This window comes from Haliotis cracherodii, unplaced genomic scaffold, assembly GCF_022045235.1.
Source record: "Haliotis cracherodii isolate W230 unplaced genomic scaffold, xgHalCrac1.p SCAF_33, whole genome shotgun sequence".
Lineage (NCBI taxonomy): Eukaryota > Metazoa > Mollusca > Gastropoda > Lepetellida > Haliotidae > Haliotis > Haliotis cracherodii.
This window is the reverse complement of record NW_027266290.1, coordinates 2,912,081-2,984,169: the sequence shown is the minus strand read 5'-3', so window position 1 is coordinate 2,984,169 and position 72,089 is coordinate 2,912,081. Positions and strand designations below refer to the sequence as shown.

Genomic DNA, 72,089 nt, shown 5'->3' with positions numbered 1-72,089 from the left:
GTAGCTGAAGCTGGGCAATATGCTAAATATTTCCCACTTGTGAAATGCTTCAACGTTTTTGAGGAAAGATGTGCCATATTATATCTTTTCAAAATAATTTCGAAACAATAACAGTGGTGGCGGAATGGCTATACAAATTTGTATCAGTTTTGAAATGAAACACATGTATGTAATGTATATATAGAAAACATCTTTATACCAAAACGTATGTTTTCCTGTTCACAAAATGATAAACAGTTTTGCCGAATATGTCTACAAGTAATATAAATCTCTTAAAACAAACACTTATTTTTAAAAAAACACATTAACGCATAAATGTATTATCTGCACTATTATGAGGACCGCACAAAAACAATTAATATTTGTTTACAAGAACCTATAATGCAGCAGCGTTTTGTAAGTAGTTTAGTAAAATTTAAATAGTCAACAGGTTTTCGATTAAGAAATCAACCTCTATTTCCCAAACTACAGCAAAGTCTGTATACATTTCGTAAATACATGTGGTAATATTGATGCTATTACTGCCTCAATTATTTATTCCTGAAAGAGTGCGTATCATCACACTCAGATCCGTGGAGCTCGTATAATGTGTTCGGGTTATACCCATGACAATGTTCGTGGAACAAAATAGAATGTTTTCCATAGGCTACAATCCCTGTGTTCGAAATAAAGTTTTAACGCATTTCTATTTCTTTTCTTGAAAATGGATTGGTTTGTATTAGGTACCGACGATTTGATTGATATTCTGGGTTGGATAGAGTGTAATCTTTTGCTGGAAATCAGTTTTCACTTGATATAGTGGACATCCGTTGCGACAAAAAATTCATCGCAATTAAATCATAAAAAAATCAATTAAATCAGAAAAAACACATTAAAAGATACATGGAATAATACTGATATATATATTCATGAAATTCATGTTGGTTGAGGGTGACGTTAGTTTTGTTTGTTTGTTTGTTGTTTAACGCCGCACTCAGGCAAAATGACGGCGGTCTGTAAATAATCGAGTCTGGACCAGACAATCCAGCGATTGATATCATGAGCATCGATCCACTCAATTGGGATACGATGACATGCATGAACTAAGTCAGCGAGCCAGACCACCCGATCCCGTTGGTCGCCTCTTACGACAGGCATAGTTGCCTTTTACGGCACAGTACGTTAGTGTCATGCTAGTACAGCAGGTACCGGTGCTTTTGTTCATCATACAGGAATAGTTTGAAGGTATTATGATGGTTCTAGCTCATTGAACGAAATGGTCATTACGTGTAAATACAGAAGTTGTTTTGTAAATTTTGGTCATGGTTAATTAGAAAAATAAAACGTCTTGGTGTATATACCCTTCACAAAAAATACGTTTTTGCACTCTAAAGTGTTCATATCGAAGGAAAGTTAACATATAAATTGTCCATGTTCGTTTGTCATCATTACAGAAATTAACACACTACATCGTGTGTGCATTATACATATTAATGGGGTTAATTGTTTCTTAAGAAGTAGTAACGCTTATGTAACTAAATAAAAACACCATATATACACAATGTAAATACATGTGTTAACCATTGATGACTCTTTAGTCAGTGGTCTAGATAGAATAGAAATGTTATGGGAAACCTATATTTTTAAATGACCCCCAACAAGAAAATAAGACACAACAGACGAAAGATGTGGTAGGTACTGGTTTACTCCCTGTTTATATGCATCAACTTTAGAATTTTTTTATATAAATGTGAATTTTTAAAAGTCAGAGAAAGGATACGTTCATAATTGCCGACCCGTGAAGATCCGAGGTAGAATAGGTCTTCAGCAACCCATGCTTGCCATAAAAGGCGACTATGCTTGTCGTAAAAGGCGACTAACAGGATCGGGTTCGCTGACTTGGTTGATGTACGGTCATCGATCCCAATTGCGTGGATGTCAATCACTGGGTCTGCTCGATAATTTACAGACCGCCGTCATATAGCTGGAATATTGCTGAGTGCGGCGTTAAACAACAAACAAGCAAACCCTATGAAATAAAAAAACGTCTCTGACAAGAGGGATGACTTTCCAACTGTCAACTTTCCCTGTAATGTTGTGAAATTTTCCAGCAACTTCAGGCTTTGGTGTCGAATGTTAAAGGGGGCGGTCGGGTAGCCTAGTGGTTAAAGCGTTCGTTCGTCACGCCAAAGACCCGGGTTCTATTCCCGACATGGGTACAATGTGTGAAGCCCATTTCTGGTGTCCCCCGCCGTGATATTGCTGGAATATTGCTAAAAGCGGCGTAAAACCATACTCACTTACTCACGAATGTTCAAGTACAATTGCGCATGTTCTATCTACACAGATTTCAAAGAGCTTCATACGACTCTTGCTCAAAAGTTGTTTGAGCAATGTTACACAAATAAAGACACCAGTAAAGCTTTCATTAAGTTTCATTGTGGACATATGGAGAACATTTACAAATTTGACGCATCTGTGACAAACACTATGTCCGATGCAATTCCTTTTTTTTCACTTGAAGCATATGTTCCCAAATCCGACAATTCTATATCATAAGCATGTGTTAATGAATCACTATCAAATAGTGACGACACCAAGTGTTTGCAAAAAGGTGAGCATATCCTGCACCACCAGTGGCGCTCGTCACAAACACATACAAGAGCACGGCAATTGTTCACCTGAAAAAACACGGGATCCTTTTGAAAGCTTTTCTGAGGCCTAGGATGTTGTCACCCTAATGAAACAACTTTTATGACGCTCTTTGAAACATCCGTAGAAAGAGCATGTTCTATTGTATCTCAAAAGTTGTGAAATGCAGACAACAAAGGCTGGAGCTGCTGGAATATTGCTCGACATAAAGGGAAAGATGGAAATTGGAAAGTTAAAATCATAAGGTCTCATGGATACTATTTTCTCACTCGTAATCCTTATCCCTATTACTGGTCCCTTTTATTTCTAGTTCAAGTGGGTAAATTAGTCAAGGCGTGGATAGTATCCATATGTGAGTGTTATATAAGCAGTGGAACATATATGGTGTCAATATTGACTCTACGTAATGTTCTGGAGTACACGGGATAACGGAGTATGGGTACATAGTCCCTGGAGCGTGCTGAGACCGACATCCACACACAAACAGCGCCACACTTGAGCGGGATACACATGAAGCAGGAACTCTACACCTCCAGGCGGGAGGACGATGGAACATACTTGATGTGGCTCTGTAACTATTGTGCCAAATGTTTACTCCGTCCGCAGCCTTGTATATATAATCGTAAAACCGGTTGAGTAAATTATAGAGCTCAACTTTGGACTTTGAAGAGAGAGAGAGAGAGAGAGAGAGAGAGAGAGAGAGAGAGAAAGAGAGAGCGAGGAGAGAGAAAGACACACACAGAGAGACAGAGAGAGGAGAGAAAATAACGCTGTAACAAATGAAGAGAATAGACACACACATAACACACACACCCAAACACACACACACACACGCACGCACGCACGCACGTACGCACGCACGCACACACACACACACAAAAAGCCCCCAAACAGCGTTTCTCTATTATGTTTATTTTTATTATAATTACTGTTATTATTTTATTTATTCTGTTTCTTTCATTTTGTTATTTTAAATTGAAGTGGCGGCGGTGGTATCAGAGTCGGTTTTGCTGATATTTTACAGTCACACATCAATACCTTTCCTTTCATCCTCCAAATGGTTACAAATTTGCTTGTAAAATGAAGAGAGTTTGTCCTACAATTAGAATAGTATGGATACTTTACTAAATAACTCGAAACAGTCATTATTTCTTGAACAGTTAAAGATTAGACACTCTACATTTGTAATATGTCACACTCCCAACTCGAGCCTATTCTCACCAAAACACAGACAATGGCCAACATTACACTGTCTGCTGAAATAACTGTGGACCGTGAACAAGAATGAGGAAAGTATTCAAACCAGTATGTGTGGTCGCAAACAATATAAAAAAATCGCCACTTTCACCCTTTTTGTCGTGAGAAGACGTCACAACAAAGCATTATGTTGTCTTCGTTTTTATGAAAGTGTTAACAGTTCATATCAATACATTCATTATGCCATTCTCTTTGCTTAATGAATTCTAAGTCTACATGGCAACAGCGCTAGTCTGGCTACATGGTCTTCGTTCCATGTGTCTGAGTGTTGTACACAAATAGTTTCTACAGAGTTTTCATTGGTCTAACCCTCCGTAATAGCATGCATTTTAGGAAGCAAAAAAGTGCACAAACGGATATGTATTTTATAGTTGGTGTACAGCAAGATTGTTCTGATTTCCCTTTTGTTTTGTTTTTGACTGACATAAACAGTCATAAACATCACTGTAACATTTCATAGATCTTCTAAACACCGAGTCATGTGTGTACTTCGACACAATCACAAACACATCCGATAAACGTGCAATAAACTTTCAACGCTATTAAAAGGCTGCTGAAATTTTGATATAATCATTCATATATCACTTTAAAATAGGTGTTCTTATGCAGGTTCGTTCAACCACCGAGTATGGACAAAGTAAAATGTGAGTACAACGAAACCTCGCTAATCCGGAAACCTTGCATCCCTGACGATCATTCCATGACCGCAATAAGGAATTAAAGGTTAATTTACTTGACATTAGACTAAATCGTGTTTCGTTAACCAGACACTTCTTTGCCCGGATGATTTCACTGGAAACGGTGCCGTCTGGATTAACAGAGTTTCGTAATAGTTTAATGATATGCTACACACGTGTGTAGTTAATAATGACTCATTACATAATTAGGAATGAATAAATAACTGATTAATTATGAATTATGATTCCCGTTGCACCATTATTTACTTTTTTTGTGCAGAGTGTTAGAGTGGCTGGTGCTTCCGATTTTCAGTGATCTATTCATACAATTTTCATCACTTGTTTGCCTTTTACGACCACGGTAGATAATCGAGCTTGACTATTCCCTGGCGTTGACGAATTATGTTACGTTCCTAAAAACGATTTCCTTCACTTCGTTGTCTATGCAATGATTTTGTGATTAGTTGCGACGGTTTCTTAAACTTTGCGTTTCAATGCATGCTAGGGTACACAGCTCAACTCCCGATATAACTGGGAAGGTCATTGTGAAATGTAAATCCGTCGATAGCTGATGTTTTTATCAGACGAATGTACAGTTTCTTTAGGACATAAAGAGCTGATTCTAACAGGTCATTGGCGATAACCGTTAGGCTTAGAAGCGTAGGAGATAACGTAAATTCCGTATTTACCCCACGGCGTGTATGTTACGTGTAATTTTATAAAACCAAGCGTTCATTCCGACGTCTATCGGAGATCAACCCCTAAGAGGTCGGGGACCTAGGGACGATTCACTATTATAGTCAAAATGAGAGAAATGTTTTGACAGCGCCGGGATATGTCTTTTTGGAAGCCCAGTGTCTTTTTGATGTCGGTTTTCTGTTTGATGGCGGGTGTCTGTTTGATGTCTGATGTCTGTTGGATGTCCAGTATATGTTGGGTGTCTGGTGTCTGTTGAATGTCGGGTGTCTGTTGGATGTCGGGTGTCTGATGGGTGTCTGGTGTCTGTTGAATGCCGGATGTCTGTTGAATGTCGGGTTTCTGTTGGATGTCGGGTGTCTGATACGGGTGTCTGGTGTCTGTTGAATGCCGGATGTCTGTTGAATGTCGGGTTTCTGTTTTATGTCGGGTGTCTGTTAGATTCGATCGGATGTATGTTGGAAGTCGAGTGTCTGTTGGATGTCGGGTGTCTGTTGGATGTTGGGTGTCTGGTGTCTGTTGAATGCCTGGTGTCTGTTGAATGCCGGATGTCTGTAGAATGTCATGTGTCTGTTGAAAGCCCGGTGTCTGGTTGGTGTCGGGTTTCTGTTGTACGTCGTTTGTCACAAGGGAACACAAGAGGTACCCCTCAGAGGTCCACCGTCAAGAAACAGTCGATGCCCCATAAAACCTTGATTTTCAGTGATCCATTTACACACTTTTCAATATTATTTTCCATAATCATAAGGGATCTCTGATGACGGCAGAGTCCGTTATATGATTCCGATTATATTTATGAATCACAATTTATTATTGAATGATGTGTACCGTCTCGGCAAGAATAAAGAAGTCGAAATCCAGAAGTCATCCCGATCTTCATGCCCTTGCTTGCATTTCCCATTGTTTATTTGAAGAACCTCAAATGGTCTTATATATTAGCCAGGGTTAAGGGCTGTGTGGGCCGCATCCTGGGTTAACGAAACAAGCAGAAAATCAACCACTGATTCATGCATTGATGGCATGGATATTGTCTATAAAGTTTAAAGGGAATAATTTAATTACCCATATTGCTAGCTCTCTATCAACGATATAGGTGTGCCGACGCCTACTTATCTGTTAATTGTTGTCAAGGGTATCAGAAATGAGTGAGTGAGTAATGTTTTGCCCCGTTTTTATCCATATTCCAGCATATCACATGGGGGACACCAGAAATGGGTTTCAAACATTTGGAATCGAACCCTGGTCTTCGGCGTGACGAGCGAACGTTTTAACCACTAGGCTTCCACACCGCTCATGGTATCAGGAAAATATGAATCAGTTGCCTAGAGCTTTTTAACATAAAGTGTGATGTATGATAGCAAAACAAAGATGAATACAATGGTCCTAAAAAGTCATTCACTACACTAAAGCCTATGTTTTCCTAATGACATATCTATAGTCTTCTTTTCAGATGTAAAGGAAAGCTAGACAGAACATTAATAAAATCTCTCTTTAAGCAAGGAACCAAAGGATTTCACTCACATGGAATATGAATCTATTTGTACAAGATAAGCGACTGTATGCATGTGCATATTTAGACGTCGCAAGGTGATAATGGATATCCAAAACAGTCAGGAATATTTTATGTTAATCAAATAATTTATGCACCCGGATAAAACACGTAAATTTGGGTTTGTTCACCTCAGTTGTCACTGCCTCCATTGGTATAGATCCTAAAAGTGATATCAAACATATTTAAAACAAACCAAACATTTTACAGTAAAGACAGGATATTTTATGAATGACAATTTCTATATTCTGTTATGATTCGACGTCTTTACTGTTACTTTACCAACTTATTAAAAATGTCAATCAAACAGTTCAAATATTTTACTCCTTGTTGAATCAGAGTCGGAACAACTTTACCTCTAGTGGTTGCATTACACTGAATGTAAACACACACACACACACACACACACACACACACACACATATATATATATACACACACACATATATATATATATATATATACACACACACTACACACATACAGATACACATACACACACACCACCACACCACACCACATCACACCACCACACCACACCACACCACACCACACCACACCACACCACACCACACACCACACCACACCACACCACACCAAACACACACACCACACACATACACACACACCACACATATACACACACACCACACCACACCACACCAAACACACACACCACACACATACACACACACCACACATGCACACTACACACATATACACACACCACACCACACACACACTACACACATACAGATACACATACACACACACCACCACACCACACCACATCACACCACACCACACCACACCACACCACACACCACACCACACCACACCACACCACACCACACATACACATACACACACACCACACATATACACACACACCACACCACACCACACCAAACACACACACCACACACATACACACACACCACACATATACACACACACCACACCACACCAAACACACACACCACACACATACACACACACCACACATGCACACTACACACATATACACACACCACACCACACACACACCACACATACACACCTTACTCTCTCCTGTCTGTTTCCCTTTCTCTCTTTCTCTTTCTCTTCCGCTTCTCTCTCTCGCTTTCTCTCTATCTGCCTCCCTTTTTCACCCTCCCTGTCACAGTTATCGTGAACTCTCATGTGTTTTGTTTTGAACTTGGCTCGTTTGAAGCAGGTATTTAAAAATTCCTCTTAAAACAATTATGATAGTGATTTAATCGTATTTCGAGGGACAAAAACAAACAATATATGACAAAGTATAGTTCATCCGTGAGTCAATAAACTGCATCCCTGGGATAACTACATACATTGCACCAGAGTATTCATGCGTAATGAATGGTTCTTGTCATGGAGCGTAACACAGTAAACGTTTTGCAGGTTTCAAGCCATTAAAGTCACATGGATAAATAACGAACTCTTTCACATGTGTGTCTAGCATACTGAATTTGCAGAACACGTGTCAAAATTCATGCTTGCCCCTCGGGGAAAATATAACTCTTTAAAAACGCATGAAACAAAGTGGCTCGTCGTCTTCGTCTTCGCAATTCACTGTGCAGAGTTGTGTCCCTTGGGCATTCCAGGAGCCTATGACTGTAAGATCGAATCCTGTTTCTCTCGTCGATTGTGTCTTGGTTTGTCAGCACAATACAGAGCTCTAGGGCTCAACTCACTCACTCACCCAATGTTACAATCAACTGACCTAATCTTAATAAAGGGATGAAGTCACATATGTACAAGCATATATAGTAATAAATATATGCAAAAGCTTACATAACATGCCTACGTGTCCAGCATTACCAGGCTTACGAGTCACATAAATATACCAAAGCATAACTATATAAAAAGGTAACAATAGCTAGAAGCACTTAAAATTTACATTACAAACAATACTTTTAATGTATATCCAACATACCTACCATGCATACATACAATACACACCAGTAACACATATACCAACAGGTGCATAGGGTAATGTGTTTTACTGTTTAATACGTAAGTTATAAAGTGACAGCTGTTCTGAGTACTTAGTAGTGTCAAATTTAGATTCGCAGTACTCCAGCTGATGACTATCTGCTGAACTTACATTTAGTCTCTGAAAACATTTTAAGATTCCCTTTTGGGGGGCCATTTAAAATAAGGAGCCCACACAATTTTTGTTCCTTTTCAGAATTCCAGACTTGTCACAGATTAGTATACATGTTTTGGGTGAGGTGAGGTGAAATGGGGTTTAACGTCGCGTCCAAGATTATTGCACTTATATAGCGACGCGTGTGTGTGTGTGTCTGTGTGTGTGTGTGTGTGTGTGTGTGTGGCTGCTTGTACTGGTTACTAGTCCGGACTGATGCCCATTTATAGTGCTAGCACACTATGAATACCCCACTCAGACACAGTGTACTGACTCCGAGCCGACCAGTCCTTGTTTTAGCCCCTTAATGCCGAGCGCCAGTGATGGAGCGAGTCAACGCTAACTGGGACATCCCTACTTCTCGCCTCAGACACTTTCATCTTCAGGTAAACATGCATACATAATTAAAAAAGGGGCAGTACGGTAGCCAAGTGGTCAAAGCGTTGCCTCGTCAGGCCACAGATACGGTTTGATTCCTCACATGGGTATCATATGTGAAGTCCCCCATTAGTGAGATGTCCTGATTACGTTTCTGGGTTTGCCAGCACCATACTCGTGCTTGTGGGTTTCACCAAAGCGGAAAATGTCTGAGACCTATCGCCTGAAATATTGTTTGTTTGTTTATTTGTTGTTTAACGCCGCACTATTCCAGCTATATGACGTCGGTCTGTAAATATTCGAGTCTTGACCAGACAATCCAGTGATTGACATCATGAGCATCGATCCACGCAATTGGGATCGATGACATGCATCAACTAAGTCACTGAGCCTGACCAACCGATCCCGATCGCCTCTTACGACGAGCATAGTCGCCTTTTACGGCACGCATGTATTGCTGAAGATCTATCCTACCCCGGATCTTCACGGGTCCGCCTGAAATAACGCCCAGAGCGGACTTACTCAATATAGTAATCACTTGTAGTGTCCACCGCCATGACATGACTGTAATATTGCTATCATAGACCTAAACCCCTTCTCACTCACTCACTACTTAAAAAACACAAACATTACAGCTAGTCGAAATGACGGAATACAAACTTGCATATAGGTTCTGTGAAAAAAATGTAAAATTCATATTTAGTCTGCTGTGAAATCTGCAACCGAACTCAAAACTTTTAAACCTTATAACATATGTTGATCTCTGTTCAAGCAAGAATAGGTTTTTAAGACAAATATTTTCTCATTTTGATCATTAACGGTCGTTTTAAAATATACATATTCAGTTCTCTCATATCCCAAACATGTTTACTCGTTCGCATTCCAATATTTTACCTGAATAATTAATGAAGTAAATATTGGTTAGGGCTTTATTTTATTAAAATTTCAGTGACAGACCTGGCAGTATAGACCTAAATAGTTTTTTAAATCTCAAATGGACACTCAAAGCAACGGAGACAGTTACCCGAGCATGAGGACGATGGTTCCGTAGGTGGTGGGGCCAACACGCCCCGTTGCTTTTACAGAAATATTGTTACCCTTGGGTGCTACTGACACCCTCCGGCAATGTAAACACTCCCTATGGCCCGGATCAAATCGTATTTTGATAGAGCTCAGCCTCCTACCCCCCGGTGCGGGCAACGCGTATGGCAAAGTCATCAGTAGCAGTAGCTGCATCTCCAGGCTTACAACACAGCTTTGAGAGATGTGCTAGGAACGGGTTAAAACACAATGAAGCCTTTGTAAGACCGTGGAACAGTGTAAAACCGATTATTCATATTATAAATACAATATAAATTGTGGTTGTGAAATTAATATTTTCATATTATATTTGATATGACCATCAAACCTTGAGCAACCGTTGGTTGTCTATCGAATCTACGTGCGAACGAACAGGAAAGATGACAAATAACAATTTGCTTTGTTCGGCCACGTACTTCTTTTCCAAATATTCCGAGCAATACACAGCTCATGAAATATACATAGAACTTACAAATAATTTATACAGATGATTTGAAACTTGAAACCATATCTTTATCGCTGCTCTATACAAAATCATTGTATACATTTCACCCAATAAAGGTTGAGTGAACATAGACTAAACATTGAACTCGGGCTGATATATAACACCCCCAACATCTTCAGAGAAACGGGTTTGAGATCGCTGCTTACTCATTGACAACGAGGAAAACTATTTAATGTCACGCAGCAGTTATACAACGAACAAAGGTAATAATTCTTAGTATAATTCTTTCTCGTAATTATTTCTTGATAATATCTTCGTTAAACTACATTACACTGAACAATTAATTCTCTTATTGTCAAACAATGAACGTAATACGTTCCTTCAATATGTTAGCTTGTTATTGCAAAACAAACTGTTACATGTTTGTCCCATCAGTGGGATTGTTTATTTTTTATCATGTACGTGCATAGTATATTGTCACTGATTATGTATAGGAAATATGCGCAATAAAATATTAATCTCTCTGTGTGTCTTTTACATTTCTATTTTATCTTCACATCTACTGTGCGCATTGTCGTCTAAACCCATCACAAAACAACTGGAGGCCCTTGTCCAATAAGAGATCGCCATTGATCACGCAGAGTACATTTGAATATCGCTAAATATATACCAGACACTACTTATTAAGGGGTATTTGTTACACGTGTATTCCGTGCAAATCGTGTTACTTTACCATGTCACGACAGTAGAGCTTCACCTCGATTTGATATCGCAAGGCTGTACTTCCTGTTCGTCTTCACAAAGAACCGTCACACGTGTTTGCTAACCGCATGTGTCCGATGTGTGTTGTTTAACACGGCATTCAGCAATATTACAACTAAATTACGGCGGCTGTACACAATAAAAGCTGGACCAGACAATCCAGTGATTGATAATATGAGCAACTTTCCAAGCTGTCGCGGTAAGATGACATCGAGCCTGGAGTCACATCTTAAGACAGACATATGTCCCTGGGGACCTATTCTAACATGTTAACTCGACGGGAATAGACAACACAAAATAGTTTGTATTGTGCTTTGTGAATGTTACCCAAACTAAACTCAGACACGGTGAAATACATTGGCATAACATTATGAAACCATTGCAAATACGATTGTTCTATTTCGACAAACATATTGGAAACAGTATGTAGAGGACTGTTTATTCGTAGTGTATATATTGGCTTCGACGTAAATGAACAAATATAGAAAACAAATCTAAATGATGATACAATGAAATTTCGTTAATTCGTCAACAGAACAAAAAGAAAATGCTAAAAAATCACACATAGAGACACAGAGACGTATATCATCACATCATAAATATACACACATTTTATACAAATCAGAACAAACACTGACACTTTTGAATATAGTTTGGGGGTTTAACTAGCAGAGGGACATAATCATTTTGATTGAGAATATAAATTATGTTTTTCAACTGAGGGATTAGTACAAACAATATTTGGAAAAATGTTTTTCGTTGATCAGTTAGTATTGTACATACTAGTAAGAAATTAAATTCATTACTTAAAATGTACCATCGCCTTGTCACCAAAGAAAACCTGTGGTTTGTTGTTCTTAATCTAGTAAGCCAAATTCGACATGTATACTTTAAGGTAATTGTAACAAATATGGTTCTTAGTGAAATAATTACTTGTAAATAACTTAATATTCTCTTCTTGATGAACATCTCTCAACAGCCATGGATCGTTTATCCGGAAATGTGTTAATCAGGACGATGTCACTTGGAAAGTTTACGTCTAAATAAGTTCCATTGTATGTTTATTGCTCTTACAGTGTCTGATTGTCCTCTTTCTTCTTTACGATTCTCTTTCTCACAAAAATTCATTATTCACAATCATAGTACTAGTATGCTAAATATGTTATAGTGATTCCTAAACACATGCTCATGATACAGTCGTACAATTCTGCTTTCTTGTGAATATGGGAAGGGTTTGTGGATTTTATGTCAGTGTAGGAACAATGATAATCGCTTATGTTTATGCCTCTACAAAATCCCAACGCCAATCTAGTCCCAATAAACGGACTAGATCACAAACAGTTTGTCAATATTATTCTACTTTCATAAAAAAATATGATACTTAGGAATAAAACTGTATCGTTATGCAAACACACAATAGTCAGTGCACAGTTGTAAGTCACTTGTTTTCAGAAGTTGCCCTGATGCACAGTGAATAAGAGAACATTTTAAAATATTAACATTTGACATACATCAAATAACGCGACATGTTTCTAAAACCATTTCCAAGTTACCTAATCTGTAGAAATAACGCAAATGATGGACGTTGTGCAAACGAGTGGTTTGCATCATTATAAACACAAATGAACTGGTCTTGTAATGATTGTACCATTGCCACAACTTTCTCGAACATGATCTGCATGTATTACACAGTGTGATAAAGAATCACACACAATGTAAACAAACTAAAAATATTAAAATATATTACATTATTAGAAGAAATATATTTTCAAAAATGATATAAAGTTGGAAACAATATCATTAAAAAAGTTTTTTTTTAAATTCCTTTGTTCTATTCTGTATACATGCAAATGATATATGTCGAACATAATTGTCCATATTCTTTTTTAACTTTTATATTGCAACTGTTCCAAAATGGAATTCTGCGGTAAGACACATATCGTTTTTTGTCTTATCTGACCATTTGAGTAAAAACATTGACATCAATACGTTATCGTACTTTTATCATTAAATCAAAAGGTATTTCAGAGACATACCTTGACACTTTTAGAAATGTTTCAAGAATCACCGTGAAACGCCTCAAAATAAAGGTAAATTACTTAAATACTATTAGTGTCCTGCTGAAAATAAGCAAATGTTATATTTTAATTCCTTTATTTACTAAACGCAATACACATGTGCATTTGATAGTTGTACCATAACACCAAAATGACCTTGCATATAAGAGTGTTTGTTTTATTTCTTACAAGATGTCATTACGGCAATGTATGAATCGTGAATGCTTATGATATAAACAGAATCGTACTATGCTCTGCGTTTTGATCATGGAAAGTTTTTTCTTTTTATTTTATTTATCCTCGAGAATGGACCTCTTCACTGTTAAATAGGCATTTAATATTGTTTGACATACTATTATTTTACGTCAAACCTATTTTCCCTCTGTTATGGTCATACATGTACTCCTAGAAAACGTGTATCTTTAGGGGTTTTGTAAGAATAGGTCACGAAAAAACACCATATCATTATAGTCTGATAAATTTAGCCTTTCCGGCGGCGAGCTATATGTTTACTGGTCCCTTCCCCCCGAATTTTCCTCAACACTAGTGTACGTGTGCTATATCAGGAACTGGGGATGGTGAGTTGGGATCGGGTGTCCCAGACAGGTCCTGGAAGTTTGGCTCTCATGGGAACTATTTTATATAGGTCGTTATTCAAATTGAATAATTCTTTTGGAATTGAATATTAATGATGATCGTTTTAGAAAATATCATATTCCAACCTTTGATAATATCCGCTGTGAGAAAAGAGTCCTTAGTACTAATTTTCATTTTCAGCATCACATCCATTGTCTTTATGCCACACAATATCACATTTTCCTCAACAGCACGATTTTGTAGGATAAACGTATTTTATAGCAGTAAGGTTGTTAAAAATTCTACCATTAATAAATGTTACTCAATGAAATAATAAAAATGACAATAATAGTATTTCTTTCGAAGACGTGTGTGTGCATTTTCAGGATTAAAGAAATACATTATTTTGTTCTATATTCGTACTTAGTACAATGTACATCATTTTGAATAAAAAACTGCCATATGCTTTGCATTGTTTTATGTACAGTTGAGCATGATATACATGCATTAATATGTTTCTTTCAATCAGCGTATTAAAACTTTTTAACAAAGACTGCATATTATGTATATTATTATGTACAACGTATGTAAATGATATGTACTTCATTCCAAACTTAGAATAGAAAGGACATACAAGCCGAATATGATATACCCCTCTTCAATTCTATTACGGTTACACAGTGTATACATTCTCGTATTACTTGGCATATCAGTATAGACTAAATAATAACATTATATAAACATATGGCTTTTGGCTTGAAGAGAGTCGGTGTAGAAGATGAAATGTTGGTGAAGGTGTGACGGTCTTGCTGCGTGCAGTACTGTTGTGTTTCCCCTCCATGTTCTGTTGTCTCCATCAGTAGGACCCGTGCCAGAAATAGATTGATAAAAGATTGATACACAGGATCTCCCCTGTGGTGACCACCTCTCACACCAACCACTCGTTAACAAATAACATTTTTGACGCCGACACGTGGAAATATCAACGTGTCTTTCTATTGGCAATATGTGTTATTGGTGATTGGGTCAGCGCCCACACAATACAAATATCAACAACAACAGCAATAATTAATATAATAAAAGTGACTAAACCATTTCGATAGTCATAAGCAATTTCTGCTGAAATAATCCGAGTCCGTTGTACGATTCCGACTATATCATGAGCATGTGTTTGTGAATCACAATCAAACACTGCTCAGTGTATGGCTCTGAGATACATGGCCTGTATCCATCTGTGTCAAAAAGAAAAGGGAAAGGTAAATAATAAATGGTCCTTATTGACCCACTGGAAATGTACTGAAAACTTTAAAATATGGAAATATTCAGATAAGTTCAAAATGCTGTCTATTCGTGTTGATTTCTGACACGTTCAAGTTGTGGATTTCATACATGTAAATGATACATAATTATGGCAAGAATGAGAGAAAAGGTCGAGAAAACTTAACCATGAGCAAGTCTCTAACCCAAGATATGTTATGCCCACATATGTATATACTATATCTCCTACCTAACAAATTCAGCTTGGGTCAAAGTCTAGCTTATGTACAGATTTTAGAGAAACACTTCATGAAAACCTCTTTAAGATCAGCTCTTTCAACATTATGTGGGATGCGTCCAGTTCATGCAAGTGTTTAAATAAACAACATCTCATTCATTCATGGTCATATAAAAAAATCTGAACGTTTCGCTAATTTCTTGAATGACGCTGATCTTAGGGTACAAAGGGGAACTTTATGCTACTGTGTCCTGTTTATTAATATGATCAAGTAATTAGAGCGAACATATACACAGATTATGAATGTATATTATCTCCTTTTAGGTTATCTAACTAATTATAACAAATAATAATGTTCTTATGGTGATGGAAGTCCCTGACATAGGTAAATTTAAAAGACTGTGTTTGATAAGATAAAAGCACCCTTTCTGAGGTTGCTTCAGTTTTATTTTGTACCTTGCTCCACAATTCAGCTCAGGATTTTTGAGATTTTATTTCAGTTGGGAAAGTATCCTACTAATTGTGGTATCGTGTTCAAAGAAGAGCAGATATACACATGAAAACACATCAACTTTCTATCAACGTAATACAGATTTGTTTTAAAGTTTAGATTCTAACCCAGAGTAATTTAGAAATATATTTATCATAATTATTCATTCCCAATGTGAAAAGAAAACGTTTGACTAATTTTACGTGACATGGAAACGTCGTGACAGATGTAAGATAAGATTTGTTTGGTTTGTTTGTTTGTTTGTTTGTTTTTGGCGTTTAACGCCACACTATATTCAATATTTAAGCTATATATATATCGTACCTGGACCAGACAATCCAGTGATGAAACCATGTACGCATCTGGGATACCTTGATATCCATCAACCAAGTCAGCGAGTCTGACCATCTGATCCCGCTAGTCGCCTTCCCTAACAAGCATAGGTTGCTGAAGACCAATTTTTAACCCGGACCTTCATGGGGGTATGTTTAAATGTGTCGATGTTATACTGAAGAATCTAACTAAATATGGACAAATGAAACAAACAAACGAATTGAAGAAATAAAATAACTGACAGCATTCTTTTTTCAAATCTCTGTCGCCATACTGAAATTTCTTTGTGAATATTGCTCGCATTTTCAACAGATACTTGTTCATTATGAAGAATGTACACGTACTGCATTGGCGTCCTACAGCCCATAGCTAGGCGATATCTTTTCAGCAGTCTTAAGCCTCATTGAGCATTATAAGTTGTTTTTTCAGAGGGATTGACTTATATTATTTGTATGTTTTTTTGTTGTTGTTGTTTTGTTTTCGTCTTTTTGCCAAGTGGCACACAACAACTTGATGTATTGAAGCATACACTTGAAGATGACGACGTCCATTGTTCATGACGTTACATGTTTTTTTCATGATTAAGTCGAATTTTTTCGACATTTTATCAGACATTTTATCATTGGTATAGCATAGTATATGAATTGCCACAACCCTGTTTCTATATGGACTGCAAAAAAAATATCTATCTATTAAGAATCACCTAGTCAGTTATCCCTGAAACAAATATATCCAATATACGCTATAATAATAATATTTTGCAAGTCTAGATTACTTTAGTATCTGAAAATGAAGACTATAATGAACTATATTTAAATAACTGTTTTATCTGTAAAATATGTTCATGTCAGAGACTAGATGTTAGTGAAAGAAACACCTACTCGCAACTCGAAGGACGGATCAGCTGTCCCCCGTGAAATAATGTTGAAAGCAATTCAATGCGGACATATAATCCGTAATTCACTACAGTTAGTACGTTATTCTGTAAATAATTACTTTTAATAAATTCCCCAAACCAAGCAAACTGCAAAACACAACGTATCATTTGTCATCTGGTTTTCAAAGAAAAACACATAAATCTACATTGTATTGATTTACATGTAAACCTAATATCCAGATGATACAAACAAACACAACACTTTTTCAGTTAACGCAGTTCAAGTGTCGTATATTCATGACAACATCAGTGTCAGTGCCACGGAGTGGACAACGGTCTCTGTGTATGATGTGACGGCATGAGTTACTTGATACCCTCATTAGCCCGGAACATCTACCAATGTATAGCCACCACTTGCACATGGGGAATGTCAGCAATTCTATGTAGACACTGTTGGCGAGGATACAGACATACACAAACATCAGCAGCAGCAATATGGTCATCTCTAGCTGTCATTACTGACACCCCGTGACGGTGATTGATGAGGATGGGGATGAGGGGACGGGGTGGCTCCCCCCGAGGAAGATCGGGGAGGAATATACCTGTTGCATGATTCTAATTAACAACCTCGGTGGGGATGCTGACTAATTATTTATTCTTCCTGCCCGTGGTGAATTTACTATATTGATCGTTTTTGCAGGGGATACATGATCGTAGTATACTGGTGTAAGTAAAAATATTATCGAATCGGGTTATACAGAATATTTACATTATCACCCTGAAAAATTACACATTCTATGAATGATGGAATATATACTGTAAATAAATTCCCGGTCGAAAGAAAGTATTCACCCATGTTTGATAGTGGCGAAAACTGACAACAAATAATGGTTATTCGATGGTTATGTAAACCAATGATCATCATTATTGTCAACCCCGACATAAATGCGTCTTAATAGAGGGGACAATGATTATGAGCATTTGTATATTTGATACGGGTACCATAGTTGTGCTGTTATCAGTGTTTCGGCATTTTCTGCCATCTAATGTTTTGATAAATTTTGTTGTTTTTAGTCAAATCCAATTTTCAAGTGTATGTTTTCTTTTGCCCGGCAGTTTATATTAGGTAATAGTTAAAATGTGAGAAACCACGTATGTTGTCTACAAGTATGCGATGAAGTTGGAATTTCGAGTTAGAAAAGACAAATCAAACGTTCATTGCCACATGCCATTTTAAAGGCAAAAATGACAATACGTGACTATTATCACCGTCCAATCTCAAATGTCTGGAATATCCTGTCAAATTGTCAGATTGTCACATTTATTCAATTCAACTTTTGTTATCTCTGCTAAACAAATGAACGGTGTGAATTGCTAATGAAAATGTCATCTGTCAGTATGATGTTTAAGTTCGTTTGTAATTCTATCAGAGTGTGTGAACGTTATGGAAATGGATATTTTAACCTCATCTTTTCTGTCTACAAACAGAATCTGTTCCAGAAATGATGTTTTGCAAGATAATACTAAAAAGACCCATTGACCCGCCTAATGATCTGCTAACCATTCCAGAGCTCTCAGTTATGCAAGTCATGTTCCTTATCTACCCACGAGTAAATAATCAGTAGCCTCCCTCTGTTTACTATACCAAGTCACGAGAGGGACAGTAGGAGCATCGTAGTCTTTCTTTACAGACCCTAGATCATCTACATATAAACCAGGAACCTTCATTCCATTTGCATCCGCTCCCGAGCACTAACAGTGTATTCGAAACCCCTTTGCAGCTCTGGGCAGACTTGAGGGTTCATTTATACTCCAGGGTTCTTTTATTTTTATTTTTTTATAAAACCTTATACATACCTATATATTTCGGAGACTATATGTTAATCTATCGTATCCGATAGTACCCGATAGTAGTATGTCGACCAAACAAAACTAACCAAAACTGCAGTTTCCATTTTGAAGTTGTGTGTCAGGTTTAATAAAAAAATTAACCCTCTGAATATCAGAGCCTAAACGGGATGAGAATGGGATTGTTTGATAACAAATGTGCTCTGCAGTCTGCCAAAAATCCTAACTCCATTTCGTGCATCCTTTGTCTGCACCCTAAGTATTCCTCTGCATTAAATTATTCATGATGATCCGTCTACCATCTCTCCCTGACACCGGTATGCACCTTGTGCTGTGGCAAGTATTCCCCGACCCCAGGAGCCGTGCCATATCCACTTGTAAAGATGCCTTACCCGGCAGGGGGACAAGGAGAAACTATGAGGTAGATAGGTAATTCTTTTCCCGTGGAGGGGGGAGGGGGACTTAATCAGAGAAAATCTTATGTCACCAGTCAACGGTAGGCCGAGGGTGGTGGATAGAATCACTCGGCATCGCTTCCATGTGATGAGAGCAGGGGGGCTACTAGACAACCCTGGCACAACCCTCTCTGGAACTCCGCTCCTCCCAGAACTGTCAGCCAGGATCCCATTCCAGCCAATCAGGACACAGGTGGAGCATGGGAAAGCCCAGGAAGCAGAAGGGAGTTTAAATCTCTCATTTGTCAACTTTATTGCCTCTTTATCGCTTCAATTGGCCGGTATAGCCAAAGACGGTACCCAAGGAACATTTATCTGGCAGAGTGAAGTCTTCTCCTTGCTTGTCCCCATGCTAATGGACGTGACGAACCCTCTGTCTCCAAGAGCTAACGCGTTCTCCATCGCTTCGCTCATGTCAGGACCCGGTGCGGAAGCAATGTTCATGGGTATACCCCCTCTTGTCCCCCCTCAGAGGAGTACAGACTGTTACTTTGATTGGAGCCAGGGAGGAACATACCCGACTGTAAAGACAATGGAAGGTGGGTACTGTGTGGACCAAACCGTGTTATCTCCGTTCTACCATCGGCTGAAGGATGTGCCTCTTAACATTAATGTTTATGTGAAATACTTGTAACATGGTTTAGCATCTCTTTTTCAACTGATTTTATAAATAATATGTAGATTATTATATATTTCAAAAGTTGTCAGACTATAACATATGTACCTACATCGTTACATATACAGCCAAGGGCTGATGCTAATATACGGTATTATTACCTGTAATTTTGTCGGTATATTTTATTTCAATAACTATCTTCATTATTTATAAATAGTACCCTACTGTGAATTTAGATAATTTCTTAAGATGATAATATAGGTTGCATTGTGATAATATATGTTACATGAAATGACATTTCTTATATTTTCTATTATAAATAATAGCGTCAAAAACATTTCCATAATCATAAAAAATATCTACTAAAACTAGAGTACATTGTAAAATTCCGACTATACCGTATGCATGTATTCATGAATCCCCATCAAATAGTGATGATACCGGGTGTTTGCATAGGGATATGTGTCCAGATAGATTTATGTCGCATATATGACTATGCCGCTCAATCTGTTCACATTAAATTGTTCTTTTTATGTAATGTGCAATTGACTGTTTCCATATTTATTCGTCTGTAAAAGATGCAAACCATTTATCACTCCTAATAATGGCCCCATTTCCCCTGTTAGCCAAAAACTATCTGCAACCAGCGAACCATCACATGTAAGCCTCAACACGCAGAAGGAGTTCCCATTCAGTTAAAGGCCATGTTTCTAATTGAGCGTATAACGAAACAGAACATAAATGTTTAGAAATATATGTGAGGCAATCCGCGACATGTGCCTCGGGGGAAAGCAGCTGCTTTCTGGAGACGAAAAATATTTTAGAATTAGTCATGTTAGCAAGGAAAAACAACCTGCTTTTGAATTAGTGTAGGCGCTTTAAGTAAAGGACATAATTGAAGATCACTTCAGATGACAATTGTGATATATTGTGATTATGGGGGAGCAAATTATGACACTTTTATTCATGTTGGTTTTGTTTAATGTGTTAAAATGAGATGTGTTTAAATTTTAAAAAATCTTCTTTTATATTATTGTTAACGCTTTAAGTAAAGAACATGACTGAAGATCACTTCAGAAGATGATGGTGACATATTGGCGTTAGGGGAAGCATATTACGACACTTGTATTTATGTTATTGTTTTGTAATTAAAAACAGTCTTTTTTAATATTATTGTAGACACTTTCTTATAAGGACAAAAATGAGGAGTTCGTCAACTGATGTGAACAAGCATGATTGTGATATATTGTAAATATAAGGAACCATTGTATTTGTGCTGTTGTCCCAATTCATTTTCTGATTTAAGAAATAACTCTCCCTTATAATATTGATTCTGCAATCAAGTATGTTATAACACTTATAACTGTATATGTTTTTGGTTTTTGTTGATATGAAGAGTATTGATTGGATTTTTTTACACACGTACAACAATCGATGAGATCATATGAAACGGATGCATTGTAATGGAATTTTGCTGGACGCAGGATTGTTATTATGAAGTTTACTATACGTATACATTACGACATAATGTGTTGTAGAAACAGATTCCACTGGACGTAAAAGGCAAAATAACGGTGAAAATAATATGAATGGATCACTGACAACTCAAACAAGTCTGTAGCTGCATCTTATTATCAAAAGTGTTTTAGTCGAACTTGAAAGCTACATTGTATCCCCCGCAGTGTATCCTCGGGGTATATAAGTAAATTTATCAAAATATAATAGCACCATATACATGTAAAATAAAATACTGCTGCTATATTTGTTAAGTGTTCATTTAATGCTTCCATATTTGTTGCGATTTTACCTAAAAAATTTAGATGGCATTAACATTGAAATTTCCTGTTTACGTGTCAGTCTTTTTACAAACTGTTGTTCTTAATATTGCTGTAACAGCCTCTGTCACTGATATTTGTATGTTTGCTTTAGACGTTAGTAGAAACGTGCTCAGTGCTCCCATCCCAAACAGCGTGGTAAATTGTTAACTTATTCTGTTAAAAATACCTAAATTATAACAATTGATAAATGATAATTAATTATTTCATAGTGTGGATGATAAAGCAAAATTTTAGGTTGTAATCATGTCTATAAGGATACGTTTTATGGATTGTAAAGAACAATGTTGCCATAGATACGGGATACTAACCAGCCAGATCCTCAGTGGACTGATATGATGTTGTCACAAGACATGTATGCTACATTAACATGACATCAAGAGGGATTTAAGCGTTTTCACCAACATCAAACCGTGTGCATAATTATATGTCAATCGCTGTAAAACTGTTACTAGTGTGATGTAACTGCTATTGAAAAAGTCAAAGATGTCACATATCTACCATCAAATTAGGAAATCCAGGTGAACTTAACATTTATAGCGACGTTAAAACTGTAAATAAGAAAAAGTAACCGAGAATTGTGATGAACCAGTGCCAAATTCTTCTTAACATTCTTGTATTTTTTTGGTATAATTTGGCGCCAACAATTTTCAATTACAAATACGATTGTTTTTTTAAAGATAGGACAATAAGTAGCGCCTGTTGCCAGGTATATTTACGATATTATACATCAACATTGTATAATATACCGATCAAGGAATAGCAAGTGGTGCCAAGGCTACATAATGGATGTAATATAATTACTTTAGTGCAGATCACAAATGTTCGAAGTATTTGTTCATGTGTGTGCTTATCCGCCTGGTGTCAACACTGATTTTCAGTGATCTATTCAAATATATTTCTCCGGTATTTTGCTTTTTATCCCTATGGATTCTGTTTCATAGATAATGGAGACTGGTTATTCTCCGTTGTATATTTACTTCATTCTGAATTATTCATCATTAAAAGTTATGAGACACAAATATCCGCAACTGAGAAATTAATAACCATTGTATCACTTATCAAGGCTATATTCGACGTGAATTAAGACGCGTAGCTTCTTCGTTCGTATTAGAAAAGCTTACATTAAACACAAACTTAATCTGTATGATCTTGGTGAGAACAACCGACATTTCTTAAACACATATTCATGATATCGTCGGAATCGTACAATCGATTCTGCTTTTGGCAGAGATAAATATGGAAAGTCGCTTTTATTTGAGAAGATTCTATCAATACTTTCACGTGGAGGTGTTAAGTACAACGCTCTAATCAGTCAGTACGTTTGTCTTGCACTGTGTTCCCCAGGCCTGAGGAATAATCACCAGTTCGGACAGTGACAGTAAGTGGGGGTGACAGTATCCCTGATACGCGGATATTTATGTTCACAAACATACATTTGCTTCTCAGGAATACGTGGATTCAGATCTGCTGTAAATTGAAACAGCATGGTTATTTTATACTTTACGGAAGTAAAACGTTTCTTTTTTTGTCAAAATATCAATTATTCCATGAAATTTTATTTATTTTGGAGAATGAGAGCATGGATGTTTAGAATGATTCCAGATACATCTTATTCTTACTTTTCACTGTCCATGAACGGGAACTGCTATTGCGAGAATATATTTAGAGCGCGTATGGTTTCATTTATAGAAGACATCTAGCGTTCTTCAACTTTCACTGTCAATGAACGGGACACTGGTAGAATGAGATCATTTATACGGTTTGTGGTGAAACTAATCATTTGTTTAATACAGCACTAAAAACTAACTAAAATGACAATCTAGACATTTATTTGGTATATATAACAAGAGTATCAGATAAAATACGAAATTGGAAAAAAAATCATTTTCACGCTAAAGCGTGTCAAGTAGTGAATAGATGACAATTTCTTACAGAGAAGTCAAGAGGCATGGTAAGTTGCAGTAATATCATGTATAAATCACAGTACATGATAATAACTGAAATACACTACATTGTAACCTAAAATATATTTGATGGTGTGAGATGATATGAATCGCCTTATTACATGTACTTTTACCCTCTTAAAATTGGAATGAATGCAAAATTTCTTATGTGAATAAATAATTTTGCACACTGACTAAGTTTAAAAATTCAATAGTTCTTCTATTCATGATATGTCATGTAAATGATATCACAAATAACCTTTATGATAAATGACTGTATGTTTCATTCGCCAAAGGATAAAATAATGCAGACACAAAAACAGTTCCGTACACAACTTGTCTAGGACAAGCACTGAGGCCATTCAGAATAGGCATACACACTTAGAGTCTTCTGGCTTTGACCTGCTTAGATAAGAATATACTTTTTCAGGCTTATCACTTTAAAGCGAGAACAGATTGAACAAAGACGATGCAGATAGCGATTAACAGGCCATGTTTTAACGAGTGACGATAGACTTCAAGCTACTGATGCTGGGGTTTAACATGCTTGGTCTAGAAAATGGGGATGCCGTCACATTTTGATTGAACGCTATTGTTTCCTTGAGACTTGGTACGGGAAAAGGTGTTCGTTGAGATTGAAGTTTCGGTTAGTTCATTAACTGATAACCAATTATGTATATCTCAAGGTGATATAGTTCCTGTAGTTCTTTGTTTAATGGTGGAGGTATTTAATGAAGAACTGAATACTTAAAGGGTACTCGCGGAGAGGAGAATGGGATACTATGTACATATTACATTATCGAATCTCCACTAAACTAACATATTAAATTACTAAAACCGTTGGACTAGAATTTAAAGAAAATGGTTTTTTATCAATACGAGTGTAATGCAGTGTTCTGCTTGATGTCCAATGGATGTACCAACATATTCTACGATTTGTAAACATGATACAAGAAAGTCGGGGGGGGGGGGGGGGAAGGCGGGATGGGAGAAAACGAGGAGAGAAAGGGGGTAGAGAGAGGAGAAACAATAACATGCTATGGACATTTACACAGGCCTTTGAAATACACAATCAGAGGTCAAAAGGATGCATAGACGCATAAGGGTTATGGTGTATTACAGCGGACAAATGATGACTAATTCAAATTTTCAGAAACATTATATCGATGTTCATATTTCTGTATTGTTTTCCACGGTATAGATGGAGTTAATGTTAATTTGTCATGGTATAACAGATGACTATCGTAAGATGAAAAAAATGTGTGTTCTTTAGTATATGTTTTAGTAATATTTATAACGTTAAATAGTTGACTAAAGTAACCGACAAAGACAACACAGGTTCAGTTCCAACCCGTACATATGTTATATATAGAGTGTTTTCCTGTAAACGCTAAGAGAACGAACACTTACCGAGCACATTTATGAAACAAATTGGCCCGGAGCGGGTAATGGCAACCTAAATCGGCCTACACTGACGGTGATGTCAATGTTAAGTAAATATTCCCCGTGACACAACGTATTAATTTTAATGTGGATCTTTCAACGCCACATTGTGCAGTGTCAGGCTTATTTATGCTTCACATCTGACTAAACGTGAAAGGAAGGATATTTGGGAATGGTTTGTTTATTGTTGGATAATGCATGTCCTCGTAATTAGAAAATTACGCTAATTCAGCAAAAAGAATGTGTTTCGGTCCGATCTGCACAACATCAAGCACATTAATGCCAACTGATATCTTGTCATTGTTAAGTGAGTGAGTTGTGATTAGGCAATATTCAAGCAATATCACGGCGAGGGACACCAGAAACGGGCTTCACACATTGTACCCATGTCGGGAATCGAACCCGGGTCTTCGTCGTGACGAGCGAACGCTTTAACCACTAGGCTACCCGACCGCCCTTCATTGTTAACATTTCGGTTCATCTGCATTTGCAAATAAATATTAATAATAATTGGTAAGGTTAAATGGGGTTTATCGTCGCGTCCAAGATTATTGCACTTGTATAGCGACGTGCATTCACGTGTGTGTGTGTGTGGCTGCATGTACAAGTCCAGACTGATGCCAATTTATAGTGCTAGCTCACTGAGATACCATGCCGCAGTTTAACATGAATACCCCACTCAGACACAGTATACTGATTCCGAGCCGACCAGTCCTTGTTTTAGCCCCTCACGCCGAGCGCCAGACAGGGTAACAAGTACTATCTTTGAACGTCTTTTGGTATGACGCGGTCGGGGATCGAACCCCGGACCTTCCGCTCTCCGTACGGATGCTCTACCACTAGACCACGGAGACGGTCCTTAATAATAAATAATGGATATGGTTATCGTCTATCCGTTTGGGCATGCTCAAAGCGTAAACTCCAGTATTACCCCGGTCAATGGATGAACAAACTCGATTCTCTTTCTCAGCTCCCCGGGGAATATACAACCCAAGTTGCCTCAATAATTCCAAAGATGCCTCTGTGGTCTTGTGGTTGAGCGTCCGTCCCCGATCCCCTATCGCGTCATACCAAAAGACGTGTAAAGATACTACTTGTTTTTACCACTTGGCGATCGGCATTGAATGGGCTAAAACAAGAACTAGTCGACTCAGATTCAGTATACTGTGTCTTAGAAGGGTATTTATGTTAAACTACGCCATGGCATCTCCGTGGGGTAGCACTATAGAATCGGCATCAGTCCGGTCTAGTACAAGCAACCACACACACACGTGCATGCACGTCGCTATATGAGTGCAATAATCTAGAACGCGACGTTTAACCTATTTCACCTCACCTCACCTCACCTCACCTCACCTCACCTCACCTCACCTCACCTCACCTCACCTCACCTCACAATTACCTGTATGGACCCTAGCAGCCAATGCTGCAGTATGCTTGCATTACATAGTACACCTTAAGTCTAGTCCAGATATTGCAAATAACCGACTGCCCTTATTTAACTATTGCTGAGTGCGGCGTTAAGCGACAAATAAATAATTACCCACAAACGCAAAGAAAGAGGTATCCTTCTCAGTAATATTGAAGACAAAGATTCCCCTCTTATAACGTTGTGTGGTATCAGGTTCGACATAATCCTTGTTTGATACAGTATACAGTCGAATACTCTGATCATACGCTTCATATGGGACTGATTGCGTGTTCACTATGGAAAATGATGGCCGGTTCGAAACTAATTGTCATCTCAATGAAAGGGTGTTTACATGGCGAGTTCTTAAAGAACGAAAGCTTATCATCCATATGCAAAATCAATTTCTGTGGTGAGATTAAAGTCACAAAGAATCGTTTATACTGGTAAAAGAGTCTTACACATTTTGATTGTTTTTAAGTTTTGCTGTGTTAGTTAGTGTATATCTGGTCATCGTTCTTCAAAATTGATATTTAAGAAGTTAAAAGCCTTCTTCACTCCAGATATTGATGTTCATCATTCTATGCTGAAGGCTAATCATATGTACGAATAAGTTATGAAATATTCAGTGTTGTATATGCATATATACACAACAATAAATGGATTTTAGATAGGTTCATTGACTGATAAGAACTTTTGTATATCTCAATGAGATTTTCTTGTTGTAATTCTTTGTTTAATTGAGTTATAATTTAAATAATTCATTTTGTTGAAGCGTGTATGTCGATAATATATCCTATTTTGAAATATTGCAAAAATATGTAATATTACAAAACCATCAATCTTTTTTCAATATTCAAACTGATATTTCCCGAACATGTGAGGAAATAGCAACAACAAATTTGGCATATTGGTAAAAACCTAGTCATGAATCATTATAATGATGACACCAGGTGTTAGCGAAACACATGAGTATGTCTAGTAGCATTCCATTTGGTGTGCATATGTACATTCATCACCGAGTCTACCGACAGAATAGAGTAGTGCATTGTGTGCCAACATAATCAATTCTTGAAATAACCAATTCCAAAGGATCTTTGTTGTCAGTTGCTGATCCGAAATTAGATATTCAGGTAAACAACAACCTTTCAACTGCACAACAAGGATTTGTATTTAAAATTGGTTATACAATACACTTTATGCTCTTCAATACAAATATGTGTGTGTGTGTGTGTGTGTGTGTGTGTGTGTGTGTGTGTGTGTGTGTGTGTGTGTGTGTGTGTACTGGATGGGTTTTGAACGATAGTTGGGTGGATGGAGAGAACCTAAAAACTCTAAATCACTGAAAAAATATAATTGTGACACAATCAACTCCATTTAAATTGGAGAGGAGCCCCAGTGAGATACCTGAACCTGTGGTAAATCTAGACTTGCTTCATTTAGGGCTATAACATTACAGTAAGGGCTAGGCGGAAGGGAAAGTAATACTGTTTAGGGACTGTGAGACATACAGGATGGAAGATTGTACTTAAACACCTATGCGTGCTACTTTTGCTTGTATGCATATATTGCAAAGCGATAGAGGGCAAGGAAACATATCCAGAAGCCATTTCGGTGCTTCCATACAATAAATATTCTTGAATCTTGACCCTACCAATACATTTCAGCTTGTCTCCTCAACACAAACGCCGGCAGAGCGTTGTACGACGTCGCCAGGTACGATGCACAGCAAGAACACCAAGGCTGTCGTCTTTCTTCTCATGATGTGGACGTTAACAAAAATGAACTGGATTCGAACTCGGACAAATGTGGCAGCCCTACGTCCTTGAAATCTGAATCCCCCAAGAAACCTCTACACCCCAAGTTAGCCAATGTGTCCGTGCAGCTGGAGATGAAGGCTTTGTGGGACGAATTTGACGAACTCGGGACAGAAATGATTGTCACAAAGGCGGGACGGTAGGTACAGTCAGTAGTGACTACATCTTCGATATAAACTGGGCGTGCATGGTTTGTAGATGGATGTTATTGCACGTTTGTACATATACCGTTACTGTAGAAGATATTTGGCTAATTATTCTGCCCTAATGTTTTATATGTTTTTAAGAAAATTGTATACCTTATTCGTTTAGTCCCCTCATGAGTACAGTAAGAAAAGCCAATATCTAGCCTCCCCAGTCATTGCTAAAAGCGGCGAAAAACTACACTAGCTCGCTCAGTATGCTTAACATTCAAAACTGATTTACTTTTAGTGAGATACTAGTACATAAATCTTTTTCAAGTCTTCATGAAAAAAACAATAACAAGATATAGATCATCTTCCATTAGTTGTTTGTCATACGCAATGCCAGCCTTGGCTTAAGGTTCATCTCTCTTGGTCGTTTCTGAGAAATTAACATTGAGATTTGCAGCAGATTGTCGGGTTTAATTTCTGTACAACTGTTGGATGACGGCAGTTGTACTGATACCAAACAAATATAATCTGAAAGTCACACTTGCTCTTTCACTGCCGTATGTTAACCTTGCATAAACACCAACAAGTATTAAAATATTTTCGTCGGTCTAGATTCTTGCATAATTTGACGAAAATAAAACAATTCATCCTTTCACACCTCCTGACCTTACAGTTCTTAACCATCCATCACCGATTTTGGCAAGATTCGGGCACATACTTGGCTCAGTCCTTAAGAATAACAGTACTGTACTTCAATAATCTCGGGAAGTGTCTGGGTAACGGTGCCGGTATTGTTTCCATATCAACAAGGCCATGATATTGTTTTCTCTTCGAACAAACCATTACATATAAGTCACGTAATCAAACAGATAATAATCAGGCTGTAACCTGCACAGGAGCTCGGGTTCGGTTATGACGTGTCTGCACCTGTAATTACTCCTTGCGTTAATTACCCCCCGGGGGCCACGTGCCATCTTCTTGAACCTGATGATGAGCAGGGTGGGAGGATGCAACCCTGCCCCATCCCTGCTCCATCGCGGGGGTCTGGCATGTGATACAATGTTACGATTTCACACATGCTGGTGGTGATGACATAGGATTTGATTGAGCAATAAGGAGTTTCTGTTTAGGAAGTATCTCTACTTGCCCCGTGTCAGTGTTTACGTCAAACTGAAACGCCAAAGTCATTTCCGTGTTTATACTTTGCCTGAGCATCCTCAAGTCTTGAATAGAATCTGTTGTTCAAGCTCAGCGCTTCAAGACTTTTATTTATACCAGTTACGTGAGGACATGGTTATTCATACATAAATTATAAGTATGATTAACCTATAAGCATATATATTTGGACGTTAGCTTGTCCTAATATCTACCAACACTTTCTGCCTTTGGCAAAAAAACTTAGAAATAATTATCATTATTTCTAATTCCATTTACCTGTGCATATCTTAAAGGGCGGGCATGCTTCTTCAAAATAAAAAAAACAATAGTTCCTCCTCAAAAAGCGAACAAACGAACAATCAAACAAACAAACAAACATAATTATTAAGTATTGACCTCTGCATAGTTCACAAGATTAACAGTTTTCCACTTTTTAAAACATTATGATGACGTCACGCTATTGTTCACTGGCCATTTTATACAAATAAACCTGGAGCAACTATACGTCATTAAGCAAAATTATAGAGAAATTATTACACCAACCATAACATGATTTAATTGAGAAAAATCACTCGAATCTGTGGATTCCGAAAGTAGTATCAAGCGATTCTCATGATTTCTCCATTACAGAATTACTCACGAGAAAGGAGTATTTGATTATCTGCATATTCCTACATCACATATTTTTGTAAAAATCCTCATCCTGTAAAAAATGCATTTTCTTGTTTCTGGTTGAAACCAGGACAAGTTTTCTGTTCTACTTGCTATGATGTATTTACTGAAGCAATGAACACCTACGTTATGTAACGATTGTTATGTAAGACCTTCACGCATGAACGTTAACATGCATGCTAACTGTCACGATAACAGTTATTGATGCGATTCTCTATTGGTACGTGCACAACAGACACATTATTCAGGTCAGCTGCTCCAAAAAACAAGGACTCATAAATATATGACGTTAACGCAAGAGAATAACCAGTCTCGATTATCAGCCGAGACAGATTCCAGTTGGCGTAGAAGGCAAAATAGCGGTGAAAATTATATGATTGGATCATTGAAAATTGTCTGCCTCTGCTGCACGTGTGGTAGATTTGGAAGTTAAATATATCCACTGGCATTAGCTATATCCATTTCTAAATAAATAAATGTTCTTCTTAAAACCGTGGACAGCGTCCCGTTAACAGTTTATAGTAATAATATTACAACATGCTCCAGGTGAAGATCTTATTGTTTCAAATCTTTCCATTTCCATATTTCTGACAACGAAAACAGTAGCACTTGATTTGAATGCAACATTACATCGCTTTAGTATGTGCTTAATGTAATTACAGAACATACGATCCGTCAAGCTTCTTAATGTTTGCTCGATTCGGTTAGGAGATACGTGTACACCAGCACATCCCTTCCCCGAGGCGACGCCATGCACCACCCCCGCCCTCCCCGATTCCGACCCTTGGTCCCTGAAATTCTCCTGGGTGTTGATGCACATGCTGGGCGCTAATTGTCGTCGATTTCTCGAAATGATCTGTTTAGAATCGGCCCAATCTTAAAATGAGCCGGAACATTTGGTTAACACATGTGGTTCCAATATCAATCAATTTCACATTGCAACTAAAACCTCGGGGAAACAAACGCGATCTGCCTTCTAAAACCCGGGGGACCAGGATTTCAAAGAAGCACATGGGTGCGTCAGGCAGGACTTCGACCAGAGAGCATCCAAACTTAGAAGAGCAGAATGGATATATTTTATCTTTCAATCTCCGCTAGTAAATCAAGTCAAGTTGAACAGAAAAACATTTATCTATGTTTCATTTTTCGATTCGACCTGCTCCGGAATGTTAATTTAAGTTTCATTTGTCATTTGCGGAAATTTATGGCGGCCCGTGCTTTGTATGTAAACATGGTTTGACGGCCTCTGTAGGTGGTGTTTTCGCTTGTTCTATGTTTACTCTGTGTTTATTGTGGTTCTCTAGCCACGATATACTATCTTTCCTCAAAGGGCGCACCCCACCTTACGCTAAAGTAGAAAACATTCGAAATGTTCCATTTATTGCAAATATTCGACCTCCACGATAGTTAAATGTCGTCAGAAGTAATATTCTTAAATGTTGGGTTATTGCCTTTATAACTTTCACATCAGTAAATGCCCTCGATCTGTGTTTGATCTTGTTCACGTTAAGGAGAGAAAATGCTTTGAGATAAGACTTCATATCTAATGGCGATACCAGTTTCTTGTTAATAATTTATATATTTCTCTGTGCTGAAGGTGTTAATGACTTAAACTATCAACAGAACCATGTCTACGATTAATAGACACAAAACACTCGGTCATGCAATGTTCGCTAGAGTCTCGTTATGGTCATTTATATGTTGATGTGCATTTACCCTAAATAATAATCATAATCATAATCATAATCATAATAATAACAAGTGCACTTATAATGCGCCAGATGCCATTCACCAAGTGGATGCTCATAGCGCTACCCTTATGATTTCAGTTCACGTCTTGTAGACTTACCATAGACTACCATAGTTTCTTAAAATATATAATTTTGATAGAAACAAACAAATCCATTTAAACTGCAAAATGATCCCATACCCAGTGAGATTGGAGATTCTGACTTTTTGCAATAGGAGCCCCAGTTAAATGAGAGATCCTGAACCTGTTGAGAATCTAGACTTCATTTAGAGCTATAGTATTGCAGTAAGGGCTGGACAAAAGTAAAGCTAATATTGTTCAGGGACTGTGAAACAGGCTAGTCTGGGCGTAGACTAACATTCATTCTCTGAACTGAAAATAACTCATGATGATCTTTGGTCTTTTTTTATAATAAAACATTTTCGACGTAATAAGCGCACAGGGCGCTCTCAAAATTAGAAATAGGGGTCTCTTATTAGAATAAAATTTTGGGGCTAATTAGGATTGTCCAAGAGCCAATATATTAGCAAATATCGTGTGCGCTTATTAGAGCGGGGCGCTTAATGCGTCTAGAAAGGCGCGCAGACATGTCATCACTGATCCATTCCTATAGTTTTCACCCTCTATTTTGCCTTTTACGGCCAATGGAATCTGTTTCGGCCGATAATCGAGACTGGTTACTCTGTGGCACTTACGGTTTATATACAGTTCCTATCTACACTCTTGAATCTTTTATGAATTTGGGATTTGGGGGATTTTGTTTGTTTCAGTGTTTGTATGTTTGTTACTCCTGAAGTCTGTTACGACACTGACACTCTGTCTTGTTTCAGCTGTAGACAGTCATGCAGATAATTACTTCAGCATAAACAGTCATATTAACCCACGTTTCAATCAATCAATCAATCTTTATTTCAAGTACTGAAAAGGCCATAGGCCTATAGTACATATATACATACAGTAGCAATGGGTGCAATAGGAATTACATATATCGTAACAAAATATCACATCTATAATGCAGAGGATCTGATGTTCATTGCATGATATATATACATTGAAAAATATTTTGTGACTGTTTCATTTTGGGATGACATGAGGATATAAAATTTCACGTTATGGAACTGTTACTGATATAATATAATGTAGTATGTACCATTTGAACACATTGTTTGACCGTCTTCATATCAGAGAAGGAAAGGCCTAGGCTGTGTGTCATGTTGACATGTTTTCTTCAGCAACAGTTAGAACTATCGTATCTCCAATACTTTAACACAAATGTACAATATCCTTTGCATTAAATAACTTTGTTCAATTTCAACAAAAAACAAAGAACCAGGCCATAAAACAAGCGATCATTAGGAAATTCCATTGTTTCTGTGGGCAAAATGATAATGCATGAATCCACTGACAGGCAGAAAATATGTAATAGATATAGAATCATGGAGATTAGTCCTGCACCATGACTGTGGAATATATTTATTTTATGGAAATAAAATCTAGAAACGCATACAAAAGCAAGTCTAGACAGATCTAGCTAGCTCTATGAAATCAGCATAGGGATTTTTTTTAATTTTAGAGTCAAGAAGGATATTGTGCAATATAAGATTTCAGAGACTAAATGTTAGTCTACATAGAGATTTACCAACCACCTTCTCCAGCGGTTAGTGTAAGATACGTGATAAATAGGATGCTAGTAGCCGGGGATATTTACTTCATGAATCATGCTGTTCGAAAATAGTCCAAAGAAGAAGCCTTCCCCACTATCGCATCTGGTTTTTGTTACTGAAATATTTACCAACTACAAAAAGAAGATTTCACAATGGTTGGCTGTTTTTTAACGAGCTGAAGTACGCCAACATGATATTGTATATACCACAAAAAGGTTGAGGGCCGATTCTTTCATATGACCACAGTTATTCTGTCATGCCCTGACAGATAAACAATAGTCATGTGAAAGAATCGGGTGGCCCTAAACTTTGTTTGTGCAGAATATAATGAACTATAACAAAAGTTACGTTCTGTCTGTTTTGTACGTAAGCAATAGGCATTTAAAACATACAAACATACAACACCCAAATAAAAAATATCCATTAAAATATTTTATTCTTGTACCAGTAAGTTCCTCTAGTATATGTTAATACCCAGTCTGTCTTACAGACCCAGATACAAATATGTCAAATACAGCCCATGCAAGTGTATAATGTTTGGCAAGTCTAGATTCCCCCAGTAACTGATAATTAAGAGAGTCTCTCGGCTCCTTTTAATTAAGTTTTTATTAAGATAATTTTCAAAAAAATAATTTTGGACGATATGTTCATTTCAGAGACTAGCTGTTAGTCCAGATAAATACCCTGCGCCCAGGGTCACCAAGGCTTTGCCTTCAGTCTCATTCGAATGACACCACGCTGAAAACAGCCGTTCAATCAAATTACTCCCACGGGCGAGACATATTCCGTGCACAGATAGGATACGCGATGGCAACGCCGCGAAACGAAGAAAGGGTTTCGAATAGGTGCAGGGTATAATCATGAAGGAATGGATATATACCCTGAATTATCGAGGATGTTGTTTGATAATATATGAAGTATTCATCTCCAGCATTGCGTCCATATGTGTATGACGATTAGAAGACCAGCTAGAGCCTCTACGTATATTACGAAAAAAACGTTTCGAACAAGAAAGGATAACGGATCTGTTTTCAACAAGACAACATCATAAATAATTTTACACTGCCATTTCCTGCACTGATGGCAACAATTCTTTATTTGTCTAAGGTTATAGATTGAGAGATCTTTCATAGCGAGAGTCTGACGAGAAAAACTTCTAGCCATGCTAGCTCTAACATATTTAGAACGAGGTTATATACAAAGAAAGAAGACCTTTTCAAGTATTTTCTATTACTCTACCTCTTGGGTGATATCCTTTGGTAAAAATACCCTTTGGAATGCTGGAGAATCGATGTGCAGTTTTTTTGTTACAGTGTTTTAAAAAAAAGCATTTTATGACCACGGTGAAATATTCGTAGGCACTGAGAACCGCTACTATTTCTCCTTACATGACAGATAGGAACCTAAGGATATGCTACTGATAGACTTACACATGGGGTCCTTCAGGTGATAATATATATGTTTTCTTTATTTAAAAAAGTAAATAATCATTGTTTTGTTTATGGTTGTTTAACGCGGCACTTAGCAATATTCCATCTATATGACGGCGGTCTGTAAATAATCGAATCTAGACCAGACAATCCAGTGATCGATATCATGAGCATCGATCCAAGGCAATTGGGATCGATGACATGCATCAACCAAGTCAGCGAGCCTGACTACCCGGTCCCGTTAGTCGCCTCTTACGACAAGCAGGGGTTGCTGAAAATCATCATTGAATATAGGATGATATATTTTGCTAAAAGCTATGGTATATTTGCACGCAGAGACAACAGGAAAATGGCTAATGGTTATTCAAATGTGTATTGTATGTATTAATTTTGAATTTTTCAACAACAAAAAATTTAAGGTCGTAAAGGAATCAAAGAATGTGCAAAGCATACTCCATAACCGAATCTTTCAGTACATGTGCGACTTAATAATAATATACAGAAGAAAAGCGACAAAGCCATTTCCATAATCATAAGAAATATCTGATTAAAGCAGAGTCCGTTGTACGATTCCGACTATATCATAAGCATGTATTTATGAATCACCATCAAATAATGATGGTACAAGGTGTTCGCGAAAAGGTTACCGTATCCTGCCCCATCGATGGCACCAGTCAGAAACACACGCAAAGGCAGGTCAACTGTTCACTGAACTCCACTTTTCTTACCCTCATGGATCCGGACCTAACGCTGAGGATTTATTTGGAATATTCATTTCATATTGGTTTATGAAAAACTATGTATCAAAATGACAACATTTTACATGTTATTAATCAATAGAAATGTTTATGCATTCTGACATGATCAAACGATGCATGTTTATAAGGGCTATTCAAATCGTGGATGAGACTGTGATAGAATCTTCGTAATGTTGACATGCATTTGGTGTCCGTGTATTTAAGGCCTTAGTAAAGCTTCCAAAAAGTTCCAAAGAGTCGACATAGATACTAGTATGTGGAGGACATTTTAAAAATGTTTAGATCAGTGACAAAAGTATGTCCGATGCAATTCCCATTTCGACTTGTGCCATATGTTTCCGTGTTTTACAGGTAAACAATAATGTTGCCTGTGCAATTATGTGTGACTGGTGTCATCGTTGGGGGGAATATACCTGGCATCATCAGTATTTGATAGTGATCCATTAACACATGCTCATGATATTGTCGGCAACACACAGTGAACTCTGCTTTTACCAGAGAGTTCCTGTTATTATGTTTTTATCGCTTTTATTGTTATCTGATCGCAGATTCAAGTATTACTTTGTTTATTTTATAAATATTTTCTCTCACTTAAATATTATCAAATAAAGACAGAAGCTTTAGACGTTGACCTAGCCTTGCTCGAAGGCTGTACTGAATGATACGTCCATGGGTGTATAGTAATTATATCCTTATCATAGACAAGTCTAAATAAGCGGACAGTAATTAAGACGCCAGTCTGTTATGGGGACAACGTTTTGTTTCTTATAAAATCTAGAAATTATTATTTAAACTAATAATTAGCAAGACCTGTGGCCTTAGAGACTTGTGCACGTCTAGCGTTGGCCATAAACTCCACATCATCACCTTTAAGATTGCCGTAAACTCAACAACTCAACTCAACTCATCACCTAATATTGAACATTTGTGTTAATCTGCCGATATTCATGTTGAAACAGCAGATCATACACGCTTATACATTCCTTGCGCTCATATGGTTTTCACTGTAGCGGTTCCGTGAAAAACACTTTAAAATCATTTAAATTTGTAACCTAAGAATAACATAATCCCACATGTCAACGTCATATAACAGATGGGGCATTTTCATAGACGCTGATGAAAATTTCATAGAATCTGTTGTACCGGGAGTTTAGAATCGGTAAGATTGAATTCGACATTGGTATGTAACGGTGAAAGAACTTTAGCGCTGTGTAATTTACACAGTTTCCGTGTCAAGAGAAGTTTATAGCAGTGAGAATGAGTTTAGTGGCCTGCCAGGCCATTATGTATCGCAAGTAAACACTTGATTCCCGTGCCGTCAAAATATGGCGGTGAAACGAGCTGGATTTCAACGTGCGCGTGTAGTTACTGGAGGCAGCAGGAAGCCAAGGCTAAACAAAGTTAGGAAAACAAAGTGCAGGCAGGCGACGCGAGAAGAAACTCGGGACTCCGGTAATTGGAAAAACTTCTGTGGAAATTGAAACTATTCAAGTGTTGGGAGAACAGGTGCATCACGGGATACCGTGTTTACAAGCGCTTCGCCGCCTTTGCGTGTACCGACATGAGTTCGGCGAGAGTCCTGTCGACAATGATGGCGCGGGGTCTGGGTAGCGTTACTGGAGGAGGGATTGATGTTGTGGGGGATAATGGATGGATGTGCAGTGTACGTATTTTTCCAATTGTCACTATGTAGATATATGATCCTAGATAAGTCATCTTAGTGAGTTGATATTGTTTTACGCCGCAGTCGGCTGAATTCCAGCTTAATCACGACAATCTGTAGATAATCCTGTCTCGACAAGAGAAACCAGGTTCTGACATAATTTTTACTTATGGTTTAAATAAAAAGCGACTTGTCTTGTCATAAGCAGATGGACGTTTTTGTTCTTGAATTACCAATTCTGGTAAGGTGCCTGAGTGATCTGCAGATCATACAGTCGTACTGAAAAGGGTTTTTTTTTTCAATGTAAAGAAATGGCTGTTGGTATCTGATCTGTTGCCCAGCGGAAAGAAGATAATTAGTTTTAGATCCATTGTTTAGAACCATAAGGGGGATGGCACCGAACGCCATTGATGCTATCCTTGAGAATCTAAACACATTCTCTAATATCCGCTCTGAAAGGAAATTGTTCTCATTGCAATGTCCGAATGACAAGTTTTGGTCTGAAGGTTTGGCTTCACTGTGTCTTCAAACACAATGCAATTACTTCACTACCATAACGCTACGAAACTATGTATAGCCTCACTCGTCATGCCGTAGTCGTGTCGGGGTCGTGTCTTCTTACCGGTTCGATATTTGAAGCCAATTCTTCGCTTCGAAAATCCAGAATAAAGATAGAAGAAGCCTAAATCCGCCAAATATTCACTCAATACGCTCTTCATCCTCTCAAATAATGAAGCCATCAATATCATGATCAGTTGTATTTGTTTCCATGTGTATCATTTAAAGAAATATTTACCCCTTTGATCTTAATCAACCGAGGACATATAATGTATATCATCAAATATGTAATTATGTTTTTTGTGTTTACAGGAATGTATGTATGTCTGTATATATGTATAAATGAATCATAATGTTTTGCCATTTAGAAAACTTGCATCTGTTCCGTAATGGAATGTTTCTGCAATAGATAGGATCTTATCTTATCTACGCAAACTTTGGTAATACAAACGGTTGTTGCAAGTACAGATGAACTTAATTAAACAGACATAATATAAACACGTCTTTAGTACGTTCAATCATGTGGCACGTATGTGTTTAGTGTAATCGGTGCCAAACAAGCCACGGCTGCATCTACCATACGACTTAACTGGTATAGGACTTCATCGATCATTAGACATCTGGCGTAGGATTTCATCTTTCATCCACCTAGCATACCACTTCATCTAGCGTACGAATACATCCAGCATATGACTACGTCTAGCATATAACTCCATCCTGCATAAAACTTCATCTTGAACACGACCACATTGTGTACAGAACTACATCAAACAACTACTTCATCTGGAATAGGACTTCATTTAGCATACAACTGCAATTATTTCGAATTAATATCCTGTAACTACCATTGATGCATTCTTGCATCCTGCATCGTATAGGTCCGACGACGTGGACGCGATCGAAAGTTAACACCATCACATCTGAACAACAGAAATATAAATACATTATAATTGGCTTTGATGGAGGTGGGGAGAAATGGGTTAACGTCACACTGAAGATTGTTGCATTTACATAGCTACGCAGGCTTTGGTGGAAGTTACAGGGTAAGTGTATACGAGTAGAATATAACCAGCGATATGACGAAGGGTCAGCTACCAGCGCCGCTAATACGGGCACATCTTAGTTTGATAGACCAAGATTGACCTCAATTTACAAATGTCGATAAAATCAGTAAATAAGCTATGGTGTCACTGGATTGTCTGGTCCAAAATGGATTGCTTGGAGACCACCGTCATGTGGCAGGGGCACTGTTGTACGGCTTTAGGCAAAAAAACACTTACATTTTTATGCAAATTGTGTGAGTGGCGGGTTCTATCGGCAGAGCAGGACATGCTTACACTTTTAACGAACGCCTAGTGTCCTCACTGATTTCATTGATCCATGCGTATAATGTTCTCCACGATTTGACCTATGGCGTTGACGTTTTGTCTAGGAGGTATGTGTTTAAAACCGTGAAAGATTGAAATGATATTTCTCTGATCGCGTATGCGTTTCCGGTTATACAGATCATGACACCTGTAACATCCGGATATTATTTCTTAATCCTATATCTCTATACAAGTCATCTTTTGATAAGGATAATCAGATAATATCATTCTATTAAATATATACGTGGCATTTCAAGGGACTCAGTTTTGTGTATAATCAAATGTTGAGCAGTATATATTGCTCTTTCATGGAAAGGAGGGGGGGGGGGGGGGGGGGGGGGGGGCACGGGTTGCCCAGTCGTCTAAGGCGCCGCGGTTCGCTGTGCAGAGTTGCGTCCCTTGGGCACGCCAGAAACCTATGATTGTGGGTTCGAATTCCGGTTCGTCCCGATTATGTTTCTAAGTTTGTCAGCACCATACCCGTGCTCGTGGGTTTCACCGAAGTGGTAAACGTCTGAGACCTGCATCACTTCGGGCTTGCCTCCCACATTAAGCTTAAGCTGACACGCCGCGATATAACTGTAATACTGTTAAAAGTGGCGTTAAACCCAACTCACTCACTCCTACTGAGTAAGTCCGAGTAACTCATTGGAAGGAAGCAAGGTTACCATGTAGCCTAAGGCGAACTGTACACTTGCGACCCGTAACCGCCAAAGATTCCTATCGAATTCCAGATTTAGATCATAATGATCCTTGGTTTTTTTAGCCGAGTATCAGGTTTCACTAAACTAAACCTGCATCTTTTAAATTGGTAAGTGACGGTGCTGCAGGAAGGTCGGGGCATGCTTACCCTTTTAAGTGAGTGAGTGAGTATGGTTTTACGCCGCTTTTAGCAATATTCCAGCAATATCACGGCGGGAGACACCAGAAATGGGCTTCACACATTGTACCCGTGTCGGGATTCGAACCTGGGTCTTCGGCGTGATGAGCGAACGCTTTAACCACAAGGCTACCCGACCGCCCCTTTACCCTTTTAACGAATACCCGGTGTCATCACTGATTTTCAGTGACCCATTAATGTCATTTTCATCGCTATTCTGCAGTTTTCGACCAATGTATTCTGTATCGTCGGATAACCGAGAATAGATTGTCTCTGGTGTTGAAGGTTTAAATTTACTCGCAACAACGGTTTTTATATATAAACCACTGCGATGTCATGGGTGTATGTTCTGAGGAACACACACACACATCATTCTACCATTAACTAGTACGATGCTATGACAGATCTGTGATATCATTAATTATGATATTTACAAACCTCTCCAAGCCTCCAACTATATCAATGGTATCAAATGTTATTAAATCATGCAAACCTATCATGCTACTTCTCAACCGTACAAGCCTCTGACAGGTCTAAGATATCATTAATTATGTAATTTAGAAACCTGTCTAAGCCTCGAGTGAGACTCGGTATCAGGTTGTTCAAAAAAACTACCGACCATATCAAGTTTGCAAGAGATTGATACATTCCATGCTCTACAGTCTTATCGTGGCCTCCCCAGAATATAATCTTTTTCATTTTAACCCAAATATACAAAAACCATCTGTCGTCATTTTTTGTCTTTCGTATCTACGGACGGCTCTGTATCTCTATTTTCCTAGTGTTTCCGTTTTGACTTTTGTCAGTTTAATTTCTCTATTAATCTTATCACAGCGCGCGCTGCAACTCTGGGTATTGTGTTACAAGATAAAGCTCCGTGCAGGGTTGGTATCAGGTATTGGGGAGGGTTCCCGATAATCCAGAAGTTTAAGCCTGTGTGCCTGATAGCAGCATCTGTTCTGTCAATGAGAGTGACAGTGATAGATGCCTTACTTGTATACACCAGATGAACCTGTAAAGTACATGATCACTGCCCACTTTAGGTTAACGATGGTCATTGTACAAGGGAACAGTGTGATTCAACTGGTTGTTGAACGTTCCACACTTCTAGAAGAAACATACCCGGAACAGATTTCCTTCCAGTCTGGAGCTTCTGAACTTCGCCATGCAAACAAATACTGACAGCACCTTTATTTTTACATTTTCGCCGGATGTTTTTTTTATTTGTTGTTTAATGCCGTGCTTAGCAATAGTCCAGCTATAAACCTGTAAATAATCGATTTTGTACCAGACAAACAAGTGATCGATGTTATGAGCAACAATATCAGGGCACGCATTGACATAATACCGAGTCTGGAGGTCTCATGTATTAAATTGCCTCTTACGACATTGCTGGGTTGCTGGGTGTAAATTCCAACCAGGAATGGTCGCTGGGCTCACTTAAAGTAGGATAATGTCTTGGTATAGTCATAAGAACCTTAAGAACTGCTTACTACAGTTTATTGAAACCAGGTCGCTTTGTTTATTGTAGTGGTGGTTGTAATAGGATAACGGAATCCTATTCACCAAATCATATAAAAACAAATACTCTATGAAATACTTGAGGCAAAACAAATGCTAAAGCTGCAGTTACTCCACTCTGTTTTTGAAAGAGTTTGGTTTTATAAGTTGTTTTATCTAAACTGTTGTTGTAGTTTGTTTCCGACCAGTGTGTGACGTGATGTCGTCGGTTAGAACCTTTTTTGTAGACCGTGATGAGATGATCAGGCGATATGTAATGATACACGGGGCTTGTATATTTAGGCTATTGCCTCAACACAACAATATTCCAGCTGTCTGACGGCGGTCTGTAAATATTCAAGTCTGGAACAATCCAGTGATTGATATCATGAGCATCGATCTACACAATTGGGATACGATGACATGCATCAACCAAGGAAGCGAGCCTGACCACCGAATCCCGTTAGTCGCCTCTCACGACAAGCATAGTCGCCTGATACGACAAAGCATGGGTTGCTGAAGACCTATTCTACCCCGGATCTTAACGGGTCAAGAGTTGATGTAGGATGGCTACAGTAAACTGTTCGAGTTTGTGTCGTGGTAACCCGTCTTTGAATCAACACCTCGTCTGCCTCTGGTTATTTACAGGCTGCTGTGATTTATACTTCTCATCTTTTGATGGGGATATATTTTATTATGTAGATGTAGTAGTACGAGGTATCTCAGCATCCATTTCAAGAGTTGAGTAGTATAGCTGAATATTGCTCAATGCAGAGTACTCCCGTGAAGATTCGGGTTTAGAATAGGTCTTCAGCAACCCATGCTTGTCCAACGGGATCGGGTGGTCAGGCTCGATAAATAACATCGATCCCAATAGCGTAGATCGATGCTCATAATGTCAGTTACTGGATTGTCCTGTCTAGGTTCGATTATTTACAGACCGCCGTCATGTAGCTGGAATATTGCTGAGTGTGGCGTTAAACAACGAGCAAACAATGCTGAATAACCAAGCGGCGCGGACAAGTGATCATGGTTTCAACTTCTGGTTTGCCTCTCTCGATCATTGAGAGGATGAATCTTGTTTTGTTTGTTTATTTGTTGTTTAACGCCGCACTCAGCTATATTCCTGCTATATGACGGCGGTCTGTAAATAATGGAATCTGGACCAGATAATCCAGTGATTGACATCATGGGTATCGATCTGGACAGTTGGGATACGATGACATGCATCAGCCAAGTCAGTGAGCCTGACCACCTGATCCCGTCAGTCGCCTCTTACGACTAGCATGGGTTGCTGAAGACCAATTCTAACCCGGAATCTTCACGGGACCGATCGTACATTGTATGTCCGTAAATAATCGAGTCTGAATGTTTTGGTGCACTGTAGATTAACGTGACATTCACTCACTCATACGTACACATCATCTAAATAGTGTCATGTTTCTGTTTCAATATATACACACGCTCTCGAAAAACATCACTATCCAAAGTACACTTAAGAAATATTTCCCATGAGAATTTGAGAATTGCAAAGTTAGGCTGTTCACTTTTCAGAGTGTTCCAACCAGATTATAATGAAAAGAAACAGAATACACATTAGCGTCCATAGACTACTTGACTACTGTTCATCAACAGGAGCGACATCTCACACGCTATCATCACCCTCCCAAGCGCTAGATCAAGAACTCCTCCACAGCACTTGTGTCTTTATCACCCCGCTAATATCGGCCGTTCGTCACAGCTCCCGACAGCGACAGTTCCGCTCTGTTCCAGCTCCCTACACTTGAAAGCAGAGCGCGTCACGGCAGGTTACAGCATAAGATTGATGAGCCGCTCAGATTGATGCGTGTTGTATCAAACCCTGCCAGGAGTTTACGTCTTAACGTCTCACTCTATAAACTATCTCTAACTAGCAAAGACTCCTCGTGTTATGACGTTCAAGACAAATGGGATGAGGGCAGTGATGTCGAGAGCCAAGCTCGCACTGGTCTGCGAATGATTACTGTTTTGGAATCATCGACAATTTCATTGATTTCGTTTCTGTTTTCGTTTTGCCACAGATTGGTGGGGTTTTTTAAAACCCACGCTTCCGGTTTGGGTATTGTAGTTCGATGTGCATTAAATTTGTGTCACGGAGACTTGATTTGTCCACATTGGCTAAATAGTTACACTTACATACAGCAGTAATCGTGATTACTTGTAATACCCACGTGGATATTGTCAGGTTACTTTTGTCTTGTTTGTTTTGTTTGTTTAACGCCACACTATTCCAACTATAAGACGGCGGTCTGTAAATAATCGAATCTGGACCAGACAATCCAGTGAGTGATGCCATGAGCACCGATCCACGCAACTGGGATACGGTGACATGCATCAACCAATTCACCGAGCTTGAACCCGATCCCGTTAGTCCTATTTTCTAGTGCGTATTTTAGTAACTTCACTGAGGAGAGAACATTTATATTTTTAATATGCTCAGCTTGGTTCTCATATTTTCGTCAGTGTAGAGGGCGGGGTATCTTGAAAAATCAAGAAGCGAGGTTGAAAGTTTAAGTTCTCGTCTTGAAAATGTAAGTTAATAAGTTCAAAAATGCAAGATAAACTGAAGACAGCAAATGAACTTCCCAATTCTTCACTTCCTGCTTTTTGAGCTGACGCTGCCAGATTAGAACTTGAACTTTTAAGAAGGCATCTTGAAATTGAATTTTCAAGATAAAAATAATAATTATGTGGCCCTAATGGGCTTTCCCAGTGGGAAACCCATTTTGCAAATCGGCGTTAAACCAATTACTATTTATTCTGCAGCATACAAGCTCTTATCTTATTTCATTTTTGCAAACAGAGTAACTCCGATATAAGAAAGCGTATTGTACGTTGTTGTTATAAATGTAGTGAGTGAGTGAGTGTGGTTTTACGCCGCTTTTAGCAATATTCCAGCAATATCATGGCGGGGGACACCGGAAATGGCTTCACAAATTGGACCCTTGTCGCGAATCGAACCCTGGTAGTCGGCGTGACAAGCGAATGCTTTAACCACTAGGCTACCCGACCGCCCCTGTTATAAATGTAAAAGCCCGTATCACTACTTGTTGCAAAACCAGCTTTGCAGTAGCTGCAGAACTGTTCATGGCAAAGATTTGTGCGAAAGTGTAGTAGAGCAGAAGGATATGGAGTTTTTGTGGCGATGATTTGTACGTTTGCTCTCGTCAAATATAGATATATGTATGAAGAAAGTTAACCCTTTCCATTGTTACAATATTCCATAATGGAGATGTAAAAGTCAACCGTTTTCTTCTGATGCTCTTATTGTGTTTAAACTGAAATAATGATACACGTTCCGTATCATTCTTGTTCCCAGTCTTGAAAAAAACAACATCTCAGGCAGAGCCAATCTAAGTATGTCGTATATCTGAGATAAAAAATCTATTTTCATGGTCTTTCCCCTTTGAACAATGAATTAGCCGCTAACCGTTAAATCTTAACCAGATAGTCCAACATTTACATTTACCCGCATGGAGTCGTGTTGCAGCGCGGTGCTCCTGCAGTTGGTCTTTATGTGGAAATGTCACCACAGAACATGTAATGGATCCTAACTTTATTGCAACAGTATCATTGTAAAAGTCACGTTTTACTGCTGTAGACCTCTACCGCCACGCAATGTTACTACTTTATCACACACCACTGATCCTGGTCAGTAATTAATTCCTTACATGTGGCCGAGTCCTGGTCAATGATCAGTCTTGTCGCCAGCTATCTCGCCTCTCAGTCCTAATTAAGCCTTGAAGACAAGGCAGTTATCGCCCGCTACAAGCCTGCCTTCCATCACAGCGCCACCTGTGTGCACGTGCGTGTGAACCAAGGGTGATAATCTCAGACAATCCATCACGTGCTTACGGTGTCATTGTGCAACCCGGGGGTGAACGGTTGGGAATTGTGGGGGTCGGAGTTGGCGTTATCGTTGTGGGTGGGAATAGATGAGGGTTGGAATCACTTGGAAAGGGCAATTAATCTTGTTGGCAGTATTTATTGTAATGAGATGGGGCTCTGTTTTCTTATTTAGTTCGCAGATATGGGCATATGAGATATTACGTGGAATCATTAAAACATAATTTGTATGAACAATTTACAGTGTCTCCTCGTGAAACCGGTCCGGGCGATTCTGTTAGGAACGTTCCCATGGAAACCATAACCATTAGAAATCTTTGCTAACAGCAGCCTGTTGTACATTTCCGACTCTATCATGTGATTTTACCCCCTCAACATTGATTTCTTAATCCGGACATTTGTTTATCCGGACGAAATAAGTGTGAACGGCACCGTCCGGATTAATGGGTTTTCGCTGCATCCGAGTCAGTGAAGAGCGTCCCTAAAAGAGAGCAAACATGTTGTCCTCGTCTAGACGGAAGCCGTGTTAATCTCTTCATCAGCTTTATGTGATTTTCGGACGAGCGACCAATTGCGCAACTGGAGGCATATAAATTATTGAAAATGAAGCTTGTGCATTTACGGTGTTTTTGATACAACTCATTTTTTTACAGGAATAGCCTGAGTGTTCAGATGGGATTGGGTTTTACTATTTGCTTGGAGACGTTGTCATACTAATAAGATTCCATACTGTGATGGGTGGCCCAATTGTCTAAGGCGCCGCGAATCGCTGTGCAGAGTTGCGTCCCTTGGGCATGCCAGAAACCTATGATTGTGGCTTCGAATCCATGTTCGCCCCGATTATGTTTCTAGGTTTGTCAGCACCATGACCGTGCTCGTGGGTTTCACCAAAGTGGTAAACGTCTGAGACCTGCATCACTTCGGGCTTTCCCCCCACATTAAGCTGACACGCCGCGATATAACTGGAATACTGGTAAAAGCGGCGTTAAACCCAACTCACTCACTCACTCACTGTTGTCTCCCAGACAGCCTCTCTTTACAAAGATATCAAGCCATTCCAGCCTCAATTAATAGCTTGACTTCCTCTTATGTTTCAGACGGATGTTCCCCACATTCCAGGTCCGTCTGTTCGGCCTTGATCCTATGTCGGATTTCATGGTGATGATGGACTTTGTCCCCGTGGACGACAAGCGGTATCGCTACTCCTTCCACAGTTCGAGCTGGGTGGTGGCGGGCAAGGCGGACCCCCACATGCCGGGTCGGATCCACGTCCACCCTGACTCCCCCGCCAAGGGCTCCCAATGGATGAAGCAGATTGTGTCCTTTGACAAACTGAAACTGACGAACAATCTTTTGGATGACAATGGACATGTAAGTATTGTCGAGCCTAGAATACACGTGGGATGTACCTGGAATTCCTTAGTTAGTGTGAATCCCCAACGCTTGAGAAAAATAAGTCTCGATTATCCGCCGAAACAAATTCGTTCAGGGAGAAACATATTCCTACAGGGCGAAAAAGTGATGAAAATTATATGAACCAAGCACTGAATCTCAGTGATGACAACAGGTATTCGCAAAGGAAATTGTCTGATAGTTATAATATAATGGTAGGTATTTGTCAGGCTACAATAAATAACACATTCGATAACCATCCAAATTGTTAAAACAAATGAGCGTCTCGACGATTTTATTTGTATACTACTCAAAAGATGTTTAAGAACAACCGATCCTTTCATATTACTGCAGTTAATCTGTCATGCCATGCATATAGCAATATGAAAGAGTTGAGAAGTATATAAAGATGGGAGCACACATTTTGATTTCCGTCGACAGTGGGTGCTATGGGGACAGTTCAGTGATGCAAGGCGGGTGTTTGCCAACGAGCCTCGTCGGATGGAATCAAATAACTAATATATTGTGGCATTAATGCCAGCAAAAAAGCTTTGAGTGTGTAAATTATTTGTTTGGAAAACCAGTTGCTATCACATTACGGAAATACGATATAATAGAAAAAGGTCCACGCTAAAGAATAACCAGTCTTGATTATCTGCCGAAACAGATTCCATTAGGCGTGAAAGGCAATTAGCTGTGGACATTATATGAATTGATCAATGAAAAAAGTGATTACAGCAGGTTTTTTGCGAAACGGAGAAGCACAGTTTGCATAATTTGATAAAGACACTCAGGTGATATTCTCAATATGTTACATCAATTATGATACAATAATTGTTGGTTGTTTGGTAGTTTGTTTAACGCCACACTCGCACTATTCCAGCTCTGTGACGGCGGTCTGTAAATAATCGAGTCTGGACCAGACTGTCCAGTGATTGACATCATGGGCATCAATCCACGCAATTGGGATCGTTGACATGCATCAGCCAAGTCAGCGAGCCTGACCAGGCGATCCTGTTAGTTGCCTCTTACGACATGCATAGTCGCCTTTTACGGCAAGCATGGGTTGCTCAAGACCTATTCCACCACGGATCTTCACGGGTCTACAATAATTGTTGAACATACAGATCCTTATTGTAGAACATACAGATCCTTATTGTAGAACATACAGATACTTATTGTAGAACATACAGATACTTATTGTAGAACATACAGATCCTTATTGTAGAACATACAGATCCTTATTGTAGAACATACAAATCCTTATAGTAGAGCATACAGATACGTATTGTAGAACATACAGATACTGGTTGTAGAACTTACAGATCCTTATTGTAGAACGTACAGCTACTTATTGAAGAACATACAGATACTTATTGTAGAGCATACAGATACTGATTGTAGAACATACAGATCCGTATTGTAGAACATACAGCTACTTATTGAAAACATACAGATCCTTATTGTAGAACATAGAGATACTTATTGTAGAACATACAGATACTTATTGTAGAACACAGATACTTATTGTAGAACATACAGATCCTTATTGTAGAACATACATATCCTTATTGTAGAACATACAGGTCCTTATTGTAGAACATACATATACTTATTGTAGAACATACAGATACTTATTGTAGAACATACAGATCCTTTTTGTAGAACATACAGATCCCTATTGTAGAACATACATATACTTATTGTAGAACATACAGATACTTATTGTAGAACATACAGATACTTTTTGTAGAACATACAGATCCTTATTGTAGAACATACAGATACTTATTGTAGAACAAACAGATACTTATTGTAGAACATTCAGATCCTTATATTATATTGTGGTAACATAGCTGAAATATTCCGATGTGTTTTAACTCAGTTACTAGTATCTCGTTCCTTTGCGTCCACATGTCAAACTTCACGATGTGGGCGTGAGTATATACACGAAGGAACTGCACAACGCCCAGCTTACATCAGCGATGTATATTAGCCCTATCGTAACTCACAGAAAACTATAAACGGGCTAGTCGGTAAAACCCTCCCAAGCTTAAACTGGCAGTAGCTGTCAATTAATCAAAGATCGAAGATCACTTTGAAATATTATCGGTTGATGTGATATATGTCAGGTCTTATGTCCTGAAGACCCGTGAAGATCTGGGGTAATATTTATCTTCAGCAACCGACTTAGAGGCGACTAACGGGATCGACTGGCTAGGTTCTCTGACTTGGTTGATGCATGTCATCGTATCCCAATATGCGTAGATCGAAACTCGGGATGCCAATCGCAAGATGTTTTGGTTTAGATCGCCGTCACATAGCTTAAATATTGCTCAGTGGGGCCCTAAAAAAGAAAAATGCAATCACTATATGTCGAGCATTTGTTTGCCTCTTATGTAGCCAAGGAACATTGCAACCGTCAATGATCAATCTAGGAATACAACGTCTCAGTTCCCCTCACTCTCAGAGGACGATCAACATCGTTAAGAATATAGGCCATCAGTATGTATTAATCCAGACAAAAGGCTTTGCTGTATTACTTACTTTAAAAGATCTAAATAAAAGTTCAGAAACCTGAAAAGGAACATGGATGAGTTTTCTACGCTAACCAGGTGCACTTCAGACGCTTGCGACTGTTTTGTGACTTTACTGCAGCGCTTTTGACATACGAAAACTCAGTTTATGTCTACGCCCGATTTCATGGGTAGCAAGCTGGGGACTTTCTCAAAATCAACAGACTGGAATGTGCGTTAATAACATTATATTGAAGTAAGTGAGTATGGTTTTACGCCGCTTTTAGCAATATTCCAGCAATAACACGGCGAGGGACACCAGAAATGGGCTTCACAAATTGTACCCATGTCGGAAATCGAACCCGGGTATTCGTCGTGACTAGCGAACGCTTTAACCACTAGGCTATCCGACCGCCCCCTCACAATTTATTGAAAGTTATATGGAATCCATATTAAAAAATACTCCATTCATACAAAAGTGTTTGATTAATATTCTCTTACGACTGCGAATTTCGTAGCATCCTGACGATTTCTAACTTAATATACTACCACATTTCTCCCCTTTCCCAAACCAGATATAAATCTCAGGTAATTAAGACACCTTTCCTGTTAGTGTTTACCAAACAATTTAAGTCATCAAAGGCTAACTGAATCGAGGCTGCAACATTCCATTCTTAACGTACCCTTGGGCGAACTTATTCTGTCGATGTATTCGCCAAGGCATTGAGCTAATTTATTTGTTTAAACCTAATCTATCGTGAGTTAATTTAGCTGACGCTAGACAGGCAGACATGGTAACTGATTACAGCATGTTGGGTACATCCAGCTGGGAGTCGGAAAGGTGGTAATTGTTAGCGGTGTACTGATAGATGAAGGTACAGTGGTGACAGGACCCTCTTGAACACTGCCTTATAAATCTGCTCGACTGTTTCTACTACTCGTTTTGATGACACGCGGCCACGCAGGGGAGATGATCAACGATCACTTTCTTATCTTCTTCTCCAGGAGAGTGGTCCTCCATTTGCCAAGTCTCGTAGAATCTCGAAAGGTCTCGCGAGGTCAGCCGTAGCCGTTTGTTAGATAGCTGAGTGCCAGGTCGCTACTTTTATACAACTTGGAATGTTTAGATTTCGTTTAGTTGTTTATACAGCTCGTTAATTTGTGAGAGGAAGTAAGAGAGAGCCGGCTGACTCTCCGCACGCTCGCTTATCGCATGCATGAAACATTCCCTCGTGTCGCACGTGGTGTAAAACCCCCGACCCAGTGCTAATTACTCAGGGAGAATCTGACACAACACTGCAGTATGTGATACTAGCCTTTGTTATTCCACGCCTGTAGGTAAACAAAACTCGTCTCAGATCTTACGCTAGGACGTGACCACTGCCGTTTAACTGACACAGATACACGACGTACAAAGCTAAACTTGCACAAACTCCAAATACTGAACTTTCCCAACATCATGGTGTACCCGCATCCATCATCAATGACGTCCTTGGGGATATAGATTGCACCGAGCTGATTGGCAGACACGCAAAGGGCAACTGGGTCATTGTTCTTGCATATAGATCAAAGTAAATATGAGCTATGACAATTCGTTGTAAAACTGTTGTGTTCCATGAATGTGGATAGGGCTATGATATATTTATGCTACATCTGGCCGGAAGGATGTGTTGCGTTTTGGCTATCGGTTACACTTCTACATACCTGTTGATTAGGTTTCAATTCGGAACAATCTCAAGAATTTCTGTATGGAAGAGTAAATTCTTATGACTGGTTTCGTAACTGAAATCATAGATATTTACAAAGCTGAACGTTCGTAGGGACCGTACATTTGAAGCTCTTATTAGAGGTGAGGTGAGGTGAAATGGGGTTTAACGTGGCGTCCAAGACTATTGCACTTATATAGCGACGTGCATGCACGTGTGTGTGGCTGCTTGTACTTGTCCGGACTGATGCCAATTTATAGTGCTAGCTCACTGAGATACCATGCCGCAGTTTAACAAAAATCTTCGTATAATCTTCTAATATTCGTATATAAATAAGCAATTCTGATCAAGGAGGATATAGGGTTTATGAATCCTGATGAGATTATTTTAAATTAGATTATTTAGGTATAGACAAAAATCATCGTCAATAGAAGCAATTCTGATCAAGGAGGATATAGGGTTTCTGAATCCTGATGAGATTATTCAGATTCTTTAGGTATAGACAAAAATCGTCGTCAAAAGAAGCAATTCTGATCAGGAAGGATAGGATTTATGAATTCTTATGCGATTCTTTAGATTCTGTAGGTATAGACAAAAATCATCCTCAAAAGAAGCAATTCTGATCAAGAAGGATAGGATTTATGAATTCTGATGCGATTCTTTAGATTCTGTAGGTATAGACAAAAATCATTGTCAAAATAAGCAATTCTGATCAAGGAGGATAGGATTTATGAATCCTGATGCGATTCTTTAGATTCTGTACGTATAGACAAAAATCATTGTCAAAATAAGCAATTCTGATCAAGGAGGATAGGGTTATGAATCCTGATGCGATTCTTTAGATTCTGTAGGTATAGACAAAAATCATCGTAAAAATAAACAATTCTGATCAGGAAGGATAGGAATTATGAATTCTTATGCGATTCTTTAGATTCTGTAGGTATAGACAAAAATCATTGTCAATAGAAGCAATTCTGATCAAGAAGGATAGGATTTATGAATCCTGATGAGATTCTTTAGATTCTTCAGGTATAGACAAAACCCATCGTCAAAAGAAGCAATTCTGATCAAGGAGGATAGTCATGACATCAATTCCACCGCATCTTATCTGATCTTTTTTTACGGCCAGGAATGTGTGTGTGCCTAAACCAAACCCAATGACAACCACCCACATCATCTCACTACAAGCAGTGCACGAATTGCTACATCTAATTACCAACTTCAAGAAGTGTTAATTAATGTAGTATCAACACACTGTGATGTTATTTCCGCATGGGCCTACTTGACGGAGGCCGTACACCGACTAGAGTGTAATCTCCTTGTCGACATCACTATGTAGACCACTCACCCACTCAGGGTGTTTACACATCTGGACGCGAATCGTCTCTATGTTATATGAAGGTTGACTACTGATTTAGTAGTATCAACATCTCAACCTGATGCGGACTGTGTCCCAACCGACGGAAACCATCAGCTATACCGTCACTGAATGTTGTTTTACAGTATCTCGGCTAAGCAACGGCGCCTGTAAATAATTAATGTCTGGTGTATCAAAGTTGATTGCATGTGCAAGCGATCCAGGCTGTGGAGCTGTGATAGCGCTCAGGTCAAACTGATCAACCATTACAACCACCCAATCCTCATTTGAATGTGCTTTTATTACCAGAGTGCCTCCGTGGTCTAGTGGTAGAGGATCCGCCCGGAGAGCGGAATCCGGGTTCGATCCCCGACCGCGTAAATGCCAAAAGACGTCAAAAGATGGTACTTGTTGTTACCCTGCCTGGTGCTCGCCTTTAAGGAGCTAAAGCAAGGACTGGTCGGCTCGGAGTCAGTAAACTGTGTCTGAGTGGGGTATTCATGTTAAATAACGATATAAACTGCGACATGCTATCTCAGTGAGCTAGCACAATAAAAATCGACATCATATCACGGGACATATCGCAGGGACATATCTTGTGATTGGTATAATGAACAATGATCCACACCTTCGGGTACGATGACACGCAAATCACAGAGCCTGACCACAAGATCCATTTGGTCGGCTCTTACGACCAACATAGGTTGCTGGGGACCAATTCTAACCTGGAATTGCAATTTCCACCACTGTCAACTTAACATCAGCCCCCGACTTCTATATAGGCTCGGTAACATGTGTCATATAATTCCCCGCGTCAGAATAGGTCCCATGTCCTATAAGGCGACAATGCTTGTCGTAAGAGGTGACTAACGGATCTGGTGGTCAAGTTCACTGACTGGGTTGCTGCATGTCATCGTATCCCACTATGCGTACATCGATGCTCAAGACGGCAATCACTGGATTTTTGGGTCCAGACCGCCATCACTATTGAATATGTCATGAGTATTTGTTTGTCTCTTGTGTAGCAAGTAACATTGAAACACTCAATAGGTCAGTCAATCCATACCAAAAAGATGGTACTTGTTGTTACCCTTTCTGGTGCATCACTTCGGGCTTTTCTCCCACATTAAGCCGACTCGCTGTGACACAACTGAAATACAATTCAAAGCGACGTTTAACAAAAACTCACTCCTTCACTCATTATAAACAGCATCCCCGCGCCTCTCCCACCATTCTACTTGTTATTCTATTCAGCAACAAATACCCTCTTGGATAGATGCTAGACTTCCAATATCATACAATGCCATGTTCAGACTCGCAGCACCATTCAGTGCCAGTGGTAACAGTACCGGACACTTTCCATCTTTGTTGATGTACACCATCCGTGATCTGCCAGATTTAAAATACCATTGCAAGATTTCACCTCAGATTCTAAAACTTACCATACGACGTTTTACATTTGAGGTATTCGTGAACGTTACCAGGCATGTTATTTATTTCAGATAATTCTGAACTCGATGCACAAATACCAGCCTCGCTTCCACGTGGTGTATGTCAGTCCGAAGACGGAGGAGTCATCAGCCACGGAGAACTTCAAGACGTTCATCTTCCAGGAGACCAAGTTCATGGCCGTCACTGCTTATCAGAACCACAGGGTATGTGGCTTTACGTTGTTCTTGCCTTTAATCATCCAGAGTTACACTACGCTACAGATGCAATGTTACCTTTATAAAGCAGTATGCCATCCAACAGTTACACTACGCTACAGATGCGATTGTTACCTTTATAAAGCAGTATGCCATCGAACAGTTACGCTACACTACAGACGCAATGTTACCTTTATAAAGCAGTATGCCATCGAACAGTTACACTACACTACATACGCAATGTTACCCTTATAAAGCAGTATGCCATCGAACAGTTACGCCACACTACAGACGCAATGTTACCTTTATAAAGCAGTATGCCATCGAACAGTTACACTACACTACAGATGCAATGTTACCTTTATAAAGCAGTATGCCATCGAACAGTTACACTACACTACAGACGCAATGTTACCTTTATAAAGCAGTATGCCATCGAACAGTTACACTACACTACATACGCAATGTTACCCTTATAAAGCAGTATGCCATCGAACAGTTACGCCACACTACAGACGCAATGTTACCTTTATAAAGCAGTATGCCATCGAACAGTTACACTACACTACAGATGCAATGTTACCTTTATAAAGCAGTATGCCATCGAACAGTTACACTACACTACAGACGCAATGTTACCTTTATAAAGCAGTATGCCATCGAACAGTTACACTACACTACATACGCAATGTTACCCTTATAAAGCAGTATGCCATCGAACAGTTACGCCACACTACAGATGCAATGTTACCTTTATAAAGCAGTATGCCATCGAACAGTTACACTACACTACAGATGCAATGTTACCTTTATAAGCAGTATGCCATCGAACAGTTACACTACACTACAGATGCAATGTTACCTTTATAAAGCAGTTTGCCATCGAACAGTTACACTACACTACAGATGCAATGTTACCTTTATAAGCAGTATGCCATCGAACAGTTACACCACACTACAGATGCAATGTTACCTTTATAAAGCAGTATGCCATCCAACAGTTACACCACACTACAGATGCAATGTTACCTTTATAAAGCAGTATGCCATCGAACAGTTACACTACACTACAGATGCAATGTTACCTATAAAGTAGTATGCCATCGAACAGTTACATTACACTACAGATGCAATGTTACCTTTATAAAGCAGTATGTCATCGAACAGTTACACTACACTACAGATGCAATGTTACCTTCATATAACAGTATGCCATCGAACAGTTACATTACACTACAGATGCAATGTTACCTTTATAAGCAGTATGCCATCGAACAGTTACACCACACTACAGATGTAATGTTACCTTTATAAAGCAGTATGTCATCGAACAGTTACACTATACTACAGATGCAATGTTACCTATAAAGTAGTATGCCATCGAACAGTTACACTACACTACAGATGCAATGTTACCTATAAAGTAGTATGCCATCGAACAGTTACATTACACTACAGATGCAATGTTACCTTTATAAAGCAGTATGTCATCGAACAGTTACACTACACTACAGATGCAATGTTACCTTTATAAAGCAGTATGCCATCGAACAGTTATACCACACTACAGACGCAATGTTACCTTTATAAAGCAGTATGTCATCGAACAGTTACACTACACTACAGATGCAATGTTACCTTTATAAAGCAGTGTGCCATCGAACAGTTACACTACACTACAGATGCAATGTTACCTTTATAAAGCAGTATGCCATCGAACAGTTATACCACATACAAGATACGTTGTGAGCTTGATCAGCGTCCCTTTAAAGTTGCGTTGTAAACTAGATATTCTTTGGCCTTTGTACAGATGGACCAATTAATCATCACACCGTACACACCATGAAGTTCATAAAGCAGTATGCCTTCAAACAATTAACGTCGCTATATGGCTGAAATAATGCCAAAGCTCACTCACTCACTCACTCACTCACTCACTCATTCACTAAAACATCAAATACTATACACAGTAAGGGACCTTATACAAACCAAATACCTACAAACCTTCGTAAATCGGTATGCCTTCAAGCATTTAAACATTACACTGTATAAAAAAATAAAAGTGACGAAACTATTTCCATAAACATAATAACTCTTTGCTGAAAGCAGAGTCGATTGGTACGTTTCCGACACCGTGACGTTTATGTAGCTATGTATATCCCTTCAAAGATTACACCACAACAGATGAATATTTAAATATTACTTCACCCAAACATTACACAATAGTCAGATAACAGATACCAAAGATAACAGCAATACAGATGAATATTTGAATATTACTTCACCCAAACATAACACAATAGTCAGATAACAGATAACAAAGATAACAGCACTACAGATGAATATTTGAATATAACTTCACCCAAACATTACACAATAGTCAGATAACAGATAACAAAGATAACAGCACTACAGATGAATATTTGAATATAACTTCACCCAAACATTACACAATAGTCAGATAACAGATACCAAAGATAACAGCAATACAGATAAATATTTGAATATCACTTCACCCAAACATTACACAATAGTCAGATAACAGATACCAAAGATAACAGCTCTACAGATGAATATTTGAATATAACTTCACCCAAACATTACACAATAGTCAGATAACAGATAACAAAGATAACAGCACTACAGATGAATATTTGAATATAACTTCACCCAAACATAACACAATAGTCAGATAACAGATAACAAAGATAACAGCACTACAGATGAATATTTGAATATAACTTCACCCAAACATTACACAATGCAAGTCAGATATACTCAACACAATGGATAATTTACCAACGAGTCTATGAATGTATGTTTAAGTTCTCATTTAATCAAAACAATGATGACGTCCACTGAACTGATCCCTGTAAATAATGCACACACGTTACGCATGCTTCACCAATGTAAGCACTCCGGACAATCTGTCAAGTGAGGGTCAAGTCTAAAAGAGTAGACTAATGGAAAATTTCATCACATGCAGGCTTGTATATGTTGCAACATAATACAGCCTTCTTCTGTCAGTCATACTGACACGGGACCTGTATGCGGGTGTGTGATGTCTGGCGTCCATGTCACAATACACAATGAAAACTAGCACCTGCTTCTGTATAAATAGTTTTACATTTTAACCAATATACAAAGCCTTCATGGCACCATGCTAGTTTGTTGTTGGATTTGTTTATAGTCCGGGAATCACTGCTGATTTCTGTTATCAAAACTGTAAACTCTGAAGGGCGTTTGTACAACACACGACATTATCAGTATTGATAATGAATTCCTGAATAGGTCACGTTGTACAAGAGTGATGAAACGTTACAAGATTGCTTATACAGTGTCGGAGACGTGGTTTTTTATTATCCTACGTCAGGACATTGATTGACCTAAATAGCTGTCTATGTCTGTATGCTCAGTAATATTCATACTATATGATGGCGGCCTGTAAATAATCGAATATAGACCAGACAAACTAGTGTTTGATATTATGAGCAACGTCCCTCCTTGTCGAGGACGATGACACGCATTTAACCAAGTCACTGAGCCTTATCTGAGATCCATTTACTCGCGTCTTTGAGGACCGGTTCTAACCCGGAATTCCCAAGGAGGTAAATAACATAAACACGATACATGCCATACATGTTGCAGACCAAAATGGATGATCGTACGACAAATAAGAATCTAAGGAGCAAAGACGTAACTGGCAGATTCGTTGTATTGATTGGAAGCAAAATGATCAACTTCCGAGACTTTTTTTCCATATTGCACATGCTCATATCAATGGGGGGCAACCAGATTTGACATCAACAAGCGATCACAATACATCATATTATTTGAATGGGGCGGTCGGGTAGCCTAGTGGTTAAAGCGTTCGCTCGTCACGCCGCAGACCCGGGTTCCATTCCCGACATGGGTACAATGTGTGAAGCCCATTTCTTGTGTCCCCCGCCGTGATATTGCTGGAATATTGCTAAAAGCGGCGTAAAACCATACTAACTCACTCACTCACTCACTCACTCACTCACTCATATCGATGTATTCATATTCCTTTGCGTTCTCTATGCAGTTACAATTTTCATTCTCCACTGTTTGTATTGTCGCCTATATGTGTCATTTATTTTGCAGATCACACAGCTGAAGATTGCCAGTAATCCATTTGCTAAGGGGTTCAGAGACTGTGATCCTAATGACTGGTGAGTGTGCCCAAAGTGTGCATATTCGTTAGCCAGTTTACGTGAAATATGAAAAATAATATTTAATCTTAACCGTACCATGATACCACATATATACATAAGGCAAGACACTTAAACGCCCCCAGTGTATATCAATCAATCTCTATTTCACTTACTGAAGAGACCACAGGCCTATAGTATACATACGATCAGAGTCATCCATGCATAGATTCGGTAGTTGCAGGAGGGTGACATCACCTCTCTGTCTATGCACCAATCATGCCCAATGAGTTTCTGGATTAAAATAGGTACAATATTTTTCACTTAAAGCCTCTGTTCAAACTGTTTTTTACAAATTGACTTTTTATGGTGATTAATGGACGCATGCTCATGGTATGGCCAGAATTGTACTACTGACTGATTTGGGCAGATATTTCTTAAGAATTTGGAAAAGAGTTTTGTCATGATCATTTATGTACGTTATATGCATTTACCGTCTAATGAATGCTGCGATATATATATCATCCATGTTAAACGTGGAGATTGTGGGTTGAACTTGGTCCCTATGAACCTATACTGGTCGAAAGATTCTACTACATGGATCTAGTGGTCAGGGTGTATAATTTGATTGCGTGTCCTTGTACCTCGACGGTCTTGGACGTTGTTCGTAATATCGATCTTTGGTTTGTCTGGTTCGGACATATGGGATATTGCTGTGTGCTTCTCCAAACAAGGGAGGGGGCGGGGGGCACGGGTGGCCCACTGGCTCTGCGATTCGCTGTGCAGAGTTGCGTCCCTTGGGCACGCCAGAAACCTATGATTGTGGGTTTGAATCCCGGTTCGCCCGGATTATGTTTCTAGGTTTGTCAGCACCATACCCGTGCTCGTGGGTTTCACCGAAATGGTAAACGTCTGAGACCTGCATCACTTCGGGCTTTCCTCTCACATTAAGGTGACACGCCGTGATATAACTGAAATACTGTTAAAAGCGGCGTTAAACCCAACTCACTCACTCACTCACTCCAAACAAGGCATAAGCTAATCGTCCTGTTCTGTTCCAGTATGGTTGAAGTCCTCTCACACCTGAATCCCTGTGCCTCCAGGGCCAGGTCTGTCCACAGACAAAACTCTCTGACAGTACTCGGCGGCGTCGGCAGGAAGAGAGGGCCAGATGACAAAGGTATTTGGGAGAGGAATTTGAAATTCAAATTTTTCCTGCGTTAATTTACATTCCACAATTTACAAAAAAATCGGTATTTTGGTAGGAATCCAAGAATCCCTAATGAGAGGTTGATTAAATGTTACCATAAGCACATCATACATGTCTAATCTGTCTCACAGTCCTTGAACCAGACTAAGCGTTATTCATAATATATGTTGTACGGGCCAAATGAAAGGGTGTGTGAGCCTGGCTGTGTGTGATTATACCCCGTCAGCTTGGATCAGTGTTCAAGCCGCCGACCTTTAGTTTGCCATAGTCAGACTCGGTCATTTTCAGGTGCCGTTTAAATAGCTGAAATATTTTTGATTGCGGCATACAACAGCATCCAGTGTCACCTCTTCTCGTAAGCAAGGGTTGACCTCAAAGACACATGCTTACGATATAGTCGGAATTGAACAATACTCTACTTTTAGCAGAGCTTTTTTATGATTGTGGATGAGATTTTGTCCCTTTATTTTATTCATGAAATCAACTATACTGATTTTATGTAAAAACAGGTGGTATATTTCAATGAATTAAGTCCATTATACGATTCCGACAACATCATAAGCATGTGATTTTGAATTCCTATCAAATAGTGATGATACCAGGTGTTGGCAAAGAGGCACAGATTATTGCCTGTAGATAACCATCTTCCCGAGGCAAGGGAATTAAGTTTCTTAAAGTCCAGTTTGCACTCTTGCCGAACTAGGCTGGAATTTCGGGCTCCATTGTAGCGCCACCAGAGAAAACGGACCTTGCCTCGAAAGGCACATCATATCACTTGAGCACCTTGATTAAAAACATAAAAAGATTTTAAAAATACCTGTCGAGGCTTTGTTGATGGTACACATGCTTTGCAAATCCTGCAATCGAACGAATTCGGCATTGCGTATGAACCGTTACGCGATTTTTATTGAACTATGCATAGACTCGTTAGTCCAGCCATAATATTACTCCATAATTCCAGCCATGTTATGGCAAGGGTGAAAACTGAAGTTTTAAAGTCAGTTATCTCCCTTACCCCAGGAAGATATTAGAGGTCGAAGTGTATCCAAGTTACAACCTACAACAATAGTAGACCTATATTCTTATCATTTCAGGTGACTGTGTTGGTGAAGACCTCGGATCCGTGGTCGGTCCTCCAGGCATCAACCCCGGCCTACACACGGGCCTCCAGTACAGCAGACCTACACAAATGTACACAGACTGTTTTGCGTATGCCCCATATAGCACGGACCCATACATGGCCACCAACAAGGCCCGCTCTAGCCCCTACTCACGTAATATGGACTATTCCTCACCAGCATATGCCCCGAGAGTCAAGGGCATCTACACGGGGCCTAACAACTTGAGCTATGGCTTTGAGAACCGGTGATAATGTTAAAGTGTTTCTTGACTTGTCTGTGAAAACTGAGGGACTGAAGCTGACAGCTTCTTATAAAACCTGTTCTACCTGGAGAAAGCTTGGGGAAAAATCACATTCAGGTATACATGTGCAACATTGTGTGATATATAATGGACAGAATATCACAGAACTGTCTTTACAACGTCACATATTAAGAACAGTTGATTCATGTTGATTGAAGGATTGGTGCAATGACGTATTCACAATTGCAATATCCTGGCCTACAGTCAAGACCAATGGTGCCCCATTCATTTTGGCGTCTTCACGAACTTCCAGTGTCCAAAGTATGCTGGTATTTGTTGCTTCCGAAAACTAATTAAGTCCCGAGGAGGATGTTTTTAATTACATCACTTTTGCTTATACAACTAGACAGAAAGCTGTGATTTATTTCTTGTTCACAAACAGAACCTTACGTCATAGTGATATGAAGAAGTGCTGCTATCTTGCCCTGTGATTACACAAAGTGGATCTCGACCATACGTATGCCTCTCTCTCAGTGATGACAAGCACACTGCATCATAATGTTATGTCTAATGGACAGTCACAGACAGAGAAAGGCCTCTACCTCCTCCATGTGTATAGACACTGAACATACGTTTTAAACAGTTGAAGAGGTTTGCTTGTGTGAATATAGTAAACGTGTTTATGATGAAAGGTTATTGTCTCATATTTATTATGCATTTTACAATAAAAAATTGCTTCTAACATCTCTGTGTAGTGTATTCTAGTCCCCAACAGTCTCCGATGATATATTAGTACACAAAAGAAGGACGTTAAACATTCACTCGCATCAGCAAGATTACATAGCGACTGACACATACGAGAAAGAAACCAAACATTGTGTGTGATAAATATAGCCGTCAACGCCTGAGAATAATCAGTTTCGATTATCTGCGGAAACAGCTTTCATTGTGCATAAAAAACAAAAATAGAGTCTCAGATAAAGATTATGTGAATTGATTACTTAACATCAATGATGATACCAGGTGTTCGCCAAGAGGGAAAGCATGGTATTATGCTCTATTAGAAGTGGTGACAAAAAACGACGTTATCCACTGGTCATGACGTAATGCAATTGCGTCATCAGAACAACTGGTTAAATTCAGAAGGTTTTTTGCAGACGTGAGATTTCATCTTAAACTGACGATATATATAATACTGGATGGGGCGATGGGTAGACCAATGATTAAAGCGTTCTTTCGTCACGTCGAAGACCTGGGTTCGATATCAAATATAGGTACGATATATGAAGCCCATCCATTGTGTGCCCCGTCGCTCATTACTTTTAAAAAGGAATGGGCGTGGCCACAAGAATGGAGAATCCTATATATAATCAACGCCAAAAGAAACGCGAACCATAGAAACATATAGAGAAGTATGTACGTCAAGAAGAGATGTTTCCAATGTGTACCACTTAATGACAAAACTAACAATCAGTCAAGTTTTACCACAGAGTGTCTTTATTCTCATCACGACATGCTGCACGTGATTTCCAAACTTTACAAGCTAATCCTGCACGAGACAAATGGTGCATCTTGCGTCATGGATCTATGACGTCACATGTGATGCGTTCATGAGCGTCGGTTCACACATAACAATACATGTTCGTTTGTGCATCAAACCAATCTAATATCTCTTGAATATGAGTAATTCTTCAAATATTATCATGAGTGGTATTCGCGAATCTTTTGTCGGCGAGTATATATTGTTTCATTAATATTTATTCGAACTACTCCGATTTAGATGAATGTCAGTGCGTACTGCCAACATGGCGTATTTAGTTATCAAGGAAGCATAATGACGTGATCTTTGTATGGAGACGTCATAGTAGCACAACCACTTCCTGTATGTCTCACAGCTGTTTGTGCAGGCGGAGAAAGGGAGCGCAACGGGAAATTGCCGAAAACATTTCGCATTTACACATTCGTGACCCATTCCTTGACAAGCCGAATGTAGACTCGTTCCCCTCTCGAAGGTTTCCGTATTGGCTTATGAACACGAAAACTACTTCAAATAAGAAAGATAACTCTCAATCTACCTGCGTCATATAGCAAAATTAATATGAGGCTAGCTGAAATGGGTTTAACGTCGCGTCCAAGATTATTGCACTTATATAGCGACGTGCACGTACGTGTCTGTGTTTGTGTGGCTGCTTGTACTAGTCCGGACTGATGCCGATTTATAGTGCTAGCTCACTGAGATACCATGCCGCAGTTTAACATGAATACCCCACTCAGACACAGTATACTGACTCCGAGCCGACCAGTCCTTGTTTTAGCCCCTTAATGCCGAGCGTCAGACAGGGTAACAACAAGTACCATCTTTTAACGTCTTTTGGTATGACGCGGTCGGGGATCGAACCCCGGACCTTCCGCTCTCTGGGCGGACGCTCTACCGTTAGACCATGGAGGCGGTCGCAAAATTAATGTGGGTGTTACAACAGTGCTTGCTTATTCATGTTTTAAAAGTATTGAACCTCACTGATACTAATATATTCTTTTGTACAAAAGATTATTCGGCAAGCGATCCAACTCATTCCTTCACAGCTGTTTATCTTTTATTTGGAAATTGTTAATTTTTAAATAAGATATTAAAATTAGATGAAAACTGACTGGGCGAAGGTGGTTTCCGGATTAAAAATAATTTCAATAATTTTTTAGAGAAGTTAAGAGTAGCAAATTATGACATTGTCATTTCAATGCTTGAAGCAACATTTCTTTATACTCATTTATTTCATGACTGAACCTCTCATTTCATGAACAGCCTTAACAAATATAATACATATGTTATATGAATTAATTACAATAAAATTATGAAGGAATATCATCCACCATGTCTTGAGATATATAGAAGTATTTCTAAACATATACAATAACACAGTGAGACCATGTCAATATTCAAACCCCGCGGGTATTCCCATGTAGCCTATGCTCTTCGCAAGAGGCCAGATTCGTAACTTGGTGGATGGCCTACCATCGTACCTCAACCGTGTGGATCGTTGCTTACAATACCAATGACTGGTTTGCCTGGTGAGGTCTAGATTATGTACGAGCAGCCGTCATATACTGTAGGTGGCGTATTGCTTAGTGCAACGTTAAACAACAAACAAGCTTCGACATTCAAAGCTCGATCATTTTTTTTATATTATCAACTTATCCATAGTTAAGTATGTGTTCTGGATTTAACATAAATAGATTGGTACATTTGGCATTGAAATGGTTAAATTGAGTACCATACTAGTCTCTTATGGGTTTAATAAACCAGAATATATGTACTTCATTAGGGTAATTCATTTAAAACCCATAATATTTATTACATTAAGTTTTCATTAACAATTTTTTATCTTTGCACTATAGCTTCCTTTCATCAAGAGTGTTTTTTTTACAAATTTCGAAATAATTCGTTCCAATCTCTTTGCGCTTATGAGTGAGTGAGTGAGTGAGGTTTTACGCCGCTTTTAGCAATATTCCAGCAATATCACGGCGGGGGACACCAGAAATGGGCTTCACACATTGTACCCATGTCGGGAATCGAACCCGGGTCTTCGGCGTGACGAACGAACGCTTTAACCACTAGGCTACCCGACCGCCCCCTTTGCGCTTATGACTTATGGTACTCATATCATCAGATAGATATTTATTGAGGAATCGATTTTTTTTCTAGCCACAAGTATTATTCTGTTGTCTCTTGTTAATGTACGTTATGAGGCATGGATCCGATATAACACCATGATGTGTGTGTAGGGGTATCTTAGAGAACCAGATAATCACCCAAATATATATTCATAGCAAAACTATCAGTTTTAAATATATTACTACTGTTCTAATTTTGATATTTACAATCAATCTACACGAATCCAATCGTTAATATCTAATAAACCGAAGATAAACATCATTGTTATAGACTAGTTATACAAGTGGATTGTCTCTTTATATGTCTGTGAAAGCTGGTGTATATTAAATTTACTCCCCAGAGCAATGTCTGACAAAGTCATATTTATAGATACGTGCAGCTGAAAAAGCTACCATATGGCCCATATGTCTTAACTCGGTTAAGCTGACATAGACTTTAATTATGTTCTGCCCCAACAGTGAGTGAGTATAGTTTTATGCCGCTTTTAGCAATATTCCAGTAATATCACGACAGGGGACACCAGGAATGGGCTTCACACATTGTACCCATGTCGGGAATCGAACCTGGGTCTTCGGCGTGACAAGCGAACGCTTTAACCACTTGGCTCCCCGACCGCCCCTCTGCCCCAACAACTAATGTGTATGATTGTATACTTTGTAATTTATGCTAGATAAAATGATGCTCATGGTATACAATGGATGCAAAACGTAATAATGTAATGGTATGTGTGTTTTATTATTGATTCTTGTAATTGTATACCAGTAGTTTAACCTTACTATGCTATGATTTAGGGTATATCATCATTTCTCCATATCTCTTGCGTCAGGATCCTCATATCCCCGACGACCGCCGCCGTGGTCTAGTGGTAGAGCGTCCGCCCGGAGAGCGGAAGGTCCGGGGTTCGATCCCCGGCCGCGTCATACCAAAAGACGTTAAAAGATGGTACTTGTTGTTACACTGTCTGGCGCTCGGCATTAAGGGGCTAAAACAAGGACTGGTCGGTTCGGAGTCAGTATACTGAGTGGGGTATTCATGTTAAACTGCGGCATGGTATCTCAGTGAGCTAGCACTATAAATCGGCATCAGTCCGGACTAGTACAAGCAGCCACACAAACACACACACGTACATGCACGTCGCTATATAAGTGCAATAATCTTGGACGCGACGTTAAACCCTATATCACCTCATATCCCCGATTGAACTGCAGACATAAATCCTATGCAGCCGGGTCTAGTTGTAATTCAAATGAACGGATGTTGCAGTCAAGAGAGCCATTTCCTTAATGTAAACAAACGCACGTGTACAATTGAATTTATCATCCAACATAGCCCGGCAAGTAACAACATCAATAAATATTCATCACATTTCTGTTATATGTATACACTGCGGTGTGGAAATGACAATCTACAATTTTTCCACAATTTTTTCAAAAAACGCGTATTGCAAAAAATAATTCACATACTCGAGATTATAAAGAAGTACCCATATCCTTACGCGCATTCTGATTGGCTTGCGCCGTTTCGACGCATGGCGGCCTTCGAGAAGGGGACAAGCCGCCTTGTTGTAGGTAAAGGAAACATGCGAGTGGCTTTTTCAATGTAATAAACATTATGTGTTTTGAGACCATGCTGCTAAACATTAAGTGTTTTGAGACAAGGTCGCTAAACATTATGTGTTTTGAGAAAATTTCGATACACCTTATGTGTTTTGAAATTTGAGAATACGTATTCGATGCCTGGGCGTTTTTAAATTTAACTCGGCTACCTCTAACAAATTAACAAACTTTGACCAGAAATATGAGTGAACAGCAAAAATAGGTGATTAAGAACGAGCGTTAAAAACATAACCTTGTAGGGACATGAATCGGACCCTTCTAAATGTATATATGTCCCTCCTTTTGACCAATCACATTCCACCTCTCGTGTCACTTGTATTTGCTTCAAACAAAATGGCGATGCCTGTCAGGACGATCTGATCCATCATCAAGGATTGTATATTGTAAAGAAACGGGTCTTGCGGGTCAAACGGGTCTTACGGGTCGTACTTCGCAAAGTGCTTCAGATCACGTTAAGGAATTGGAAAATATCTGTTGACGGGTATCCGAGTATCCGAGTTGGCGGTACACATGCTTTGCAAATCCTGCAATAGAACTGCACGGCAGTTTACGAACTGGATTTCGATTTCGTTACGCGATTGGACTATGCACAGACTCGCTAGTCCAGCCAAAATATAACTCCATAATTCCAGCCTAATTCGGCAAGGGTAAACAAAGGGCTTTTATGGTCAGTTGACTCCCTTGCCTCGGAAAGATGGATGGGGCAGGATAAGCTGAACGTTTCGCGAACACCTAGTATCGCCACTATTTGATAATGATTCATAAACACATGATCATGACGTAGCCGAAATCGTACAATGAGCTCTACTTTCAGCAGATATTTCCTATGATCAAACAAACGGTTTTGCCGCTTATATTTACGAGGATACCCGCACCCAGGTTCAGATGGGATTGATAGAGTAACATCAAATTTATCTCACAGACCAGGGTACGCCTGTAGATTAAGAAATATCCACATACTTTCAAGTGTCAGTGATACAGTGAGTTACAACAGGGAGATAACTGACTTTAAAATCCCAGTTTCAACCCTTGCCAAACTTGGCTGGAATTATTGAGTTATAGTACTGCTTGACTAACGAGTCTATGCATAGTCCAACCAAAATCAAGTAACGAAATCGACATCCGGTTCGTAAAATACCGTGCAGATTTAAGCTGATTGCAGGATCTGCACAGCATGTGTGCCGCTAATTCGGCGTCAACAGATATTTTCCAATATTTTTCATGTTTTTCATCAAGGTGCTCGATTTGATGTGATGATCTATGTGAAGTAAGACCTTTTTTATTACAATATAGGTCTTGATTAGCGATCAGATGGTTCTGACTGGGGACCGCCATTTTTTTAAGCAGATGTAAGGGATATGAGAGAAGGAATCTGATTGGTCAATAGGAGGGACATATATGGGACATAACTCGTAATAGTCAATCAAGCTAGAATCAAGCCCAGAAATTCCAGCCTAGTTAGGCAAGGATGGAAACTGGACTGCAAGATGGTGTTGCTAATACATGTTATTCTTCACACTTTCATAAACTTTCATACAGTCAAACATGTAAATGAGCATATGTTGTTCCCCTAAAGCTCCCAAACATTGATATTATGCCATTTATGTCAATAACGTCATGATCTTAGGATACAGTGTTGGCTAATTTCAAGTCGACTCTTTTGATGCTTTGCTCGATGAAATGTATATTGAAGAAAAAATTATTTAAAAAAAATTCAAAGACGCTATCCTTTACATGTGCCACCTGTTTTCAAACCTCAATATAAAGAACATTTTGCCTGACGAGGCTATATCGAAAGTACGAAGATTTAATTTTGTGAGCAGTCCATCAAAAGAAAGATATCAAAGCACATTCTAACACTTCCCTTACTTTCAAATTGTTGTACAGTACCCCGTTATGGATATGTACTCACAGTATTTACTAGAATATAAACAAAAGAATCCCTTTCCACTATTTTAAGAAGTATAGATCATATAATATATAATTCTCAATGTCTCAAATTTCCTTAAACCTCGCAGGAAATGAAATAGAAAGATTTCGTCTTCGCTCTATGTGCATACTTTACGTATAATGTTATGCGTTACGTGTCTGATCATATTGGCCATGTGTCTGTCACATCTGCAAAGAGATCAATCACATTTACTAAATGCCCAGTAATAATTGTCTAGCGACTAGTTCTATCCAGGACTGTAGAGACATATCTGATAGGAGTCAAGGGACGACCAGTCATATCTTCTAAGTGTCCAGTATTACCATTTGGTGTCCAGTCACATAGAATTGGCCAATCTATTTGGTAACCATTCATATCTACTTAGTGTCCAGCTTTATCCGATATGTGTCAGTCACATGCAAAATGTGACCTGTCGAATCCATAAGGTGAATGAGTGAGTGAGTGAGTGAGTGAGTTCGGTTTAACGCCGCTTTTAATAGTATTCCAGTTATATCGCGGCGTGTCAGCTTAATGTGGGAGGAAAGCCCCAAGTGATGCAGGTCTCAGACGTTTACCACTTTGGTGAAACCCACGAGCACGGGTATGGTGCTGACAAACATAGAAACATAATCGGGGCGAACCAGGATTCGAACCCACAATCATAGGTTTCTGGCGTGCCCAAGGGACGCAATTCTGCACATTGAATCGCGGCGCCTTAGACGACTGGGGCGCCCGTGCCCCCTATCCAATAGGTGTTAAATCACACCATATTATATTTATTGCGTTGAAGGTTTGATATGTAAAACACATATTTGACAGTTGTCTGTCATTACGGTTTTGCCGCTTTTATCGATACGATCCATTGTATTTTCACAACTCTACAGTTGGATTTGACTTAAGTAAATAAATGGCGACACATGAAGAAATGGTATGAAATTAACTATTAAATATTTTCACATATTTTTATAATCTGTAATCCTTTAATTTATTTAATCGAGAGCAAAGCATGTGTGCCGAAATCTGGGCGTCGACATATCATTTCCAAATCTTTTCATGTTTTAATCAACGTGTTCGAGTGATCTGATACACCGTCTTATTACAATATAGGGCTTATCGATCAGATCGTCTTGATTGAGCGCCGCCATTTTGTTTGGAGCAATGCAAGTGACATGAGAGGTGGAATCTGATAGTCGCAACAGCTATGGTTGCGCTACGATCGAGCCACGAAATTCCAGCCTGTCGGCTCGTGATCAAGAACAGATATTTACTCGTGTGTTCTCCTTAACGGGTATATTTAGTTACATATGCCTCAAACTAACTCATCATTCATGGGATAAAACAAAGACTCAGTATACTGTGTCTGATTGGGATATCCATGTATCTCAGTGGGCTATCTCTATAAAACCTAAAACCGGACTTGTATAAGCAGCCTGGCACGCACACACACCTTTATTAGTGAAACATTCTGGAAACCCCATTTCACCTCACTTCTTCTTGCTTTGGGTTGGGTTTGTTGTTTTACGCCGCACTCAGCAATATTCAAGTCGAGTCTGAACCAGACAATCCAGTGATTTACATCATGAACATCGGTCCACGCAATTGGGATCGATGACATACATCAACCAAGTTCAGCGAGCCTGACCACCCGATCCCGTTAGTGGCCTTTTATGACAAGCACAGTCGCCTTTTATGGCAAGCATGAGTTGCTGAAGACCTGTTCTACCCAGGATCTTCACGGGTCACTTCTTCTTGCAGTGCAGTGGGGTTAATATTATTGGGAACGTTTTTTATCCTTACATTGAATACCTGGACTCGATTCCTTACATGGATAAAATGAGGAATAGCTCCTTCTTGGTGCCCGTGGCGTCATGTTGCTGCACTCACTCACTCAAGAGTGGTGACTGCCGATCAGATCCAGCCTTCGAAATTTACGCAAGTCGGCTAACCCGAGATTACAAAATTGTGCTGAGCACAAATAAACCTATTATGATGGCAGTCCTCATAAACTAGTAGCATTTGGGAATTATAATTCTGAACCAGTTCTCGAAGCTTAAATTACTCAATTTTCAAGTTGGAACTAAATAAAACCGACAGAAAATAAAAACATAGAAAACATTTTGTCGCGTTCAAGCAGGACCAGAAACAAACTCTGTGGACTAGTGAGAAAGGGTTCACACAGGTCCTTAGGATTTCTGAGGATGGCGATTGCAGTAGCAACTATGTTCATGCAGGCTCACGTATACATCGTAACAAAAGACTACTCATTATAGTCGGGTTGATATTCAATACTGTGTTGTTTGAGATGACGATTAGTTCTGTGTATTACTACAATTTACCACTCGAAATACTCTATTCTGACTCTGTCACCGCCTCCTCCCCTCCTCTATAATGAATGGCCAGTCCCTCAAGGAAATTATCCGTACTATCGATACCGAATTCACCTTCCCGAGACAGGGGAGTTAACTGACTACAGACGTCAAGTTTCCACCCTTGCCATACTAGACTGAAATTTCGTGTCTCGAACGTAGCGCCACCATTGGTTATTATAAGTTATAGCAGGATCAAGAGGGGAACAGTGGGTTTATGCGTCCGTGTTAAGTTTTATACCACGAGCCGCATGTACCCCGAGTGATACTGCTATAACGACCTTATCTTTCAGACATATTCAGCATGGGCGCAATTACCATATAGGCAAAAGACAACTGCCTTCAAATATGTTTTCAACTTTGTCAGTGATCGTTTTTCGCGGCAATCCATCGACCCGCCCGCTTCAGTAATTGCCCTTTGTCAAAGGGAGGCTACTCTAGTCTATTTAGAGTCGGGATTACTAAATACAGTCGATAAAACGAAACAACGTACAATTTCGGACATATCTCGTCCAGATACACCTGTTTTTAATTTTGAAAATGACCCCAACCGCAAAGGTCTACAGATATGGGAAGTGATACCCCGGCCGTCCCAGCTAAATTTCTCCGCAATTTATACTTCCATATATACTTGCCAACATTTGTGAAAGGCCTCAGCCAGGCCCCTTTCAGACATCGATCATCGGTTTCTGAGACCATTATTTTGATAATGGTCTCAAAAATATGCATAGGTCCCCGGTCGTCAATTGTGACTCGATCGCCGTCTGTACACGTTGAAAGTAGTACTTACCTCACCTTTTATATTTGCATATTTATCAGTATATGACCCCGACGGATACCGTTTTTATCTATTGGCTTTATCCTGGCGAGAAACATACCCATTAAAGGA

General features: G+C 39.0%; 1 protein-coding gene across 1 annotated transcript; it reads left to right on the top strand.

The window, feature by feature from the left end:
- Positions 1-20,062: 20,062 nt before the first annotated feature.
- Positions 20,063-62,299, top strand: LOC139477362 (T-box transcription factor TBX1-like). The gene is made up of 7 exons (XM_071259917.1): positions 20,063-20,312; positions 28,689-28,977; positions 47,355-47,628; positions 54,731-54,883; positions 59,000-59,067; positions 60,108-60,226; positions 61,351-62,299. The coding sequence occupies exons 1-7, from the start codon at positions 20,123-20,125 to the stop codon at positions 61,623-61,625; spliced, it is 1,368 nt and encodes a 455-aa protein (XP_071116018.1). The 5' UTR covers positions 20,063-20,122; the 3' UTR covers positions 61,626-62,299.
- Positions 62,300-72,089: the final 9,790 nt, after the last annotated feature.

What these genes read in the sequence shown, in the direction of transcription:
- LOC139477362 (XM_071259917.1), top strand. Translation starts at nt 20,123, where the DNA reads ATGCTAATGGACGTGACGAACCCTCTGTCTCCAAGAGCTAACGCGTTC. An exon ending in GACTGTGATCCTAATGACTG is followed by an intron (nt 59,068 to 60,107) that starts GTGAGTGTGCCC and finishes GTTCTGTTCCAG; the next exon opens with TATGGTTGAAGTCCTCTCAC. An exon ending in GAGAGGGCCAGATGACAAAG is followed by an intron (nt 60,227 to 61,350) that starts GTATTTGGGAGA and finishes TTATCATTTCAG; the next exon opens with GTGACTGTGTTGGTGAAGAC.